The sequence below is a fragment of the Haliotis rubra genome, unplaced genomic scaffold (assembly GCF_003918875.1).
Source record: "Haliotis rubra isolate DU_JTF1 unplaced genomic scaffold, ASM391887v1 Scf1543, whole genome shotgun sequence".
Taxonomy (NCBI): domain Eukaryota; kingdom Metazoa; phylum Mollusca; class Gastropoda; order Lepetellida; family Haliotidae; genus Haliotis; species Haliotis rubra.
This window is the reverse complement of record NW_025765496.1, coordinates 24,015-96,103: the sequence shown is the minus strand read 5'-3', so window position 1 is coordinate 96,103 and position 72,089 is coordinate 24,015. Positions and strand designations below refer to the sequence as shown.

Below are 72,089 nucleotides of genomic sequence, written 5' to 3'. Positions count from 1 at the left end.
TGGTAAACCAACTAAAACTCCGAGCAAAAGAGCTAGGGTTGTCGGGTTATTCCCGCCTGGGGAGAGCCGGGTTAGTCGCATTATTAAACGACCCCGTAGCAAAGCCCCACACTGTGAAACACTCAACAGGAGGCCCGCCAGTTGGGTTTAATAGGGTTGTGTTGAGTTGAGTTGGGCTTTATGTCACATCGGCATTATTCCAGCCATATAGTGACGAGAACAAGTCTGCATTAATATACATTGTAAGTACAAAGTGGTTTCGTTTCAAAGACACACATTCATTACATTGTCATTTTGGAAGAGAGAATGTCATAGCACTAAATTGAAAAGCAGTTAAATTCGTTAGTGACATTACACAGTTACAATTTATGATATAGATCAACTTCCCTCAGGTAGTTCAGTATCAGATGAGCGCTCACTCTGGAGAACAGATCTTTCAGATTGGTTGCGTGATAATGCGAGTCCCTTGCAGATGTAAAGTCCACACAGTCAAGCAGAATATGCTTATGGGGGGTCCATCCCCATCCGTTTTTAGCAGATAGTCATGTGTAAATTGACTGTTGCCAATACAACATCGTCGTAAAATTACTTCATCACGTCTTGACTGGCAACCCAAGTAGGTATAACCGATTCTTGGCTTCAATTCATGGAGTTTGTTTCTTCCTACTTGAGTGTCCCACCTTTTTGCATCAGGTCCCGAGTATAGCTTCTGATAGTGGGTTTGAAATCACTGTATGGGATTAGCAGTGGAGATAGGGGCTTTTCAAGAGCTGCTTTTGCTGCAGCATCGGCCTTGGTGTTACCTACTATGCCGACGTGACCCGGCAACCAGCAGAGGACGATGTCATATTGGCCAGTAGAAAAGTCGTTGTACAGTTCTAGTATGTCCAGGATGATTGGGTGACTTGAAGTCACGTTTAGAAGTGCTTGAAGGCAGGATAATGAATCTGTAAAAACAATGAAGTTTTTGGAATGATTTTGCTGTTGAATGTAGGTCAAAGCTGAGAAGATAGCTTTGGCTTCAGCAGTGAAAATGGAACTGTTGTCGGGGATCCTAGAGGAGACAGCCTTGGCTCCAATGACTGTAGCTCTGGCAACTTGGCCATCGTCCTTGGATCCGTCTGTGAAAATGGATCTGTGAGTGTTATACTTCGAACGTAACTGGTTGTATTCCTGTTGGAACACCAAGGGATTTGTTTCAGACTCTTTGAGTTTGGTGAGGGTAAGATCAACCTGTGGTTTCACCATTTGCCATGGTGGTGAGGACAGAAGTCGGTATGGTGCAATGATGTTGAGATCAATTTTAGCTGCAGATATGTGTGGTTTGATCCTGATTCCAAGTGGTGGAACCAGGCTTGGCAGTTTAGGAAATAAGTTTTCATAGAGCGGGTTGAAAACACAATTGTATGCTGGATTGGACTCATATGAACGTAGTTTAGTGATATACTGCAGTGAGAGTTTAATGCGGCGTTGTTCAAGGGAAGGTTCATTGGCCTCCGCCTATAGACTGTCTACCGGAGAGGTCCTAAAAGCTCCCAGGCAGAGCCTCAGCCCTTGGTGGTGGATAGAGTCTAATTTTCTAAATTGCTTTTGCAGGCTCCACCGTGAGACAATGGAGCCATAATCTAGTTTACTGCGAAACTAATGATCTGTACAAATGAAGGAGGGTGGTCTGATCCCTCCCACTCTGTATTTGAGACTACTTTCAGCAAGTCTAGAGCCTTCAAGCACTTTGTTTTCAAATATTTTATGTGTGGTAAGAATGTCAGGTGGCGGGTAGAATATGAGTCCAAGGAATTTGGCCTCTTCTACTACCTTGATGGGAGTACCATCTAAAGTTAGGTCTGGATCCTTGTGTGGTTTGTATTTACGACAAAAGTGAATACAATTTGTTTTGGATTTTGAAAACTTAAAACCATTTTCATTGGCCCATTTTGATTTTGTTAAGGCAGAGTTGTAGCTGCCTTTCTATTGCGTGCATGTTCTTACCACGACATGAAATATTGAAGTCATCCACGAAAAGGGACCCATCAACGCAACTGTTCAGAACGTTAGTGAGGCTGTTAATTTTGATGCTAAAAAGTGTGACAGACAGGATGCTGCCTTGGGGGACGCCCTGATCTTGGTGGAAATAGTCAGACAGTGTGGAACCCACCTGAACTTGAAATTGTCTGTTATTTAAAAACTGAGATATGAATTGAGGTAGTCTACCCCTCAATCCAAACTCGTGTAAATCTTTTAGGATACTATGTTACCACGTTGTATCATATGCTTTCTCTAAGTCGAAAAAGATAGATGAATGATTCCAGACGCACCAGATGGTCAATGGTACTGCGTTTTTTTCGGAAACCACATTGGAGGTCACTGAGGAGGTTATTGGTCTCCAAGTACCAGATTAATCGATTGTTGACCATGCGCTCCATGGTTTTGCAAACGCAGCTAGTTAGTGATATAGGACGGTAGTTTGAGGGATCAGTATGATCGCGGCCGGGTTTTGGTATAGGGATGATAATGGCATTGTGCCACGAAGGGGGGAAGTGTCCGGATGTCCAGATGTCATCAAATGTATTTAGGAGTGTTTCCAAGCCTGTGTCAGGGAGGTGTTTCAGAAGCTGATAATGGATTTCATCAGCTCCTGCCGCAGTGTCGTGAGCCTGTCCTAGGGCAGTACGTAATTCATGGAGGGAAAGCGTTTCGTTGTAATCATCCCCATTATCAGAGTTAAAATTGACTGGTTTCTTTTCTTGTTGGGTTTGATATTTCTGGAACTGAGGGTTATAATTTGATGAGGAGGAGTGGTTTGCCAAAGTTTCGCCAAGTTTGTTTGCAATTTCAGATTTATTTGTTAGGAGGGAGTCACCATCTTTCAGGTGGTGAACTCCTGATTTTGACCCTTGCCCTTAATCTTTTGAATCATGTTCCACACCTTGGACATGGGTGTCTTGAGGAGTTGATTTTTGACACATATTTCATCCATGACCGGCCTTTAGTTTGTTTGAAGGTACGTTTTGCCCTGGCATTTGTCATTTTAACAGCATTCAGGTTATGCACTGTAGGATGTTGTCGGAAATATTTTTCCGCCTTCCTCCTATTTTTCCTAGCTTGTTTTCAGTTTGTATCAAACCATGGTTTGCGTATGTGCGGGTTTGCAGAGGACTTTGGAATAGTTTTGTCTCCGATGGCATTTAGGACGTCTGAAAATAGTTCCATGGGGTCAGGAACATTCCTGAAGTTGTCCGGCTTAAGTTTTTCTGAACATAGGGTTTGGAATAAAGGCCAATTGGCCTTAGTAAAATTCCATCTTGTTGATGGTGGTTCATCCGTGGGGTTGATAGGAGTAAGAATTGTTGGGAAGTGGTCGCTTCCACAAAGGTCGTCGTGGACCGACCATTCGATCTCATTTAAAAGATTAGAATCTGTAAGTGATAGATCGAGAGCAGAGTATGATCCAGTGGCAGGATGGAGGTAGGTGTTTGATCCATCGTTGAAGATGCATACATCATTATTTGAGAGAAACTCTTCAAGGACCTTTCCCTTACTATTTGTATCAGTACTCCCCCAGAGAGGGTTATGGCCGTTGAAGTCGCCCATGATTATGCAGGGCTTTGGGAGTTGATCATATAAGTTCTGAAGATCTGATAGGCGAACAGTTGAGGTGGGAGGGGAGATAGAGGGAACATAGTGTAAACCCTATGTTCAGAGTCATGCGGACAGCAACAGTTTGTAGGTTGGTTTTAAGTGGAACGGGGCTATGAAGGACGCCCTGCCTCACCAGAATAGAAGTGCCTCCTGTAGCTTTTACACCGGGAGGAGAAAAGGAGTGGTAGGAACTGTACCGACGGATGTCAAATTTATCGGTCCTTTTAAGGTAGGTTTCTTGGAGACAAAACGCGGATGGTTTGAAGTCTTGAAGAGACAGCAGAAGAGTAGGTGATGGTTGAAGGGGCTGCAGTTAAACTTGCAACCCTCTTCTTTGCTTCGTGAAAGGAGATATTTTCTTTGTGCTTGATCTTTAGTATCTGGATTCGCGTTGCCACACTGGACAGAACTTGGAAGAGGCCATATGGTTACCACCGCAGTTTGTGCACTTCACTTCCTTAGTACAGTCGTTGCCCTCATGCTTGTCACCACAGCGGTAACAAACAGCAGAGGAACGACAGGACTTGGATCCATGTCCAAACTTTTGGCAGTTGTAGCACCGGAGTGGATTGGGGAAATAAACCTCGACACCACTGCTACAATAACCAGCTCTGATCGAGTCAGGAATGTTTGCTCGCGCGAACATGAAGAGATAGGTGTTCGTTGGTTGAACAACACCATCCTTTTTGAAGGTGAATCATTTTACGGCTGTGACGGATTGCTGAGAGAGTTCCTTGACAATTTGTTCTTCAGTCATGTCAGACAGGCATCGAGCTCTGTCCCGTACAATGCCTCTACACGAGTTAAGTGTTTTGTGTGCTGAGACAGCGACCTTGATATTGACAAATTCTTGTATTTTGAGGAGATTTAGTGATTGTTGTTTCCGGGTACATTCTATCAGGAGAGAGCCAGATCGAAGCTTTGTAACATTGGCAACCTCTCCGCAGATACCAGCGATACCTTTGGAGATTGCAAAAGGATTCAATTGCAAAGGTTGCTTGTCACAAGCCTCAATGATCAGGAAGCGTGGCCAGTAGTCAGGTCGAGGGCGTACTCGTCAGGCGAGGAGTTGTAGGTATCCATGGGTCTTCGTTTTGAACCGGGTATTGGGAAGCCATGTCGTTAGTAATGTGGTTCGGCATCCCTCTCCCACCCACCGTGGAGTGTCAACAAGGATGATCTTATACTGCAGCGGGTCTCCAAGCTGCAAAGACCAGGGATAAGGGGGTGTTATACTCCAGCGAATTTGACATGAAATGCTGTAGCTGCCTACCAGATTAAAGGTCAGGATGGTTCTGTCCATGACAATCAATTGGAGACGACACTGAAAATCGGAGGTCAGCATCACCAGATTGACCCATGAGCCAATTAGCCTTCTGTGCATGGGTCTGCGAGGCTAATTTGTTTTGGTAGAATATTAGTTAACATTTTGAACATGGTCAAAAGTGTTATGTAATACCAAATTTTGTATAGACATTCCATGCACAGGGCAAGGCGTGACCAGCCGATTGGTAGAATCGGCCTATTCTACCACCCGTCTAGGCAAAGTCAGGGTCGAAGTGGTGTGTTGGATTATTGAACAGTATTGCCGGTTCCGTCATCCTCAACCACCAGACTCCCTTCCTCTGCCAACACAGGGATGCAACCCACGGCAAACGGGTTGCCCAATTTGGTCGCCTCTTACAACCAGCAATGGGGTGCTGTGGACCTATTTGACCCCGGGTTGGGTTTAATAGGTTATTCCCGTATGAGGAAGCCACAGCTTGTAGAACTATTACGGCAGAATAGAGCTATTGACCTAGAGTTCATGCGCACTGAGCGCGCGCTGTAGGTAACTATTTGAGAGGCTGGCGCATGCATGTTGATAGGAACATAGACATCGCCGATATCAAGCCTCTAATCGCTGATAAAGTCAATGAGAAACTAAACGATTTGGGAAGTATAAAGTTTCAAATCACAGTGAAAGTGTCACTCGATAAACAGCAGGGGGGAACCCCCAATGGGGTCACTGAGTACGTTCAGCCTTACTTCCGAGGTAGGCAAGAAGTCGTGACTCATACCGAGACTATAGACGAGTCAATCGATATCAGTTTTCAGCAGATACGAGAATACCTAGAACGCTATACACACATGGGTTCCGGGTGGGTCGTGGATAAAATCGATAATGTCTATCTATCTAGACATAGCTAACTACGTGCCGTTCAGAGGCGGGTCGTACCTAGACTTGCCCCCCCTACTACAAAGCAAAACAGGCCATGGTCAACATCAAGAATAGAGGAGACGATTGCATGAGGTTAGCTATCAGGTCAGCCTTGTTTCCAGCTGACACTCATTCGGACAGGCTTTCTAGCTATCCCCAAGACGATGGGCTCAACTGGGATGGTATAGATGAACCCACCTCCATATCCCAGATGACTAAAATAGAAAAAACAGAATGATATAGCCATAAACGTCTTAGGGCACGAAGGTAACACAACAAAAGTGCACAGGGTCAGTCCAATGTTGGGTCGCCGCGTTATAAATATATTCATGATCCAGCGAGATGATAAGTATCACTACACTCAGCAGGCTGTTGCACGACCAGTCGAAACACGTTGGGAAAAAACACTTTTGTGTACGATGCCTGCACTGTTTCAGCCGACCCGACCTGCTGGAATCCCACCGGGAGGATTGCCAAGGTGTGGGGCAGACGGCCATACGAGACGACATGCCTAAGGAAGGCGACAATATCCTGACATTCGCCAACCACAATAACCAGATGTCCGTGCCTTATGTCATCTACGTCGACTTCGAAGCCTTGGTCAAACCCGTTGAGGTTTGGGGTACCCCCAACACACAAAAAACACAGGAGCACGAGGCCTGTGGGTTTGGATACGTGGTCGTCCGATGTGATGGGGAAACGAAAGCTCCCATAGTGTACAGAACCACTCCCTCCTAGTGAAAAATTTCTAAAGTGTTTGCAGGAGGAAGAGAAAAGTATTAGGAATGCACTATACACAGTCGCTCCCATGCGTATGACTCAAGCCGACCGGCTAGCTCATGGCTGCAGCACTCACTGCCATGTGTGTGATAGCCTACTGAACGGTGATTCGGGTGAGAGATCACTGCCACGTCACAGGTAAGTATAGAGGCGCCGCTCACAGCGTGTGTAACCTCAAGCTTAGAATCACCCCCAAGACAATAAACATCCCCGTGGTCTTCCACAACTTGAGAGGGTACGACTCTCACTTGATCATGCAGGCCATCGCGAAAGTCGACGGCAACCTGACGTGCATCCCCAACAACATGGAGAGATACATCTCCTTCAGCTTGAATGGCCTGAGGTTCATCGACTCGGTTCAGTTCCTCCTGTCGTCACTCGACAGTCTGGTCAAGGCCAACGATACATTCCCCATCACCGATCGATATACCGACGCCGAAACTCGCCCCCTGCTGATGAGGAAGGGCGTGCACCCCTACGAGTACATGGATGGTTGGGCCAATTTCGCCGAGACCCGACTGCCTCCTATCAACCGATTTTACAACAACCTTACTGACTCGACAATCACCCAAGACGATTACTCGGACGCGATTAACGTATGGAATAAACTGGGCTGTAAGAATCTGGGTGACTACCACGACCTGTACTTGAGGACAGATGTACTCCTGCTAGCCGACGTGTTCGAGACGTTTAGGCGGACGTGTTTTAAGCAGTATCAACTCGACCCCGCATGGTACTACACCAGCCCAGGTCTATCTTGGGATGCCTTGCTGAATAATACCGGAGTTAAGTTGGAATTGCTCACCGATTACGACATGCAACTATTCATTGAGAAAGGCTTGCGAGGTGGGATTTCCATGGCTACCAAATGATACGCGAAAGCAAATAATCAATACGTGAAGGGCTACGACCCGAGCAAGCCAACCAATCATATTCTCTACCTCGACACCAACAACCTGTACGGCTGGGCCATGAGCCAGTATCTACCCACAGGGGGATTCGAATGGGCATCGCACGAGATCGATGTCATGAGCATCGCGCCGGATTCGAACAAAGGCTATATCCTCGAGGTGGACTTGGAATACCCCAAGGCATTACACACACATCGCACAACAGCTACCCCCTGGCCCCCGAACGTATGAGGGTTAACCCAGACTGGATGTCTGAGTACCTTGCTAGGTGGGCGGGTGGCAGACGTTGAAAAACTAGTGCCTAACTTAATGAATAAGACCAAGTACATCGTTCACTATCGCAACCTACAGCTGTACCTGTCGTTGGGTATGAGGCTGACCAAAATACACAGGGTGCTCGTGTTCGACCAGAGCCCCTGGATGGAGCCCTACATCAGAATGAACCCGGTTCTGCGAAAGTTGGCCACCAGTGACTTTGAGAAAAAACTCTACAAGCTCATGAACAACTCGGTGTTTGGTAACTCTGTGTTTGGTGGAGAACCTGAGGGAACGCGTGACCGTGAAGCTGGTTCGGTCGAAAGAGGATGACAAGCTCAGGAGACTGATAGCCAGCCCAGCATTCAACCGGAGCAAGATATTCACCGACAATCTGGTTGCCCTACACATGAAGAAAAGCCACATCAAATTCAACCGGCCTGTTTACGTGGGGATGAGCATCCTCGATTTATCCAAACACCTGATGTACGACTTTTACTACGACGAACTGAAGAAACAGTACGGCGACAGGTGTGAAGTGCTGTACACTGACACGGGTTCCCTGCTGATGGAGATTTGAACCGAGGACGTGTACGAGGACATGAAGAAACGCCTCGATTTGTACGACACCAGCGACTACCCCAAGGACCATGCCATACACAGCACGGTAAATAAAAAGGTCCTCGGTAAGATGAAGGACGAGTGTGCTGGCACACCCATAGCAGAGTACATAGGCTTGAGACCCAAGATGTACTCCATCCTGAAGGCCGACAATGGTGAGATCCGAAAGGCGAAGGGTGTTAAGAAGTACGTTGTGAAACAACACATCAAACACGCCAGATTCAAGGAATCCCTGTTCAAGACCCATACCTTCAGACATAAAATGAACACGCTTAGGTGATGGGCATAGGATATACGGACTGACTTTAAACAAGACGTCCCTGTCGCCGATGGACACTAAGCATTGGATAGCTATTGATGGGATCAACACGTAAGCGTACGGGCATGAGAAAATTGAACCAAGAACATAGGTGTATATATAAATACGATACCCTGTCGGGATGCCACGGAACCAAAGAAAGTTTGAGGCTATTTACTACAGCCCGCGTGGGTACTGGAAAGAAGCTAGCGCCGTACATAAGCTGGCCAAAATGGTGCGAGTACCCCCGGACGAGGCCAAAGCGTGGCTTGAAAAACAAGCCCTGTGGCAGATCTATTTACCGGTACCACGCTACGTGCCTAGAAGGAAGTTCGGTATTAACATACCCAATAGCGTTCACCAGGCCGACCTCCTGTTCCTACCCCACGACAAGAGGTACAAGTATGCCCTAACCGTCTTGGACGTGGCCAGTCGCTACAAGGAAGCCGAACCCTTGACCGCGAAAGACTCGTCCCAGGTAGCCCGTGGATTCGAACGCATGTACAAACACAGTCCGCTGACGTGGCCCACAGAGCTGCAAGTTGACCCCGGGTGGGAGTTCATGGGTGCCGTGTCACAACTGCTAGACAAACACGATACCAAGGTCAGGCGTGGCACGGCCGGAGCCCATCGCAGCCAACCCATAGTTGAGAGATTCAATAGGACTTTGGCCGAGCGCTTATTTGGACATCAGTATGCGAGAGAGATGGTCAACCCGGAAAAACGATCGACAGAATGGGTAGCGCGGTTACCTCAGGTGGTGTCGGCCTTCAACCATGAAACCACCCGTCTCACCGGCAAGAAACCAGCCGACACTATCAAACTAAAATCAATAGTGGCAGAGTCGGCTGCACCATCGCGTGGGAAGGAGAAACAGGTACCAGATAAGGCCCTCGTGAGGTACCTCTACCAGCCGGGGGAACACGAAGGGGATAGTCGTAAGCGGGCCACCAATCCGATATGGTCAGTCAAAACTTACAACATAGATAAAGTGGACATCAAAGCCGACGAGCCGAACTTGTACTACTTGAGAGATGGGCCAGGGAGAGGTTTCGTCAGAGAGGAATTATTGATCATACAGTACGGTACAATGTTACCTCCTGTCAACACGGCATAGCGACACTATTGTGTCACGTGGGGTCGGGAAGTTAACTGGGGGTTCAAAAGTAGTATATGCAATGGGGGCGAGATCTTAGGGCCTAACAAAAGCTCTATTTGTGAAATAGAGCTTTACAGAGGCTTTTGTTGGACTTGGTCTCGAACTATCATTATATCTACGACTTAAGTCTATAAAAGACCCAAGTGCATCTCCCAAATTCATTCAAGACCCTTGCAAATGCTGGATGAGAAAATGGAACGTCTCAAAGGTGCCGATTGAAATATTGCCATTGGATGATTACAAGCTGGCGAATCAAAGAGTGTCGTGGCGAGGAACTTCAGCATTCACCCCAGCACAATACCTCGTTTGTGGGATAATTTTGTGCATTACAATTCGACAAATGACCATCCAAGACCAGGAAGACCGCAAGTCACCACTACAGCCCAAGATTGCTACATCCGGGTAACCCACCTATGTGACTGCCATTGTCCCGCCAGGGACACAGCACAAGAACAGTTTGGAGCCCAGGGAATGCCTGACCAGTCAATCAGGAACCATCTCCGATAGGCAGGTATGCCTGCCAAACATCCAAAAGTTGCCCCGTGTCTGACAGGATTACATCAACGTACGCGAGTCAGGTGGTGTAACACTGGTGCAGCCATGGAACCTTGGAAACTGTAGGCACATATGGTTCAGTGATGAATCATGTATCCCCTCAAATGACGTGACGGAAGACAACGTGTCTACAGACCACACATTGAACGTTTTGCACCCAACTGCATCAGGCAAGTGGACAGTTTTGATGGCGTTAGTGTCATGGTGTGGGAAGCCATCTCATACATCTGCAGATCGGAATCGGTGCTTGCCCAAGGCAATCTAACGGCTGCTCGATATATCGACCATATTCTCTGTCCTCACGTGCATCGCCTTGTTGACCGCCAAAGTAAGCTGTACCAACAGGACAATGCCAGACCTCACACAGCACGTGCTACAGTGGACTACCTGGCCAATAACAACATCAGTGTCCTCCCCTGGCCCTCCAGATGCCCGGATCTGAAACCAGTTGATAACCCGTGGGATCAGATCGATAAACATGTACGTCAACGCCGTAATCCGCCATTGACCCTTTAACAGTTGTTCAGCATGCTGCAGGAGGAATGGAGAAAGATTCCACAACGAAGCATCCAACAACTGATTTGATCTGTGTCAAGGTGGTGTCGTGCAGTTCTAGCAGTAATAGGTGGCCATACGAGGTACTAACGTCAACGCCACCTCGTGGACAGCAGTGATGACTATGATGACTGTCATTCTTGTGAAATGTGCACGATATTCCAACATATTGCTCTACATAATTTCAATGCTGTACCAGTTTTTTCGTTGATTTACATATACAGTCAGACCTCGTTAATACGAACACTTTTGTTTTTTAAAAAAAACGTTCGGATAGTGAAACGTTTGTACTGCTGAAACCACAGTATATGCACTTCCCCTTGATACCACTACAACTTAAATAGAATTATTTTTGAATGAAAATGCAAGCTTACATTTATAACGTCCAGATAAACCACGAAAGAAGCAAAAACTATTGCGATTTGTTTCCATTTGTGACATGTCATAACATGCCCGTGCCTTTTTCTTTTATATTTTCATTTTTACGTCATCAGAAAATTATTATAAAAAGATTTCTTAAATAATATGTATGGTCGCCTATTTCCCGTTATCTGTGGCTTTCCGCTCGGTAACATGACATAACAACGGAAAATACCTGCGTTTGAAGCATCGTTATGAATAACATGGGAGGCGAATCGTTTGATCTCGGGTATCGTTCGAAAGCTCTGAACATCAACAACATCACTGAACCCTTGCCGAGAGCATTTTCACAGTTGTAAGAAGCGATTTTATTGGATACAAATTGGTTTCTAATGACGCTTTTTCACTACAGTCTGCTATAAGGGTCGTGATTGGTCAAAATCAGACACGTGACCTAAGGCAGCCAATCATATTACGGCAATGGATACCGTCCTCGTAAACGAAAACTTTTAGATTTAGCCGAAAGTTTTGGGTAAAATAATGCTATTTGGAACATATTAAGCAAGAAATCGCTACCTATACGTAAGTCCGAGTCGCTAAGTCGCTAAACAAACAACGTGTCACTTTGGGTGGACCAGTCAGCAGCGCGGTCAACTTCAATCGTTCGGATTAATGCAGCTGTTTACAACGTAATTAGTCCAATCCATTCCGACTGACCAGCGTTCGGAGGCGGAAACTGAATCGTCGGATTAACGAGGTGTCAATTATATACAATATATAGGGAGATGATTTGGTGCCCAGTGAGTATCGTTCGGAAGTCGGTGGATTCGGATTAACGAGGACCGGATTACCGCGGCCTGACTGTAATTGAGGTTTTGCGTTTCTTTTTTTGAAGAGTGTACTTTCTTCAACATCTAATTGATTTGCCCTGGGGACATACCCAAGAAATCCAGTAAGTTTCATTGAAATCTATCTAGTATTTTATTAGTAACTAAGTAATTATTATGCATACATATATTATTGAGATTTATGATATATAATGGTAGTTGTAAAACACCCAACATAAGGTACATTTTGAGGTGAGGTGAAATTGGGTTTAACGTCGTGCTTGAGAATATTTAGCTCATATTACGACGTGCATGCGTGTGTATGTGTATGTGTGGCTGCTTGTACTAGCCCAGACTTAAGCTGGTTTTATAAAGCTAGCCCACTGAGATACTATGCCGCAGTGAAGCATGAATACCCCACTCAGACACATTATACTGACTCCGAGCCGACCAGTCCTTGTTGTACCCATTAATGCCGAGCGCCAGGCAGGGACCAACAAGTACCATATTTTAACGTCTTTTGGTATGACGCGGTTGGGGATCGAACCCGCGACCTTTTAGTCTCCGGGCGGACGCTCTCACCACTACACCACGAAGGCGGTCAGGTACATTTTGATATACTACATGCCTATGTTGTTACAGGTTTATAAAATATTTTTTCACACATTGGTGTTGCAGCTCGATTATGGGTGCCGATGTTCAGTTACTCCAGAATGACGCTTATAATCATCAGAAAAAATGGAACCATGTTTTTTCTGAATCCATATGCAATAGTGATTACAATTATCAGTGGTTCAAAAATTAACATGCACTTTCCACGGAAAGCATTTTTGCTACATAAGCCCCTGCAACCATACGCTATGCCATGCCACGGTTTGGTACATGCTGCAGTACACAGCTCTCGAGAAGAATTCTTCTTGTAATTGGGACCCAAACGAAAGTGCCTTTACACGATCTCGTTTATCCAATCGAATTAGCATGAGTTGTTGACAATAGCGGCACAGAAATGTCAGAAACGGTAGCTACATGAAGATGTCATCTAGAATTAAATTACATGGAATATTTGTGATGACATTCAAAAAGTAATGTGCATAAGGTGACTAAGATGATATTTTCAGGATTATGAAAACAGAGATTATTTGGAAGGTTTATGATGTTTGAAAAACAATGTTCCTTATTTCCACAAATATTCAGCAAAAGAATTACAACCTGATTACAAATATGGTAGTGATGTAAATATTTCGTATTTGGTGAAAACTGTCTGTTGTATCTGCTTCCATTATCTAGACCAAATGTAACAGCATTTGTGATCTATGAAACGTTTAATCAGTACGATGGCCAAATGTTTGTTTGAGGGAAATACAATGGACTCAACTCTAAGTTGATGAACATAATCGGCAACTTTACATTAAAGTTTACATACATGTTGTAGTTTGTTTGTCATCCCTGCACTGGTCTTGGGATGAGAAGTCACTTCTTACAGGGATACCAATGTCACCGAGAAGGTGACATCTGATAGGGAGAATATTGCAATCGATTACCTGGTAGAGGTCTTCACTATTGAAAGCGATCTGTGTATTGATGATCTTGTAAAGATGTCAGTTTACATACTCATTTTCATTTTCTGTCGCTGCTTGTATTGGGACATGTATTCCGTCGATCATGCCTACAACTCCGGGAAAGTTTGCAATCCGATAAAAGGTGGTCTGATGACGCCTAATGATATTGTTTGTACACAATTTGAATATGACATTCCTTCTCTAGTTGGTGTTTTATCTGACATATTTAACGTGATCGAAATCCATTACTTGAGGTACTTCATGTATTGTGGGATATTACTTCATATTATATATATCACATTAGAGTGTTTATATTGATCACTGGCAATGTCATGAGACTATACATCATCCTTATTAGTCATAAGTTATCATACAAAATATTTTAGAAAGTGAAATAATGGGTTCAACATACTTGAACATTGTCAAGGCTTGTGAGGATCCCTCACTATGTGCTGCAAAAATATGACATTGTTGATTTTCACTGGTACTGTTCAATTTAATACTTAGACCCGGATCTGGTTGTATCATTGCTTCATTAACTAATATCAACATTAAACTCTCATGATGCATTATTTCTTTAATGCATCATTCGTTAATAATCATTAAAATCAGTTGTATCAAACACTTTTTAGCATATCATTATCTAATGACGTCCTAATTTGAATGTTTTCATTAAATTTGGGGATTCCCTAAATACTTCCCACAATTCCCGATGCAAACGTGTGCCAATCACCAATGGTAGTTCTGAAACATAGCCGATAAACCTAGAATCTTGGGATGTTTTGGAAAATACACAAACACCAATGCCGAAGTGAGCTTTCCACCAAAATGGATAGTGTTCTCAAAATCACGTTTCGCGAAGGCCAGTCATGGGACGCCTATTACATCATGTATATTTCATATTCAACGACAACAAACACATCACTGAATTCCTCAGACATTATATAATCACATTACAAATGATTGTTGTCACCAATGCCAAGTGTCTGGCATTTTTCATTGTATACTTATAAAGAGAAATAGCCACATAATCCTAAATAAAGAAAGCTTTTATCCCCAAAAATATATTTGTGTGCTTTGAAGTATTATTGTCATAAAATGATGTCAAACAGGTGCTGTATTGTTGACATTAAGATACACAGTCAAACCATCTAACTTTATCTACTCAGGACATTATTTAAATGATAAATCAGTCATTTTATGTTCTGTCAAAACAGTGTTATATTCTGAAAGATAAAAATGAGAACTTTATACAATTAATGAAATTTAGGTAAGATATACTAATCAACATACCAATGTCGTCTTTTTCCGACGTCGCAAAATACATAAAACAAGCAATGACATCAACTAAAATGTTGTAATACGTTCAGTAATTTCATTACACTTTAAACATATGGCTAGTACTCTATAATAATGGTGTAAAATTAGTCCAAATACATCTACACAAACAGGACAATATGAGAATCTAAGAACTAATTTACATACTGGGCCATCTGATTTGTTATTACATGCTTTCTTATGTAATCATTTCTTTTAAATTGTGATACTACCAAAATGTAGCAGGGCGTGGAGTCATCCCACAGATGACATCCTTACCTTGTCAGCTTGCTGACGGGTTTAACCTCTTTGGTCATGTGGACAAAGAAGGTCTGTGGTTCGAATCCCAGCACGGGACTCGGAAATTTTATGGCTTCTACCAAAACTTATCCAGTTACAGTCTTCATCTATTTATTAGAATAGTTTGGTTCACCATGAACACAACAAATTCTCTCCACGTGATCTGAGTTACAAGGACCTAGTGTTAAGCATGGCAGAGTCATAAAGGAAATTTCATTTTCGACAATTTTTGCAAGTCATTTTTTAAGACTGCGTGTATAACGTTATACCTAAACACTCAAACTCATTTCATTTATACTTATGTCGTTCAGATATCAGACAGTATTTTATTTGCTCACACTTCTGTAAAGATGCCAAATTATGATAAATTGTTGCTGTGCCAAAAAAGCAGAGAATTGTTTTTAACACATAACAAAATTTCCGATAACCTTTAGCAGTGTCTATTTTCCAAACTGCCGAAGTATGTTCAGTTGAGTTCACACCATAGGATAGGAAATTTAATATTCTACATTTCTGTGTCACTTTATATCTGTTGGTAGATCCAGTGCCCCGTGAACGAAATTCTCACGCAACATTCACCTTTCAGATCTTAAAAAAACCTCAGCATCCAGGGGTTTAATGACTCATTAATGATACCCCAGAACCTTCATTAAGTTAATGACATGCTAATGACTACACGACGTCATTAAAATGTTAGTACAACAGAATATAATGATAAATTACTCAAGGAACATTTAATGACACGTTAATGCCTCATTGAAGTTTGATACAACCGGGTCCTGGTAATACAGTCAGGTAATTGTCTGGTGCATTCCCAACAAAACTTCGAACGGAAGTGTGTAAACTATATAAGTTCATTAAAATCGGGTCTTAACTGTTGCAACTGCTATACAAAGGTGAGAGTACCACTAAAACATCTAACCTCCAAAAAGTTGAGTATTCCACAGGACAACTGCAGGGTATGTAGCGGATTCTAATAAAATAACCATCTATCTTCAATGGTAGTAAAACACTCTACATTCAACCTTTATGATTCATGGCATTATCTAAATAAAGCGAATGTGAACCATGGATACACTATTCAGGAAAGGAAAGTTTGAAATTTGACATTGATGTGTTGCTGCTGGTCCAGGTGATTCACATATTGGTGAACTTTGCATTTTGTCTGGGAGGGAAATACATTGTGGAACAGGAATGTATATTCCTTGTGTCCAACTAACAGTGGTTTTTCATGTTATAAAACAAACCTCTTGCACCCTGCTATGAAGTAAGATGCTGCCTGCTGTTTTGAGGTTAACAAACCTCTGTGACACAGCACAAGTTAACCTCAGGCCAATCGAACAGCTTTTCTCTATCAATTTTCATTTGATCACATTTGTTTAATGCTCAAGTCACAAAGTTTGGTCATCAGATCCATACATTAAAGTAGCCTAAACAAGCAATAGAAGTGCTTTGACCAAGTATTCCTTGCATGGAGGTGTTTTTTGTGTTGTAGTTAAAACAATAACGCAAAGAGATTATTTTGAGTTTATTATCTGAAGCTGGAATAGTTCACAATTGTGAAAACATGAGAGATGCAGTACAGTACTGTTACACATTGTTTTTGATCACTGAATGCCTAACAGATCATTCCTCATCAACTGGCTTTAACTGTCTCTGTGCAGAAAGATCTAAATAGATACTGCACATAATGAAATACTGCAAGGAAGACTTTCTTAAACAAGCAATCATAATGGTTCCTTGTCAAACTGATACTGTGCCCAAAATGTCCAGTTTTGAGGTGAATCTGCAGGAATGTCACCAATGTCTGGCATTGAAAGTAAGTAATTTAAAAGGCAAAAGGAAAAAAAAAAGACCAAGGTCCCATGCAGAACATTGTGACAGTTTTGAAGCATGAAACCATTGTGTATGCAAATATGCAATTGCCACTCTGACTCAGATGTGAGCTGACTCATATGGTTTTCTTGGAACCAAATGCTCAAAGACACTTTATTAAAGACACGTTATCATTAAGGAAGTAACAATACTGATTATGCAATATTGGCAACATGCTGAATGATTACATGATATGAGCATGTCGCAAATAGGAACATGTCAGAATCTTGTTGCCCAAATGCTATCTTTCTTCATCTGTCAGAGAATACCTGTCCAGATGGTGCAAAGTCATTTGCAGAGATGGCATTTGTAACACAACATCCACATGTCACGTACAAATTTCCTGCACGTCATTTGAATCAGAAACATCTGTCATGTAGGGAATATCAACACTGATCAATTAGATGTTACGCTGATTTCATGTTTCCCATCTCATCTTTTATTGTATCGGGATCCATGTCATGGCTAGTACTGACATTTTTCTCCTGAACACATCATTGGGAGATGTGAACATCAATGTCAAAATCCACCCACCACATTCAGTGAATAAGTTGAACGAGTGAAATTGATATTGATAGACTCATCAGGAGCATGCTTCAAAGAATTTATGCATTTGTGGCCAACAGATATAGTTTTACCCCCAAATACTGATGCTGACTGCAAATGCAAATTTTGACTTTGACCCCGAGCTCTTTTACTCCGGAGTGTGCTGTCATCTAATCACACCAGTCATAAGAACCATTAGATCTGATCACCTATTGCCCATAAGAAATGATAATATCATTTCCATCTGCCACTATCATATGGATCAGCAGATAAGCCTTGATGATTTCCAATATCCTCTGCTTTTTCAGCACAGTGTATGATGTTTAAAACTTTATCCCTGTTATCATACATTGTTTTCAGAGAGTATAACTTGGGATATATATTTTGTATAAAGTTATATATGACATTTATTTGGGCTGGTCTTTTGTTTTCCAGTATGTTCATACAAAAATGAATGTAAAGAAATTATCCAAAAATTATTCAGTACCTTAACTGATGCACCTGCATCTCTCAAGTTTTGATTATTAAAGTAAATTATTACAAATAGCAAAATGTTTTAGAAACAATAAAAATAAACAGATATGTGTTATAACTAATAACTAACATATTTTGGATATTATAATCAATAATACTAATTCGAAAATCTAAGATGATCCAGTTGACACAGTTGGATTGTAGTGTTGTTAATTTACTTCTGGTTTCATCACACATTATAAGCAATACAAACTTACAAATGGGCAACAGAAACAAATGTTCATTTCACTCCAGAGTTTCCTCTAACTTACATGTATGCACATGAATAAAGCTATCAGCTTTATGCTTAAGCCCAAAAGTCAACTTGGATCCACACTTTTTAGATAAATGTAACTTTTGTGTCAATCTGCAGAAAACTCAAATGTGAAGTAAACACTTTTCCAGATCACCTATTCATTGTGTGTGTGGTCATCACATCCACAATATATACACATGGAAAAAAGTACAGTGACACCTATGATCTTCAACCTCTATATAGCCCTTTATATTCATATCATAATTATGTTTGTGTAATTATTTTGACAGTTCAGATTTTCAATATGTCCAGGCTATGATCAAAGGTGAGCATAGTGTAATATGCGTGCCAAAGGTGAGCAAATTCAGAATGATGACATGTCACCGAGTCCTATTTCAACAGATGTTGGTTCTCATGCATCGACTATCAGCCAGAAAACGTCAGAAATGATGTTAAGTCCATCAGTGTTCAGGTCTTCCACAAGTGCTTATGAAATCCTTGGGAGGACACCCTTCTCAGAATCACAAGACTTCATCCGTTTTCTATAGTCACTATAGTGTATATGTTAAAATCAGAGTGGATTCCATATTGTTGTTTGTCCAACAGAGTCCGAAATTGCCTAAAGTAGTCTGGGGTGGGAGCTAGACAACCTATCAGATGTGTGTTTTTTTATCCCCAGAGCACAAAGCAGCATGATTAGCTCGGTGGAATTTGTACTCATGGGGAAGTGACCACTGGTTTGACAAAAGTCAATTTCTTTAGTTCATGACTGATGGCTGAGCTTGTGTTTGGTGCCATAGGAACACTGCACATGCACAACAGAATATCATGGTGCAAGTACCGTTTGACAGAGGTTCATTGATGAAATGGGGTTGCCTCTGACATGACTGTAAACTTGACCTTGTGATGATCAGACAAAATCTGAATGGACAGTGGTATATCACTGACATCCTAAACAGGGTTTTTGTGTTATTCTACCACTTTTCGATGATCATCCACAGAACAAATGGCCATGGATAACTACACTAGGCCTTATAATGCACTTGCCATTGGTAAACGCTTACATCAAGAGGCAGTAGCATCTCTACCTTGGCCCATCAGGAGTCCAGAACTCAATCCCATTGAGCATCTTGGGACAATATGGGTTGCAGAATACACCAGAAGAGATCCTCCAGTTCCAAACCTCTATGTATCGGAACAAAAACCTCTATCAAGAATGGAATGTAATACCTCAATATACCAGCACCTTGAGCAAGCACTAGTTGCCTGGATATGTGCGCTATATAAATATCATGTGATAATAATAATAATAATAATGTCAAATTCAACGTCTGATACAGTCAATCAGGAGAAAGATCAGGGATGTTATTGCAGTTGGCAGAATTTACACCAGATATTGACATTGTGTTCAATTATTGATACTTATGTGATTTCTTGAGGATTGTATGTCAAACTCTTGAAAATGACCACAGTTGTTCAATCTCATATGTAGTTTTCAGCACTACAAAGTGAGTTAGTCTTTTGCATTGTTTGCTTCTATGAATGAAATCCAGATTCTTTTTCTTTCTGCATTTAGATTTAGATTTGTCATTTAATTATTCCTTGAGGGTCAATTTATCAAGATAGTAAGTTAAACTGATGTTTGGTTAACATGGTTAATGGTAACATACTGAAAACACTTTGAAAAATGTGGGGTGTTGTGGTATTTTTATCCATATGTATATATTTACTATATGTCACATACATATGAAATCAATCTACATTTTATGTTTGGTTAATATATTCCATGTAAAATATTATACTGACACATTACTGCTAAATTTGAAAAAGCTCTTAAAGCATATTTCAATCCTAATAGTTCTTTTGAAAACTTTATGCAAATTCCAAATGCTTCATTTACATTTACAGTTATTAGTAGCTTATATTTTTCTACTATGCATAAGATATAGTTTATGCCTTTGTATATATCCCTTTATGTACTTTGTGGTTTGAGTGCAGAATTATTCGGGTATTGTGTTGTAAATTTATATGGCCTGGATAATTCTTATGGGGCAGGCCATTTTTATTGTATTAAATAAATTGAAATTAATAAATGAAACCTAACATGTTTGTGCCTTCCCCATACATACTCCACTTCAAATTCTAAACTACACCTAAGATTAAAATTAATCTGAATATTTCATAGCAATTTTAAGAGAAATACATTCATTAACAATCATCCATTCATTAGCTTCTGCTGAGTTATCACACATACAGTGACATTATTGAGATTTACACCACATAAGAACATGAGATCAATTTCAACAGCCCATCACATGCTTTATGCATCATTGCCTTTCTGAGATACTCTCAACAGCCCTCAACAGAAATTATTGAAGAAATCAATGTTGTAAATTATAATCACATTTAAATCTCAACAGAAGATACTGATGAGAACATAATGTGTACTTAACGCAACCATAAAAATATACATGAAAATATTAAGATAAAACAACACACTAATTTCAAATATTGAAGATATAATTGTCACACAAGAAGTAAAAGATATACAAATATATTCAATAAGAATGAAACACTTATTGATTTCAACTTCTTTCTCATAGGTATTCAAAGTGATGTTTAAGTAAAAAAAAGCTAGTACTTGCTTGAAAAAACAAGAAATGCAACTGTTTGAGCTTAAAGGATATATTGAGTAAAAATCAGAAATCAAATATCTCCTTTAAGATCCACATGGTTACATAGCTTTTCAGTGTTAGAGACATAAACTCTCACAGTGGTGGTGGCACATGGTCCTGTGCATAGAGTTAAGGTCACAAATCAGGTGAAGTTAAGCAACGCTAGGCGTGGAAAGTCTTTGCATGGGTGACCATGTAAAGCAGCTTGACTCCTGAGAGTTTCTAAGACTTGAGTCCTGCCCCACAACGAAGCACATGTGATACATGTGGTCTCACCATAGGCAAGTGATTTGTTCAAAATTGCCTCTGTTCACCAGCAGAACATGGGTACCTGGTGGAATAAAGTCATGTGACTATAACCTTCTAGTGCCTCAAAGGCAGATTGGGTTATCTGGGGTAATGATAATCAGCTTGTTTGGGCGCTTCGAGCATGCATTGTGCATGGAATATGTGTATGATAAATGGACTGTTATGTTATGTTAATCATTTAACATTGCATTGAATGAACATGGAAAAGAAGTTGAAATCCTGTCTTCATTGATAATACAGGTAATTTAAATGGCACTCTAAGATTTTAAATATCATACATGTAATTTGTGGACAACCAAATTCAAATTGCATTTCAAATTTGTTGCTCTATGCAATTATACTTGCGATTAACATCTTGTCAAACATCTTGTATGAAGCAAATATATGTGACAAAAAAATAAGAAAACATGCTAATGCTTCATACACAGACTTGAATGTGTTGAATGCGAAATTATAACTTTACCAAGCCTGAATCAGTGAAACATGTTCCAGTGAAGTATCGTGCACATTATCAAATTATGATGACACGTAACCAATGTAACCATCACAGCCTCAATGTAGTCAGTTGTTATCACAAGCACTGGTACTGGGTTTTTGAGCTGCACTTTATGTCCCATAGAGTAAATAGATGTAAAATATATCCATACATGAAAATGATTTTCATAGTAAATACCTGTTTCTGTGACACATCTACACCTCAATAGGAAATCATCTGCTTTGTCACTTCAGTATCAACACAAAAGGCATGGTTTTACGCTGCACTCAGCAATATTCCAGCAATATGGTGGCGGTCTGTAATAATCGAGTCTGGACCAGACAGTCCAGGGATCAACAGCATGAGCATTGATCTACGCAGATGGGAACCGATGACATGTGTCAACCAAGTCAGCGAGTCTGACCACCCGACCATATATATAGCAAGGTCACATGAATATGCTTGCAATATACACTAACATTTAATTGCAAAGATCATAACAGAAAGAATTATGTGAATATCAAGGAAACATGATACACAAAAAGAAACATTGTCTAACTTCATCAAGGAATTCCTTCCTTCCCCTTAACTTCCATCAAAACCAACATATATGTAACAATGTCACATGAATATGCTTCCTATATACACTGATATTTAATTGCAAAGATCATAACAGAAAGAATTATGTGCATATCAAGGAAACATGGTACACAAAATGAAACACATTGTCTAACTTCATCAAGGAATTCCTTCCTTCCCCTTAACTTGCATCAAAACCAACATATATGTAACAATGTCACATGAATATGCTTGCTATATACACTGACATTTAATTGCAAAGATCATAACAGAAAGAACCATGTGCATATCAAGGAAACATGGTACACAAAATGAAAAACATTGTCTAACTTCATCAAGGAATTCCTTCCTCCCCCTTAACTTGCCACAAAACCAACATATATATAACAATGTCACATGAATATGCTTGCTATATACACTGACAATTCTTAAGCACATAAAGACATGAAATGACACACAAACATCTATTCTACAACCAAAAGTATAGCACAATTATCTAAAACATTGAAATTTTGTACACATGCACTAGGGGTGGGAGTGTCATCAATTTTGTACATAGCAATATTAAACACTTAAGCTTAAAAATTATGGGGGTGGGAGGGGGGCATTGATTTTGGGTCGGTGTTGTACATGTTTCTCCTAAACAATCATCACCCCCATATCCGACCCCACCCCGAGCCATAAATTATGAACGGTACCTAAACTACCATCTTTTCTGGAATATAGTGCTCCGTAGATTAGGAAACATATTTTCAGAGTAAAGACACACATTGTATCCTCTTAGCTTATGCGTGTGAATGAGTAGGTGATAACATTCTTCTTGAGTGAAATTTGTGATAATCAATAACTCGACAAAATGTTTTACTGTATTTGCTGTTCTTGTATGCAGATACTGGGATTAGTGTGTGTATTTTCTTCTAAACTAAGACAGACATAGCAATCAGTTGTACACATTTCTCCCAAACCACTGGATCTGGTTAAAATATGCCACATATAACTTCAGAGAAATTGTCTGCCATGATCAGAAGGAATTTTGTCTAAAGGATAATGTTTTCCAATACGAGAAACTATCACACTATTTTATTATTCATATCACATTATTTTTTATTATTATTTATTGTTCGTATCATATTATATTAGTTGCAGTTTTTACTTCATATATTTAAAATGATACCAATAATCTTAGCACTTTGGTACAGCTGATCGCTATTGTCAGAAACTTGTTGGCATTATATGATATATGTTCCCATTCTGTGCTAACTAAAGTTTTTTCGAGCCTCAACAGCAGTAATCTATTGCTCTAAATAGGCTTGAGTACTAGAATTTGTACTTTACTGAGGAAGTGTAATACCAAATATAACATATGCTGCATTAGGCCAAGTGAACTAAAACATATTTCTCTAACCGAAGACAAAGTCAACACATCATCATTTGGTGCAAACTCTCATTTTTGTGATTAAGCATACAGTTATCTACTTCTAACTAAATACACGTACATTATATACATCTGTCATCCTGAATATGAGGGTAAAGTAATTCAAAAGCTGATATTGTACTGAAGTAATCCATGGCACTGCAGGTAGAATACAAAATTGGGGCAATTTCACTGCAGCAATATTGACACCTTGCCTATAGTTCATTAAGTGTGTTAGTATTCAAGGTGAGGTGAGCTTCAGGATGTCTTCACAGTACAACAGTTAAATACTGTAATACAGACCAGTTGAAATCTTCAGTGTAGGAAAAGATGATGGGTGTGTCTAAGACTTGATGCATTTTGTCTTCATGAATGTTTCCATGATCCAGTGTATCCAGTTTGGTATTCCATCAGTCCGAGACTTGGATATCCAGGCAAGGGAAGAGGGAGACACATTGTAGAGTAGACGGACTGGAAACAGTAGTGGATGAGCCCAGTTGGGTGGAACTGCATCAACATAGCAGGAGGCAAGCACACCATCAACAACAAGAGTACCAGACATAGTGAAAGGAGCATACAGGCCTTTTTTCAGTGCAGACATCTATACCTGTCACTTCATCTTCCACTAATCTATTATTGTTGCTGTCAACATGGAAGATGATATTTCCTATTGTGATCTGTCTTGATGGAACAGTTACAATCTTGTTGTCATATTTAGTGTAGATATGATGGTCTGGAGAAAGTTTGATGGAAGCTTGTTGGGTGATGATGTTGATAAACTCACTGGTGACATCCGAAGAGCATGACCAATCAGGTAAACAGGGCTGTATGTGATTCCACCATTGGAAGATACTGACATGAGTCGTTGTCCAATCTGAACATCTTTCATCAGAATGGAGCCATTGGTAGAAGAAAACACTTCAGCATTTTGAGGAAAACAACCAGGTAGGCCAGAACTGTAGATTCCAAGCAGCGAATCGTTGCTCCTGTTACGGCATACAGGTTGGTTTGTATATGATACTTTATTGAAACCATCTTCATCTTCATCTTCGACAACAATGCTTGTATTTACCATGAGTTTATCAATGTGTTCAATAATCAATGCAGCTTCCCTCTGTCTTTTCAGTCTGGACATTTCCATGTTGTTGACTAGGATGAAACGGCCACCAACCTTTTTCAGTAATTGTTTAATGATTCCTTTCTCTGACTCCATGTGCTCCTTGAACATGTTCATCTTTTCATCGTGTGATCGAAGTTCAGGATGAAATGTATCTCCATGTGTAAACACTACTGTTGCATGATTTGACAAGTCTGTTTGGGAGGATACATCATCCATAATAGCCAAAATTTCCTGCTGTTCTTGAGTGAAACGAATGTTCCAGCGTAATACTACCAAGACTGCACTGAGTGGATGGAATTTGATGAAATCCTCAATCTCTTTGTGAAAGCTTTTTTGTGTACTTGGATTTATATCAGGTGTGTCAAGGACAGTGATTTTTCTGGTTCCATAAAGCGAGTATTTTTCTTGACACACCCTTGTAACAATGTCATTACATGCGTGTGCATCAAATGTATTGTCTCCAAGTATTGTGTTACCAGTTTCACTCTTCCCTTGACCGGCTGTTCCAATTATTATGATGTTCAGGTCTTTTCCATCTGAAATCTAGATAGATAGTGGTGCACATTAATACAACACCTTCAACTCTCACACTTTCCAGTAAGATTAAAATATATTAGTGTGTTTCGCCCAAATGAGATATTCTACATTGGAGTGATGTAGAGGACAATTCGACTACTTAATCACATTCCGGTGCAGCAGGCCATGTCTTCCCGGTCTAAACTTTCCTCGGGGAGAATCTGACCTAGGCCAAACTTTCCCCGGGGAAGTTTTGTCCCAGGATATTCTTACCCAGGGGAAAGTTTGGGCTAGGCTAAAGTTTCCCATCCCCTAGGCCAAACTTTCCCCCCTGTTTAAACTAGGATATTTTGTTCTGTTTTCAATATAGTGGAATGATAGATGATATAGCATTTGATATAGATATTGTGTTGGGTTGTTGTTGTTGTGTTGATGTTTACGTCTGTTTCCAACTGTTAAGTTGATGTCGCCGACGTAAATGCCATATTTAAAGCCATGAGTGAGGGAATGAAATTTTGAATGGATATGGACATCGAAGTAAAAACTGAGTGTTTAGTGAAAGTTTCGAATATAGTAATTATTTTGAGATAAGCCAATTTGGAGTAAGTGGGGATAAGTAAATTATTAAAATATAAAAATAAATAAACAATAACATAAAATAATAGTAATGATATAATATCTTTGCTTTTATGCTTGCTTGTCTCTTTAATCTTACCTTATGTAAGGATATTGAAACAAAATGTGAACCATGTATATGAAGATGAAGATGACCTGTTAATGGAACCTGACATGAACATGAATATATTATCAATGTGTTCACGTGAATAGCTATGTCTTGTTTTCGTTTCTGACTTCTTCAAGATGAACATAAACACGAAAACAAGGATTGGGAAGAAAAAGCCTAGCTTGGCCAGTAACTCTCCCCCTTTTGATATAAGAACAAGGGTTTGAAACAAGTGTCCTTTAAAGTTGATTCAAGGGTGGGGAAAGTTTGGCCTAGGACAAACTTTCCCCGGGGATGATTAAGCCTAGGGAGGAAAGTTTGGCCCAGGCTTAAGTTTCCCCGGGGAAAGTTTGTCCTAGGCCAAAGTTTCCCCGGGGAAGGTTTGGCCAGGGTGAAAGTTTGGCCTGTTACACCGGTTTTTTACTCTTAGACAAAACATTCACTTACAGGAAATATTAGGAAAATAAACCAGTTCTCTTTGTGCGATGTATGAATATTATTTGAGTCGCCTAATTATTGTTGCATGTGATTTAAGCTCCGTCACATGCTGATATTTATGGTACATTGCAGTTCATAATTCCATGGGGTGCTAAACTAGTATTTTATCAATTGTTTGGATGTTGTAAATACATGCTTATGGGGGATTATAAATAACAAGGATATTTATGTTCACCTGATGTTTTTCGTCATCAAAGGTTTTTCTCAATTGCTGTAAATATGCTGTAAACTTCATGTCAAACTGTCATGTGTCACTGTAGCTGTGGTTGCCAATTTGACATCCTCAAATCAAACAATGCAGGTTTGAACCCCGCTGGTGACACATTTTTGGCAAAATTTGAAATTCTTTCATCAAAATATTAAAAGTAGTTCCACTTATTCCACATTGAATTGCTTGAAATAATGGTAAAAGATAACGATAACCTACAAATAATTCTCCATTCCTGAAATGGATGTAATCACACTATAACTAAATCTTTAGATTTTCAGGTGAAGTCTTCTTCACTGTGAAGTATACATGACAAATTCTAATAATAGACTAACAACACAATGTACTTGTAAAAGCACAAACCATCTCACAGCTCTTCACATTGGGGCAATACCTAAACACATTTCTAAACATTGATTTGTTATCCGTGCTCAATGAAGATTTCAGTGTCAATAGGGCACGTGTTCATTTGTTATGTGGAAACATTGAAGAGACAACAAAAACAGTGGAAACCTATCAGATGCTTTTATTTGTGAGTGAGTTAGAGAGTAATTATTTTAAGCCACATTGGCTGTCTTTCAACCATGTCAGTACCTTCAAAAGGATATACATAAGAAACACATTAAATACCTTCTACAAAAGACAGTAAAATAACTAGTCACATCACAAAATGACATTTAAACCTAGTGTATTACCACAAAAAGTTATCACTATGCAAAACAATTCATTATAAAACTGGGTTATATATCCCAAGGAACCAAAGTTCCATCACACGGACCAAGGGGGTTTAGAGTACCCTTGCTACCTGCATGGTCTTCCCGGTAGTATTCACATTATCCTTCTGGGTGATTGTTTGCAGCCAATATATATAATCAACAAATATTTAACAATTAAAATTGTGACATGTATAAATATCCTGCGAATGATGTGGAATGTATTATTAAATAATTAAATGACAACTAATATTGTTAAAACAATCCATCATAGATGATGATTTGAAGTATTTATCCCTTGTGATGGAAAGTCAATGCAGTTAATGCAGGACATGCTTGACTGTAAGTCCTTCATCATAAGGGTACAGAATGGAGGGTCCTCCATGACTTGTCCTCATGAAATGACTGATTACCGATAGTTGGTTTTATTCCATGTACCATATTCATTCATTCTTGGGTGTTCCACTTCTTTTGCATTAGATCTCTGATGTAACTTCTGATCAGAAGATGATATTATATTTGCCAAGAGCAAGATCATTATTTAATGCAACACTTTGCATTAAAAGAGCATTTTCACGTGACATATGTTTAATAGCCTGAAGCCATGAAAGAGAGTCTGAAAATATGAACTGTTCATATTCAGATTAATTGTTGATATATCTGAGAGCTATTAAAACAGCATTTGCTTCTGCTGTGAAAATGGAACAACTATCTGATAGTCTGGATGACATGGTTTTCAAACCAGTGACAGTGGCACTAGCAACTGTGCCACCATCATTGGATCCATCTGTAAAATGTAATTTTTAGAGTAAAATTGATATTTTATACTTATCCTGACTCATGCTCTTTTGCTTGTCTTCTTCTTCTTGCGAACATAGTGGAACACTTGTATCTCCTTATTTGAAGCTCCCTTCAAAATAAAATCACTAATTGGTACTCACCACGAGTTGCTCCCCTTTGTCTCCCCTGGCGGGAAAAGGTGTCGCCACCCTCTGGCCATGTGCTCCACTCTCTCCTGATTTAGCGAGCCCAACACTTGAATTTACAGGGAAATCCAAAGTGTTATGTGGGGAGGATGGGAGGGCTAACCTCATGAGTCAGGATAAGTATAAAATATCAATTTTACTCTAAAAATTACATATTTTTTTCTTATCCTGACTCATGCTCTTTGCTTGTAGCATCCTACGGAACGAGGTGGGTAACAGAATACTTTGGATTTATAATTAGTGATTTTGTATAGATATACTGTAATATCCCCTCACGGAACTTCATGAAGGCTTAGATTTAGGATGTTTCCTGTATAAAGAAAACCATAGGTTATATAAAGCCATTAAAGGGGAATTACATTATGAATATATTGAACAATACATATAAATTATATATATATATATATAGGTGACTCTGATAGAGGCACTGAAAATGACTATATCCAAGTATATGCTTAAGGTTGAATACTTAAGTTGAACATATATACATAGCCCTAAAACTCCGTAGAGTTATAAGCTAGATGAGTATGTATAAAAGTACATATTAATCTTGTGAGGATAATATTTTACGCTTCTCAGGAGGGACTGTCAGTTGCTGAGCGAGGACCAGTGGTCGAAATGGTGAATGCCAGAGACATCTTCTGTAGTGATGTCTCTTAGGTAGTGATTAGCAAATACCATGTTAGATTTCCAATAGCATCCTTCCATAATCGTGTTCAAGGAACAGTTACGTGTAGAGGCGAGGGGTAGAGGCCAGTGCCCTGATCTCATGTGGATTTGATGCTGTTGGTGGGTCCAAGCCTGCTGCCTTGTAGGCACGGAGAATGACAGTCCTTATCCAAATAGATATTGTGGTCCGTGACACTTCTGTTTGATTCAGAGGGGCTGATAAGGGAATGAATAAACGCTTTGAGAAATCTTCTCCTTGTTTTGGATCGTCAATGAAAATAAACTTTTGAGCTCTTACCGACACAGTGATAGGTCTTGTGTATCTTGTGATCCCGAGAATAGAGGATAGCCGGGATGTGGAATAATCTGTCTGGTTGACCTGGCAGTTGATTTTTTGCAATGAAATCCCATCTTAATCCGAGGTGCTGTGTTATGATTGTCATCAAACTGTATCCTCGCGTAATCCAGAGCGTGAATTTCAGACATTCTTGCTGCTGTGGCTGGCTAGCGATAGCAGAAACAATGTTTTCTGTGAGAGAAATTCAAAGTTTGTCGATTCCAAAGGTTCATAGACCTCACTTTCGTGAGGTGTTGTAACACTACATTCAGATCCCAAGTTGGGCGCGGGAACTTCCGCTTTTGGTCCTCCAATCGAAAGCTCAGTAGTAAGGCCAGTAACTCTGGAGATCTTGTCAATTTGACACCCGTTCTCATGGTGATTACAGAGCTAAGCTGCAAGATATGTTGATATCGCTGAACCTTTTAAATGTTTGTTTTGGCGTAGGTAACACAAATAGTCTGCCACTTGAGGTTGTGAAGCCTCTCTTGCTGTAAACCCTTTCTTTGTTGCATAATTTTCAAACTGTGCCACTTGTCGTCCGCATTGCTACGAAGTTGAGTAACGTAAAACAAGCGTGACTGCTTTTGCCACCTCTGGCAGAATATCCTCTCTTGTTTAAACACATTTGTATACAGTCCATACGTGTAGTTGGAACATTGCTGGGTTTCCGTGCACTTGTTTGGTGTGAGGATGAATTAACAGGTTTGGCGCTTGGGGTAGCTCCAGTGTTGGTTGACCGATTTCTTGAATTAGTATGGGAAACCACGTTCTGGCCGGCCAGTAGGGCTGCACCAAAGTGAGTTGTAGGCTCTGTGTTTGTCTGATTTTCTGTAATACTTGGGGTATTATTGCTGGCGGCGGAAACGCTATCGCGCATTGAGGCCTTCCCATGATAGACTTAGAGCCGCCCGTTGCCCAAGCTTGGGGTCTGGGACTGGTGACACGAATGTCGGTAGCTGATTGTTGAATCAGCGTGGCGAATAGGTCTATTAGCTTACATTCTAATTGCTTGATTATCTGTGCAAAATTTCCTGTTGATCATCCACTCTGTCGGTGATGGTAGATGAGGCCGAGAGAGCCGCCTGCTAGTATATTTCTGGCTCGGGGAATGTGCACTGCTCTGACATGTAGATTTAGATCTTGTATTAAATCGAACAGTTGAAAGCTTAGGTTCAAAAGGTTCATCGATCTCGTTGAGCCTTGCTTGTTTATGTAGAACGCCACTGTCGAATTGTCTGTATGGATCATTAGGCTGCGATTTTGTAGAAATGTGCTCCAATGTAGAATGGCGTTGATTACAGCTTTCATTTCTAGACTGTTTATATGGAGTTTGCATTCTTGCTGATTCCATAACCCTGATATCGTGTGGTTGGTGAGATGAGCTCCCAACCTTGGAGGACGCTCGCCTACATACAGATGGGTTTTGTATTCCTGCTCTGCTAAACAAATCCTTCGCAGACATTCGATTTCTTGGTCCACCATAGTAGATGTGGTCTGAGATGTTTCGGTAGACTGAATGGTTGTACATCGTTGAGATGTGCGTTGATGAGGACCTGTAGGGGGCGTAACTGTAATCTGCCTGTGACAGTCATGTCTTGGGCTGATGTGAGAAGACCTAGTAGGCTCTGCCATTGTCGCGAGTGGTAACGGAGAGAGTAGAGCTGGTGGAATGGTCTGTTGTATCTTGAGCCAACGGTCTTCTGGTACCATAATACGGTTGCGATTTGTGATGAATCGAATACCTAGGAACTGTAGGTCTTGCGATGGTACTAGGTCCGACTTTATGTAAGTTTACTAACCAACCTAGTTGTGTTAGTAGCTTTATGATGTAATTTAACTGTAGTTTGAGACGAGTGGATCTTGATCTACTTGTATCCCGTCATTCGAGGTAAAGCGCATGCGTAGCCCTTGACGATGTAGAAATTTGATAATCGGTTTCGCTTATCCCTCGTGAATAGCCAGGGGCTGATGATATTCGAATGGGAGTACTTTCCACTGGTAATGTAGCCCTTCTAGAGTAAATCGTAGGTATTTCCTGGAATCGGGATGAATGGGGATGTGCAAGTAGGCATCCTGTAGATCTATGCTGCCCATGTAGTCCATAGGACTGAATCATCTGGCTTAACTGAGGTAAAATGTATCATGCGAAAACCGGTGGTTTTATGAGATAGTTCTTGTTGAAAAGCTCATGTTGTAGATGAGTCTGTATTTCTCCGTGGAGTTTTTCTTGGGAACCAGGAAAACTGGGGAGTAGAAACCTGGTTCGACGCTTGCTTGATCTATTACTTCTATGGCCTGTTTGGATAGGAGTGATGAAACAGCCTCTTTTATCTTTGGTAGTTGTTGGGCGCTTTGTAAATCAACTTGGGGGTTTGATTGTCAGCGGAGGCTTGGCCTGTAGAGGATACGAAATGCGTGTTGAATAATGTTGGAGACGAAGGGTCTTGCAGTATTCCCCAGTTTTCCCAGTGTAGTTGGAGGCGTCCCACCCACTTGAGCTGGTTGTACTGGAGCGCTGGGGTGGAAGACTCCAGTCGCTCCGAACCTGTGTTTCAGCTGCCTATAATTGCGGGAACCTCTGGGTGTCCTGCCTCTTCCTGATCCTCCTCTATAGTTGCCATATGGGCTTAATTTAAAGAATCTTTACCTCTAGAGCTGGCTATCTTCCTGTCTCTTGCTCTTTGTAGGCCCGTGAACTTAGATCTGCCTGAGTATCTTTGTGAAGTCTGACGAATGACGCTGGCTAGTGTGTCCATCGATCTAATCATAAGGACTTCCTGGAATCCTTAGAGACTTCCTTGGCTTACTTTGTCGATTTCTCCGTCAAAGATGGATGTTGTCGACCACGGGCTGTATAAAGTGGGGCTGTAAAGTTCTCCCCAATTACAGGAGGCGAGGAGGCCTTGACGACGAAGCTAAGGTCAGTGCTGCTGAAACAGATGTAAGATGATCCGTTAAAACTGCTGATCTTTCTTTTGCATAAGTAAGGCAGAATAAATCATTCTATCATCTTCCGTCGTGGAATCCCGAGAATCTAGTAATAAGAGTCTCATTGATCAGTCCTAGATCTATTTAACCCAAAGAACATATCGCCTCCGTCATGGTTTCTATATGAGCCAACTGCGATCATCCATCTTGTAAATCTTGTTCTTTACATCGCTGATGATCTTATAGTTCTCATCGATGTCCTGGGCCTTGTAGAAGGAGTCCATGTTATGTGGAGAACTTCTTGGCTTGAAAGTTGGGCAGATGTGGTATCTGAACTTTCGTAGCTTTCTGGAAAGCTGCATCTAGATTCTGTGGCACTGCCGCAATCGGTCGATCGGGGTAGAGTGATTGCATCTGGATCATCTTCCTTCATCAAATACGCCTGAGCTGTATTGCCACTTTAGATGGTGATGTGAGATCTAGGTTATTGACCATCCAATACCGTATTCTGCATCAGAAAATATGATTCCTCCATCATCCTCAAAACCATCATCATTAATAAATTGTAGATGCTCTTCGGGACCAAGCGGTAGCTGTCTGTATATCTGATGAGGTTTGTATGGTATCTAGTTGACTTGTGCAGCCGCTTCATGTGGGAGATCTGATGGGTGATCGACCTGGTGATGAACGGAGGGAGATCGCCTATGGGATGATCTTCGGAGACTTGTGAGGTGAATGTTGATAGCTTCGCCAAGCTCTTCGGCAGTCCCTCGATGTTCTTCTAGACGATGAAGATCTGGAATCATATGTCCTTCGCGAATGCCTTCGCCAAGCTTCATTTTACGTCCGGTCCGGGGATCGATGATATGACCTTCGCTGGCTTCCGTGATGTCTGATGGTCTGAGTCCATATCTAGAGATGAAATCGAAGATGGTGATGATCTCTCCCGCCTTCGCGAAGGCCTTCGCGAAGGCTGTACATCTAGGTCCTTCGTCAAGGTGGTGCGGGACTTCCTTCGCGAAGGTGACATCGTCTTGGCTGCTACGTTGACGGGGGGTGCCTCTGGGGTGCTGTCTACGCTGGAGCCTTCGCTGGCTCGGACGCCTGCTTGCGCGAGTTTGTAGTGGTCCTCCATGATGTTCATAATCTGCCGCATCATGTCTTCTGGGATGATCTCAGACGAAGTCGCCGGGCCTTTTTCTGCGATGGGGTTCACATCAATGACGCCTGACGCCGGTGTAGAGGCATCAGGCTGCATGGAGATCTCTGCAGAAGTCACAGTCGCTGACACCGTCGCTTCTTCTGCCAGAAGTCGGGATGATTATCGGCTGATCATCGTAGAGGCCCAACTCTGCTGCTGGAACGATCTCGGCTGAGAAAGTTCTTGCTGTCTTCGTGAGATTTCCCTTTGGAAGTCTGGCGCTGCCCTGGGTGTCCTCAATCTGCGTTGAGACGACGATGAGGCCCTCTTAGACTTAGTCTGCAATGACGGGATGTCTGGGGAGGCCGGTCGCTTTCTTCGAGGTAACGGACTGCGCCCCACGCCTCTCTGCCGCAGGGGTCTCTAGCAGAACACCAGACGGAGAGGGTCGATCGCTAGCAGCTGACTGGAAGGAATATCTGACTCTCTGCCATGTTTTGCCCTTTGTTTGCGCGGATCTATCTGCAGCACGCCTTAAGACGCGAAAGATGATATTTATTAAATGCAGAATGAGATAAATTAATGCAGTAACTGCAACGTGAATTAAACGCACACGGCGAGAACAACTAGGGCATATTACATGTGGATCGGAGGCAGAAAAACGTAATCTACAAATCGCATAGATTTTCATGAACGTAGTTAGCTGAACAATCACTTAATACACGGAATAAACAGTAGAAATAATGATAATTAATCAATACAAATAGTAAAGGATACTAGCTATACCTCTATAGTAACCTATGAGAGGTAAAAACTAAGAGATTATCAAAGGATATGTGTGTAAGGAGACACAAGGCGCCTCACATCCTGCTCACTGGGCTTAAGAAGGAGAGAGTGGAGCACATGGCCAGAGGGTGGCGGTACACCTTTTCCCGCCAGGGGAGACAAAGGGGAGCAACTCGTGGTGAGTACCAATTAGTGATTTTATTTTGAAGGAGCTTCAAATAAGGAGATACAAGTGTTCCACTATGTTCAAGCAAGAAGAAGAAGACAAGCAAAAGAGCATGAGTCAGGATAAGGAAAAAATTTGAATATAATTCAGTAATTTATTATAATATACTGCAAAGATGATTTCATATGGCACACTTTAAGTGATGGCCTGTCCACTGTTAATAGGGGTTCTCAAGGATAAAAAATAGACCCTTAGTCCTTGATGGTGAATAGAATCTGGTATTTTCATGTTAGTTTTACATGCTCCACCATAGGCAATGGAGCCGAAACCATGTTTTACTGAATGAGAGTTCTTTTTGGTTGAAGGAGTGGGTTTTGATCACCTCTGCATTTTGAAGTTGAAACATCTTGTCAAATGGCTGTCAATATTAGACCCACAGGGGCTTGTAACACTAAAAACTGCCATCAAGGTATGTAGTGTCACTAATGGGGTCTTAGCACTATATAAAAGGAAAGGGATGTAACAAAGTCAACACACCAAGTTCGTTTCAGGGCGAATTCAACACTGCTCACTGTATTTATCCCATTTAAAGTATGCACGCATTTCAAGCTAATAGATTTACCTACAAAATAAGACATACAGCACAAAAAACCGAAGCAGTACTTTGGGAGCTAGGGTCTTCGAAAGCTCGAAAAATCATGATTTCTCGATTCCGAGCCAAAATCCCTGCTCAGAATTTGTAGCGGTAACTCACCCATTTCCTTGTTTATTTCACAGTATACACAAACGACATTCACCAAAACATGTTGAACTGATGGCACCTATCAGCACGCTTGTCGCCATTCTTTCGGAGACACTTACACCTCACTGTCAAAATGAGTTTACGTACATTTAATCCTCGCAAACAGAATTGTGTTGTGCCCATTCGCCATTGACAACCTTGGCCTTAACCTGCCCCACACCAAAAAGAGCAAGGGTGCTCATTGGCTATACGTATTATATGTCCCATCAGATCGCTGACTCTTTTCAGTGCGGGGCAGGTTAAGACAGTATTGTGTCGTGCCCGTTCGCCATTGACGACCTTGGCCTTATCCTTCTCGACACCAAAAAGAGCAAGGGTGCTTATTGGCTATAAATATAGTAAGTCCAATAAGATTGCTGACTCTTTTCAGTGCAGGGCAGGTTAAGACCAAGGTCATCAATGGCGAATGGCTTACAAAACTAAGCGATACTAAGTGAATAAAGAAAGCTTGGGGAATGTTGTTCAAAGTCTGAACCACCGCTTGTCCCAATTCAGGCAACGTCAGTGGCTGATTCTGGGCTTGACATAAATGTTGCTCCATTTCACCCAAGTTTGCTTGATAGGGGACAGGTCTGGAGAAACAGCTGGTCACGGGAGTAGCGAAATGTTCTGGCGGACTGCTGTCTCAGGAAATTGCATCAACATGAGCGACATGTGGATGGGCAGTATCTTGCATGAAGATATGTCTTTGTCCTTGAAAGAATGGCAGTACATGAGGCACAATGATCTCATCCCTGTATCGCGGACCTGTCAGATTGCCACTGACAATGACAAGTTGTGTCCGACCATGAGATGTTATGACTCCCCATACCATGACGTTACTGCCACCAAACTGTTGAGGTTAAACAACGCCGTCTGAGGTGTCCAGATGAAATCTCGACTTGTCAGTGAACAAAACACCATCCCAATCTTGTCTCCTGTACCAGTAACGTTTGAGCAGAATTGGATGTGTTGCAGGCCATCGGTGCTGGATGCTGTGCTCCGTCAGTCAGTTCCATACAGTCCTGGAACTGACTGGATGTCAGCCAGGAATGGTCGAAGCAGTCAAACTGGCAGTCCATGAGTTAACCGAATGTGGTTGTCTTGCTGACGTGACATCACACGTGGACAGCTGGTCCAAGGTAATTCTCTCATGTTCCCATTATGTTGAAAGCGTCTCCATAGAGATGAGAAATGTCAGGCCACTTTACTTTGGGCCATTCCAGTCTCCAGCATACCCACACCACGGACATGCTGATTTTCATGTTTGATGTACGTGCAGTTTAGGTTGAAATTAGCTTGTTTTCCACAACATTCAGAGGTTAGAGAATAATCTTCAATTTTCAACATAAGGTGTGTGAACTTCAGGTGTCAATTCCCGCAAAAAGTGAGTAAGTTCATTGTGCACAAAGTGTACATATCATGTGCGATACGGACATCAAATTTCATGCAAAGTGCTTTGCTACATATTTTTACTATGGCATGATATATTCAAATCATCAATGAAAAGAGATCCATTAATGAAATCTTAGATTATTTTAGATAGGAACCTTAGATAGGCTACTAAATAGTGTGACAGCCAAGACACAAGATTGGTTTCATGCATTACTGGGGAAAAGGCATACCAAAGTGTAGCATTTTTCAAGCATTTATTTTCAGCATTTTCAGGCTATTATTTACTATATGACTTAACTGAAAGTTGTTTAACATCATAATTATATCTCCTTTTCCTTTTTACTCGATGAAACACATGTTCCAGGATTTATTGCAGCATCCCATAAATCTAACTTTCCACACAGATTCCAAGTACCATCTCAAACTTTTATTAACATTTGGTTTTGGGTTTTGCAAACTCAGCTACTCAACAAAATGGATCAGTGATTTGTGATTAGAATTGGTTAGAGACAAATCCAAAAAAGAATAGGTGCCAGTTGCGGTATGTCGATATGTTTTATCAATAAAAAGTCATCATTAAAAAGTCATTAAGTATTTTACCTCTACTATTAGCATTTGTACCAACCAAGAGTTGGTAGCGAACTAAATCCCCCATGATTGCAAAGGATTTAGGGAGTTCATTGATTGGTGCTTGAAAATCAGGCAGAATATAATATATACAAGGCGTCATTAATAAAGGGTCACTAATATCAGTTGTATAGACCAACCCCCAAAATGCAAACAACAAACATGATTCAGCACTCGGTCATTCAATATCTTGTGTGTCCTCCTCGTGTGTCCAAGACACAGGTGCACCTTGTTCTCATGCTCCTGATCAAGTTCTACTAAGCTCTTCGGAGTCCTGGGATAAACACGTATACACACGTCGACTGTGTTCATCCCAGGCATTAGTGCAGGGGCTTGTGTAATTCCATGCGAATTACATGTTAATTGTTGGAACCAATACTAATTGTAATCCCTATTGTCTATGGATTTAGATAAAAAAAAGGTTCCATTTTTTCTGTGTGCTGTAAGTGTCATTGTGGGGTTATTGTCCCCCGCTGCAACGCGGAACGGGGGACTATGTATTCAGCGGCGTCCGTACGTCCGTCCCGATTCTTGTTAACGCGATATCTCATGAAATGTTGCACCCTATGTCTTCAAATTTGGTGACAGCCTACATTGGGTGATTACGCAGACACCAGTTGATTTGGGTGACCTTAACCTTATCTTCAAGGTCACCATGATAGTTTGACCGCTTTTTAAAGGCGATATCTCATAAAACATTGCACCCAATGTTTTCAAGTATGTTGACAGCCTACATTGGGTGATTATGCAGACACCAGTCATTTCAGGCATCTTGTATGTGAACCAAAAATAAAAAGTAGTAAATATAGATATTCCATTCTTTAGCGGCGGGGGACATTGCCGCATCAGTGGCAAACACTTGTTGAATATGAGTTCCCAAAATTGCTTGTGACACCATTTCGAGACAACAAGAATACAAAATCATCAATATCCCCCGCAATGGCAAAATACTCTTCATGATTACATCTACGAGTTATGATTATGTCAAATATTTAGGTGTTTATATAGAAAAGTGGAAGGAGAGTATTGCAAGGTTTTTAAAGTTCTGCTTCAGAAAGGAGCACTATCACCAATTTCAGTCTATGTCAAACTTGTTGCCATGGAAATGCCAAAAATATTTTATTCAGAATTCCAAAACTACCAAAAAAGGAACCAGTACACCACCAGACCAATCTATGTGTCAAGTTTGGTGAAGAAATAGTTGAGTTCAGCTCCAGAAAGGAGCACTATCACCAATTTCAGGCTAAGTCAAACTTGTTGCCACGGAAAAACCAAAAATATTTTATTCAGAATTCCAAAACTACCAAAAAAGGAACCAGTACACCACCAGACCAATCTATGTGTCAAGTTTGGTGAAGAAATAGTTAACGGTTTTAGAGTTCAGCTCCAGAAAGGAGCACTATCACCAATTTCAGGCTAAGTCAAACTTGTTGCCACGGAAAAACCAAAAATATTTTATTCAGAATTCCAAAACTACCAAAAAAGGAACCAGTACACCACCAGACCAATCTATGTGTCAAGTTTGGTGAAGAAATAGTTAACGGTTTTAGAGTTCAGCTCCGGAAAAGAGCACTACCACCAATTTCAGGCTAAGTCAAACTTGTTGCCACGGAAAAGCCAAAAATATTTTATTCAGAATTCCAAAACTACCAAAAGGCACCAGTACACCACCAGATCTATCTATGTGCCAAGTTTGGTGAAGAAATAGTGAACGGTTTTAGAGTTCTGCTCCGGAAAAGAGCACTACCACCAATTTCAGTCTAAGTCAAACTTGTTGCCATGGAAACGCCAAAAATATTTTATTCAGAATTCCAAAACTACCAAAAGGCACCAGTACACCACCAGATCTATCTATGTGCAAAGTTTGGTGAAGAAATAGTGAACGGTTTTAGAGTTCTGCTCTGGAAAAGACAAAAGTGCATGGACGAATGCATGGACGGACGGAGTCCATTTTAATACCCCCAGCAAAACATGTTGCGGGGGATAAAAAACTATTTTCATAAACTTATCACAACATAGTCATGTAGCATATCAAAAGGTAGCTTATGATATATGATATAGAAATAACCATATAATATGCTTATAATTTTAATTTGGTGACATAAAACGATTGAAACAGGAAGTAATATGTCGGAAATGGAAAGACATCAATGTCAGTGACTTCAGGAAAGATATTGAATCAGGTATGGCATCTATTGGCACCATGAGCAGCATGACTAATGCTGTCCACGAGTACAACAGAGTACTAACAGAGACCCTCGACAAGCACGCACCTGCTAAGACAAAAACTGTGAGCCTTTGCCCGAGCACACCTTGGTTTAATGAAAGCTTTCGTCAAGCAAAGAAGCTTGTGACTGATCGTCAGATACACAGTTCTCAGCGCAACCTGGTCAATCAGCTTGTAGATGAAGCAAAGCAGTCATACTACAACAGCTTCATCAACCAAGCGAAATCCCAGAAGGAAGTGTTCAGTGCAAGTAACGATCTGCTGTTCAGGAAAAAGAACAACACCCTCCCAGCCCACTCTTCTGCAGAAAAAATGGCTGAGACATTCCTGTCTTTCTTCAACGATAAAATCCTTGAGATCAGATCCCGACTGGAGGATAATCAAGCTATGGATGCTGACAAGATCTACAGTGACTCACATCATCAAACATCTCTCCATGTTTTGAAACTAACCTCTTTTCATCCTGCCACATGTGACGAAATAAGGAAAGTGTTCTTGAAATGTCCAACTAAGTCCTGCTCATTGGATCCATTACCGACATGGCTTCTGAAACTTGCAGCAGATGAGATTTATACTACTATAACACAAATTGTAAATCTCTCACTGACAAGTTGTGAAGTTCCTCCATGTCTGAAGGAAGCACTTATAACCTAGCTTAGATCCTGATACTTTAAAGAACTACAGGCCTGTGTCGAACCTCACGTTTCTATCTAAGCTCATAGAGCGTGTAGTAACCAGTCGTCTCCAAGCTCATCTCAAGACTGGAAACTTACACGAGACTATGCAGTCAGCCTACAAGTTTGGTCACAGTACGAATTTCTGCTCTGATACGTGTCCAGAACGATTTGCTAATGTCTGTCGACTCTGAAGGTGGAGCTGCGTTAGTGCTACTAGACCTCTCAGCAGCGTTCGACACCATCGACCATTCCATTCTGCTGTCCCTCCTGGAGACTGGTGTCGGTGTTACTGGAGATGCTTTGAAGTGGTTTGAGTCGTACCTATGCAACCGATTCCAATCTGTAATCATCGACGGAAGAATCACAGAAGCAGAAACTTGTATACGGTGTGCCACAAGGCTCGGTATTAGGTCCCATACTATTCACCTTGTATACCCTACCTGTAGGAGACATTGTCAGAAAATACAATCTGGGATTTCATCTATATGCCGATGATTCCCAGATCTACAAGGGTTTCCGACCTTTCAACCCATCCTCTGTTGCTAATGCACAGGCGACCATCGTAGATTGTGTCAAGGAGATCCAGCAATGGATGTCCACGCACTTTCTCCAACTCAACGCCGACAAGGCAGAACTTATTATGTTTGAATCCAAATATTTGCTTTCAAACTTTCAGTTCCCACCATTGAAACTTGGTGACTGTGATGATAACCCCAGTTCTCAAGCAAGGAATCTAGGTGTGGTTTTTGAGTCATCCTTGTCATCTGAGCGACACATCGATGCTGTACGCAGGTCATGCTACTACCATCTAAGAAACATCAGCTTGATCAAGAAGCATATTGGTACGGATGCAGTCAAGACTCTAGTTAATTCGTTTGTTACATCTTGCATAGACTACTGCAATAGTCTATTGTATGGGGCATCGGAATACTCACTCTCCAGACTCCAGAGAGTGCACATCAGTGCAGCCAGAGTAATCACCAACACCAGACGTCGAGATCACATCTCCCCGGTCTTACAAGACCTCCATTGGCTGCCAGTGAGACAACGTATCCAGTTCAAGATCCTGGTGTTTGTCTTCAAATCGCTGCATGGTCTAGCTCCTGAGTATATCAGTGAACTCCTATCAACCTAGGAGAGATCTTAGGTCAAGACCATCAAGAGCACTGGATGTTCCTATGACTAGGAAAAGACACTATGGAGATAGATTGTTCTCCAAAGCCGGACCCTGGCTCTGGAACTGTCTTCCTCGGCACATTCAGAACATTGTCAATCTCGACCAGTTTAAACGACAACTATAAACCCACTTGTTCAACATGGCCTTCCCCTAAGCGCCTTGGAGCAACATGTTGGAACAGGCTCTATACAAATATTAACTTTATTATTATTTATTTATTATTTATAAAATATGAGATCATCATATAAATTAATCAAATATTGTCTTTCCTTCAATATTTCCGACACCAACATTGTAAGTATTGGTCTATATTAATGGAAACCATTTATTCAATTAATGTATTCTCCCATTTCATAATATATACTACCATGACACACTTATGTAGTAATAGTAGTACCAGGGTAAGGTTAATGTAACTATTATACACAAGTTTCAAATTAGACCTACCAGTACAGAATTGACACACTGACACTCATGTCTGGGTAATTAAATGACAAATGACATAAAGCCAAATCTGCAGGCAATATAAACTGAATGTATTTATACAGGTGAGACAAATTATATAATAGAGAACAGATAACTACATATTACAAGTGGGGTATGCAAGTGCAATATATAATGTGTACTAGTATATTTGTTTTAACTTTCACAAGGATTTAGCATTGTTAAGTAACTTGCATTGTCAATCAATCCGTCATTAACCTGCAAGAACAAATTGAAATTATTTGACATACAAACACAAGCATGAGTTCTACGCATAGTTTTTCTTAATTTGGTAACTAGAGGAGCCCTCGTTAGAGAACATGCCTCTGTCTTGCACAGCAATCTCCATTCACTATTACATTTTAAAGTACTACTGTGAACTTGTACTTTAATGTACTTTCACCAAACCGTAAGCAGACAGCCCTTGTGTCATACCTAACATAACCACCAAGATTCATCCAAATCCATCTATAACTTTTTGAGATATTATTCATATTCCCCATTTACTTAACATTGCGATTATTTTCAAAGTACCTCAGTGTACATGTACTTTAACATGCACTCTTCAAAAAGAGAAACCCAAATAACATTTGAAAATAATGATCGAAAGTTTGTATGCATATATGTCAAATTAAGTATGTTTTGGGAGTTGAATATTGTTGTTGGTATTGTTTAGAAGAACATGCTTGAGCGCATGCAACCATAAACTAGTTTGAATGGTTTTATCAATCATGGTTGTCATGATGAGCTTGACTGTTATGGAACACAACCAAAAGCCACAATTATTGCTTTTCACGTGCAAAGCATGAGTACAACCTATGTCTATAAAAGACCCAAATGCATCTCCAAAATTCGTTCAAGACCCTTGCAAATGCTGGATGAGAAAATGGAACGTCTCAAAGGTGGCGATTAAAATATTGCCATTGGACGATTACAAGCTGGCGAATCAAAGAGTGTCGTGGCGAGGAACTTCAGCGTTCACCCCAGCACAATACCTCGTTTGTGGGATAATTTTGTGCATTCCAATTCGACAAATGACCATCCAAGACCAGGAAGACCGCAAGTCACCACTACAGCCCAAGATTGCTAATCCGGGTAACCCACCTATGTGACTGCCATTGTTCTGCCAGGGACACAGCACAAGAACAGTTTGGAGCCCGGGAAATGCCCAACCAGACAATCAGGAACCATCTCCGATAGGCAGGTATGCCTGCCAGACATCCAAACGTTGCCCCGTGTCTGACAAGATTACATCAATGTCCGCGAGTCAGGTTGTGTAACACTGGTGCAGCCATGGAACCTTGGAAACTGGAGGCACATATGGTTCAGTGATGAATCGCGGTATCCCCAGAAGACAACGTGTCTACAGACCACACATTGAACGTTTTGCACCCAACTACATCAGGCAAGAGGACAGTTTTGGTGGTGATAGAGTCATGGTGTGGGGAGCCATCTCATACACCTGCAGATCGGAATCGGTGCTTGCCCAAGGCAATCTAACGGCTGCTCGATATATCGACCAGATTCTCTGTCCTCACGTGCATCGCCTTGTCGACCGCCAAAGTGAGCTGTACCAACAGGACAATGCCAGACCTCACACAGTGCGTGCTACAGTGGACTACCTGGCCAATAACAACATCAGTGTCCTCCCCTGGCCCTCCAGATCCCCGGATCTGAAACCAGTTGATAACCCCTGGGATCAGATCGATAAACATTTACGTCAACGTCGTAATCCGCCATTGACCCTGTAACGGTTGTTCAGCATGCTGCAGGAGGAATGGAGAAAGATTCCACAACGAAGCATCCAACAACTGATCCGATCTGTGTCAAGGTGGTGTCGTGCAGTTCTAGCAGTAATAGGTGGTCATACAAGGTACTAACGTCAACGCCACCTGGTGGACACCAGTGATGACTATGATGACTGTCATTCTCGTGAAATGTGCACGATATTCCAACATATTGCTCTACATAATTTCAATGCTGTACCGTTTTTTTCGTTGATTTACATATAATTGAGGTTTTGCGTTTCTTTTTTTGAAGAGTGTACTTTCTTCAACATCTAATTGATTTGCCCTGGGGACATACCCAAGAAATCCAGTAAGTTTCATTGAAATTCATCTAGTATTTTTTTTTAATAACTAAGTAATTATTATGCATACATATATTATTGAGATTTATGATATATAATGGTAGTTGTGAAACACCCAACATAAGGTACATTTTGAGGTGAGGTGAAATTGGGTTTAACGTCGTGCGTGAGGATATTTCGCTCATATGACGACGTACATGCGTGTGTATGTGTATGTGCGGCTGCTTGTACTAGCCCAGACTTCAGCTGGTTTTATAGTGCTAGCCCACTGAGATACCATTGCCGCAGTGAAGCATGAATACCCCACTCAGACACATTATACTGACTCTGAGCCGACCAGTCCTTGTTGTACCCATTAATGCCAAGCGCCAGGCAGGGACCAACAAGTACCATATTTTAACGTCTTTTGGTATGACGCGGTTGGGGATCGAACCCGCGACCTTCTGCTCTCCGGGCGGACGCTCTCACCACTACCACTAGGTACATTTTGATATACTACATGCCTATGTTGTTACAGGTTTATAAAATATTTTTTCTCACATTGGTGTTGCAGCTCGATTATGGGTACCGATGTTCAGTTACTCCAGAATGACGCTTATAATCATCAGAAAAAATGGAACCATGTTTTTTTCTGAATCCATATGCAATAGTGATTACAATTATCAGTGGTTCAAAAATTAACATGCACTTTCCACGGAAAGCATTTTTGCTACATAAGCCCCTGCAACCATACGCTATGCCATGCCACGGTTTGGTACATACTGCAGTACACAGCTCTCGAGAATAATTCTTCTTGTAATTGGGACCCAAACGAAAGTGCCTTTACACGATCTCGTTTATCCAATCGAATTAGCATGAGTTGTTGACAATAGTGGCACAGAAATGTCAGAAACGGTAGCTACATGAAGATGTCATCAAGAATTAAATTACATGGAATATTTGTGATGACATTCACAAAGTATTGTGCATAAGGTGAGTAAGATGATATTTTCAGGACGAAAACAGAACATACCATATTTTCAAAGTGAATTTTTGTGTACCGAACCGAAAACAAAATACTGCAGTATACCGTTTCAGCCCTATGATCAATTGGGTTGAGGTCTGGCGAGCATGCTGGTCACTCCATCCGCTCTACACCCTGCTGCCTGAAGAATTCCGTGACAATCCTGGCCCTATGAGGCCATGCGTTGTCATCTTGCAATAAAGAGGGTCGACCATAAAAGCCATACATTGCTTGCTTGTATGGTACTGCTATAGGAGCCAGAATCTCGTCCCGATAACACTGTCCGGTAAGATTACCGTTGACCATGTGCAGTGGAGTACGGCCAGTAGGCGTTACCCCTGCCCAAACCATGACAGAACCCGTGCCAAATCCGCTATGGCCACAGTTGCATCTGTGATTTGCTCTCCATTGCGACGATAAATCCTATGCCCAACATCATTGAAGGACAAATTGAATCTGCTTTCATCTGTGAAGAGCACACGAGACCATTGACGTTGATTCCAGCGGCCCTGTTGTCTACTTCATCTCAAATGCACCTGCCTGTGATGTGGTGTTAGTGGTGGACGAACTGCAGGTCGCCTACGGCGGAGTCCAACTGCCCTTAAACGTCGACGAAAGGTGCTCATGTATAACCTTAAATTGTTAACATTGAAGTGTTCTTTCTGAAGATCTGCTGCGTTAAGGAATGTGTGCCTATCATCTCGGACTGTTGTGAGTCAAGACCCACTGGCAACCTGCTGCTGAGTTTTACCAGATTCAAAAAGGCCTATAGCCTAACCCCTTTCAGCAAGTGTCAAAAAACATCTCATTATAAGCTGCCATTTCAAACAGTGAAAAACAGTGAAAGAGCATCAATGCATGTGTATTGTCCTCTACTTTCCATGGATAGAGCGACTTCCACATGCAAAACATTGACATTAATTGGCAGGCGCGTTTCCATATTGACAATTTGGATAAGTAATAGAATGTATCGGATGTTAAAGAACATAATAATGACATTTTAACGGCCTGATGTGTTTTTCCATACTGTTAAGAAAGTTTATCCAGCCTCATGTAAGAATGTCGAGTTTTGATTGATTCACGTGACTTTGATAAAAGTCGGGGAATACAACCTTATGAGGGACTGATAAAACCCCGTATTTCCCGAGACACGATGTGATAACTTATATTGTAAAACATTCAGTCAAATATCGGCATGCTTTGAACTGATACAAGTTATTATCGGTCTGCTTTAGACCGGTTTCTTGTAGACAGAATGCAGATGGTTTAAAATCTTGGCCTAATTGCTGTAATTCATTAAAATTGGTCTCCAGTCCTTTGCTATTCCATGGTACAAAATGTGGAGAAACTATTTCTTTCGGGGACCACCTTCTTTGGAGGTGACAAGTTCCAAACTTGTTAAACCTTTTGGTTGTCCTATTCTTTTGAGGATTTGACACATTGAGACTTTTTGGATGATTCTATTCTGGGTTTTGATTTGTTTTTAACTTGTTTCACATTTCAGATCAATGGTTTTGACGTTGATGGCTGTGTCTGAGATAAAGATGACTGTGAATTCACAGATGAGATATCAGTGGTATGGTAAGGACAAGGAGTGATCCTGTAGTTTGAGTGGACCATTCAAGTGAGGAGTACCTGTGTTAAGTCTCTCTGCCGATTTATTTAAAAGGTGTTAACGACTGTAGTGGACAAGAATGTGGCTTCAGGGTTTTCACTACCCATGGTTACTGGTAGAGCTTTATGATCCCTTTTCCCCATCCACCACTGAGTGCCAACAAGTGAAGTGTCTAAAGTCTTTGGGTATCCGACAGAGAGACACTAGGGATATAGAGATGATATACAGTAGCAGAAGATTCCACCTGAGTGGAAATGAGCAGCCACCTTTTGGCACTAAAATATAGACAGATTTTGAATTTGAAAAGTAATGTGTAAATTTATGTGTATTGGTATAAGTACAGTCAATTTTAAAAAATCATTGAGAAATAAAAGTATAGTGCTCATGGCTTAACATTTGCAACCTATTGATAGGATCAGGGCCATCTACCCTTCTGTCATGGTCACTGTAACCTGTTCCCTTAGCTTCCTTCTTCCAATGACACAGGGTTATCACGACTAGTATGGGTTGGGGTGCTTGGGACACATTTTACATGCTCACATATGAAAGTTATTTGCAAAATACCACTAATGGTTATAGTTTGATTCAGTATTCATGCAATGCAAGCATTTTCGAATTTCTGATGCCTGAATGTTAAGACGACTGAAATTGATTTTTGCTCCAGGAGAAAACTGATAACTAGGAGTCTAGATCATGAAGTTTGTGTACTCCTCTGACAAGTGTAGAATGGCATGGCTCCCACGGCAGATAGCTACAAATACACAAAGCCCCTTAGTACGAGAGTCCCATCTTAGAGTTTTCATGTATTTCACATTGGCATAAAGTCTTATTGTTCAGCTGAGAACTATTGTCATGATGTCGGCGGTGGCTGAGAAGTGTTATAGTGACTAATTCAGGACAGCCATCGTCCAAATATTTAAAAAGTCCAAAACTATGTACTCAAGACATGTGAGACTTCATTGTAATATATATATGACACTAAGCTGTATTTTTAATCACTACTGTACATCCTTATCACTACCGCATTGTAAATTGACTTGTCAGCCCATTCATTATTGTATAAGACATTTATAACCTTCATTGGTAATCCCCCTTGGCCGTGTCTGACATCACATTAAATGACCAAGGAAGTGCTATTGTTTTCTGTCTGTCCATTGATGAGTCGTCGCCTGACCATTGTTGTCAAAAACTGTATATATATACTTAGTATGCTCACATCTAGACAGTGAAGGAGTACGAGTTCGGAATTTGGACTGTCTGTTGGGACGAACACGAGCAGGATAATGCCGCTCGTAGGAAAAGCCCTGGGGTTGAGCAGGTACACCGCTCGCCTCGCTCATGTCTTGTGTATTTGTTTGTCATGTACTAAAGACGTTTGAACTCAACTATGCCTTCATCATCATCAACGCACACTTCATCTTAATTATGAGCTAATTCCCCAGTTGACGCGTACACCACGCGTTGACAGAAGGTTGGAGGGCTCACTGCGTGTGCTGGTGATTAAGTGGCTGAATCTGAGAGTGTTCAAATCTCTGAGGGGACCCAACCCAAAGAATCTAGAATCTGTACTTTACTGAGAAAGTGAAATCCCAAAATATAATATATGTAGGCCATCGGCTGTGGCCTCTTATCGTTTCATTCCGTTCCTGCTATCATGGAAGTACTTATTGATTATTTACAGATGAAAGTCATGCCTAAACATGGTCTGAAAAAAAAGTTCCCAAGCGAAAACTCAGAAAGTCGTATCAAAACTGAGAATAAAAGGCATATAATAAATCAGTCGTATTTCAACCAATCAGAATGCTTGAAATCCATTTTAACCGATACTGTTCAAGATAGCTGCGCCCACTAACAACATGTTGACAGTGAACGATCATGGCTAAAATATCGTCATCGTACAGTTTCATGTGCTTAACATAGAAAATATAGCAAATGAGGCAGAAAATAATTTCACAAGCACGAGGTGGGAGAAATGTAAATATTGTTGCACTGAATGGCAGAAAACGAGCAAAAAATTCCAACGGTCTGTAGCCAACGTGTGTGAACATTCGGGCATGAGTTCCACTCGTAACCTCTGCTTGAAATGTAGTCTATTTATTATGATTATTTATAGGGGTTACGGTTTACGTTTAGGTTTGTAATTTAGCATTATGTAAGGTTTAGGGTTGGGGTTAAGGGTGAGTGAGTGAGTTAGTTAAAATTGAACATCCCCCTGGCAATATTTCAGCCATATAGTGACAAGAAATGTTGTACATACACAATAAATACACGTAACTAAATAACCAGTTATCGACGGACTATAAAATAACTAGAGTATCACAAAAAGAGTGGAAACTAGCTAGTATTATTTTTAAAAGTAGAAAACTATTTCAGACAATACAATGTAAACATGGGCTAGTAATAGCCAACAACTGAAGGTAGATCACCATACTAGGGGCCATGGGGACTTACAGTGCCTTTGCTACCTGCATGGACCCTAGCTAGATTTTGGGGTTAAGGGTAGGCTTTCTATGATAACCATTTATTCTTAGGATGATAAAAAACAGGGGGTTACGGGTGGAAATCTTTCCAGAATTTTTTCTTGGGCTGAAAAATGGAAAGTTAAATTCAATCCTACAAAAACTGAAACCATCCTGTTTACAACGAAACAAACTGAAACCATACTACCAAATTTAACCATGACTAGTCAAAACATTGCTGTAGTCGAAAATCACAAACATATTTTTTTTTCTTTTAAAAGGATGGCCGATGGCATTTCCCGAACAGAGTTAGTCCAATGATGAACTGCCTAAGTAGTCTTGAATACCGATTATCACGTAAAAGTCTAAAGACTTCATATAGTTCCTCTATTCTTCCAATCTTTGATTACTACGATCAAATTTGGAATGATTGTTCCAAATCACAGGAGTACATTCTTGAAAAACTATTTGTGCAGCTGTAAAGGGTACAAATCATCAAAAAATATATAATGAAACTGGGTTCACGTCATTAGCCATAAGATGGTACAATCATGAAATGAAGTTGTTTTATGAAATGAATTTAAATTTGACGCCCAAATATTTATCCGCGCTCATACCTTGTACGAGCCATCACTTATGACTTTATGAAATAAGAAACTCTGACAATATTCAAGTTTCTAATTTCTGCACGTTATTATATATACGATTGATCATTCTAACCGTCTGCTATTGTAGAATGGAATGATCTCGATGAATCTATAAAGGATTCCAAATCGTATTCAATATTTAACAAGAGTTATCAGAAGATGAAAAATCCCATTCCCCCCCGGCCCCCACATATTTGAAAGAAGAAATCATCTGACAGTTACTTAAGGTGCAACTTGATTTTTTTTAGACTAAGTCCAAATTGTTTCCATGGATGTCATAACCAAGAAGACAAAGTCATCAATATCCCCTGCAATGGCAAAATACTCTTCATGATTATGTCTACGAGTTGTGATTATGTCATATATTTACGTGTGTATATAGAAAAGTGGAAGGAGAGTATTGAAAGGTTTTTAAAGTTCTGCTCTAGAAAGGAGCACTATCACCAATTTCAGTCTATGTCAAACTTGTTGCCATAGAAATGCCAAAAATATTTTATTCAGATTTCAGTCTAAGTCGAACTTGTTGCTAACTTCCTTTCACATCTCTGTCAAGACACAGAATGCAATAGATGGGCGTGCAACATCATGGACTACCATCTGCACTTGTAATTGAACCATATGCACACACAAGCCAAAGTTCACTTGCTTCAGAAGTTGGGAAAAGCTGCTTTCCTTCTTGCCAAAGCTGCAATGGTTTGAGTTACAGAAATTATTCAAGTCTTTCCCATGCTAACAGCTGGTGTACAAGGAGTGAGAATCCAGCAGTTTCAGAAGATATAAGTAAACCTTTTGCTCATTATTAGCTATTAAGTCTAGACTAACCCTCAAGTAACAAGCATTGACATCAGAACTCTGACATAATTGTAATGTGACTAATTAAAGTATAGTCTAAGAATTAGTATAATGTAGGTGGGTAACCAAAAATGATGTCATCAAAAGAGATAAAGATGACCCTACTACAGAAGCAATGTGAGAACTGGAAATAGTGTATGAAGCAGATGTGATGTTAGAGCTGGTGTATGAGTGAGTGAGTGATCAAGGTTAGTTTAACCCTGCTTTTAGCAATATTCCAGCAATATCACACTATGTGGTGATTTGAGCAGTGGACTTTGTCATGTCAAGCAAACACTTTAACCACTAGGCTACCCCACGACCATTATTAGAACTGGAAAGTATTGTTAAACATCTGATGACATCACAAGCATGAACATCAACAAATATATCAGTAAATGTAGTGTAGTTATCACCTGGGGCTCCTTTCACGAAGCAACCTTTACTAAGGTTAACCTTAACTCCCATTCTTTAATATTGCACTAAGGTTACCTTAGTGACTTATGATCTGGTGGCCCTGGTTTGCAATCCTAGTGTAGATATTGAATGTAAGATAACTCTTATTAGGTTCTGAAGGAATGATTAGAAAACAGAATAATAAGGGATCAGCGATGTACTGGAATTTTCGAGAGACAGCACCCATTAATAAGAATAGTACCTCTCGTTCACCATCTTGATTATAGTTGAAATGTGAGCTTCTTTATGTTGTTTTGGGTACAATTATTCTGCATGGTTGCCCTAATCATGTGCATTTTAGACAATGCATTTTAAGACTGAAAGCAGTTGAAGTTACCTCAAACCCAAGCTTGAATTCATTAAAGATGTACAGGATGGATTTAGTATAGTCTCTCCTTTCTTCCAAGCCACCCCCACCAACATCCTTCAACATCACAGTCTAAAACTATTATACTACTACTCCTACTAGTACTACTACTTTTAAAGTTGTTTTTAGGTTTAAATCCCCTTAACTAAATGCAATTTCATCCAAATACATTTATGGACAGATTGTGTAATTTTGTTTTGGTTCATTGAGTTATGAAAACAAGAATCATCAGAAGATGACATATTCCCCCGGCCCCCACATGTTTGAAAGAACAAATCATCTGACAGTTACTTAAAGTCCAGCTTGATGTCTTTTTAGACCAAGTCCAAATCGTTTCCATGGAAACCGGAAAAAATAAAAATGCCAAAAATCTGTGAATAGCAAAAGGCACCACATTAGGTCCTGTTTGATATATCTGCAACGTTTTGATGAAAGATATTGAACGGTTTTCGAGTTGTGCTCCGGAAACGAAACCCACCCCTCCCTTTTGGGACTAAGTCAGAATCGTTTTCATGGAAACCAGGAAAAATAAAAATGCAAAAAATCTGCAAATAGCAAAAGGCACCACTTAAGGTTCTGTTTGATATATCTACCAAGGTTTGTTGAAAAATATTGAACGGTTCTTGAGTTATGCTCCGGGAAACGAAGCCCACCCCTCTTTAAGACTAAGACAATAATCTGTAAATAGCAAAAGGCACCACCTTAGGTTTTGTTGAAAAATATCGAACGGTATTTGAGTTATGCTCCGGAAACAAAATGATTACGGACGGATAGACGGACGAGGCGACGACTATATCCCCCCGCATTACATGCCGGTGGGATAAAAAGAGACAAATATGCAAAATGTATGAATCATCATGGCCTCACCAAGCAAGGATGTGTTCAGCTCACAGTAAGTTTGTAAATTGTCCAGCATTTCAAGGCAAGATGAGTAACATTTCTCCCATCAAATGGTTTTAAAATGAGTGAGTGAGTTAAAATTTTAAGTCACATTGGCACTATTTCAGCCATATCGTGACTCAAACAAATTTAGAATTCACCATAAATACATGTAAATTATAAAAACATGTCATCGAAGGACAGTAAAACCGACTAGAATATCACAGTATCAAGAAATAAAACTAGCATCTGTCCCTAAAATTGGATTATAAATTAGGGCAATACAGTAGAAAAATGGACTATAGATTGCCAACAACTGAGGGTAGATCACCATACCAGGAACCATGGGGACTTACAGTGCCTTTGCTACCTGCATGGACCCTAGTTGGATTTACACATCTCTTCAGCCGCTGACGATTGTAGGAAAGTTAAGCCATAATTTAAAACACACTTATGCTATTGTAGGAAAACTGGGTTAAATTATAGCGTAAGCATGGGGGCAGGCCGGCTTCATAACAGGATATTGAAACTATACGTACCACATGTAGAATAACTGTCTACCAGATAGTCTTGTAGCACATTGTTTCACTTGCTCTACTACGAGACAACTTCTTGACCGGGGTTACCGTTAATCGTAGCGCTAGATACAGTGGGTAGGCCACGTGGTTGGTGCTAAATATGTTGGGTAGGCTCTGATTGGCGGAGACGTCCATCATCAGTAGGTGAACTTTGACCCATGTCAGAGGTCGTTCTAGAGCGCTATATAAGTGACCTGGCTCTCTGGATTCAGTGTCTAGCTTTCGGTCATCCGAGCATCAGGTAATATCTCTGTCCCGAGGTCCTGTTTCAGGATCATTCCCTCCCGTTCGCAGAGTGGAATGTTAGGTTTTATGTAGGGGGATGCTAAGTTTGTGTTAGGTCGGGTTGGGGGAAAAGTAGAAGTAGGAAACGGAATAGGTATTAAGCTTTAGACTTTGGGTAAAGTCCAGTTAGACGGGGTTGGTATGGGGTGGCTTTTCAGAAGAAGTTTCTCTATGGATTGTTGAGATGGGGAAGTTAGGTTCTTGTTAAACTAGTGTTAGGTCGGGTTGGGGGAGAATTAGGAGTAGGAAACGGAATAGGAATTAGGTTATAGACTTTGGGTAATGTCCAGTTAGACAGGGTTGGTTTCGGGAGGTTCTATTTTGAAGAGGTTATTGAGGTTTGGGTTTATTTTCTCACAAAGCTGTTTTTTTAATTATGTGAGAGATAAGTGTAGTTTACAGACTGTTAAGTTTTTGTTGTCTTTTGTAATAAATTATGATCAGTGTAATCTTGTGTCTGTTATTTCCCAAAAGGCTTTATGCCCAATTTACGAACTGGTCACTGAGTTTTGAGTAGAGAACAGATTAACCCGAATGCACCCCTATAAAAATAAAAGTACACAACGCAAAGTCCAAACAAGGTTGATTAAACATCATGTTCCTACACACTATGTAACTTAACTCAGCTGTCACTAGTCGTGATTGTCTACTGAGAACCACGCCTATTACAGATTTGGTGCCGTGACCCGGATCGGGATGTAATAAAGTTAGGGAAATAAAATAATGTGCACATTTATATAGCAGGATAGTAATTAGTAAACAATGTAACTTAATTGATTTAGTGTAGTTTTTTGCATAAGATTAATTTGGGAGGTTATTTGAGTAGTTCGTGGTTATTTTAAGCATGGATCAGTTCGACTTGTTTTCACTATCCAACGCTGGTCCAATCCAGTGAGCAGCCTGGTAATTTGAATCAGACACGCATGTTATTCCTCCTGTGTCTGTAGCTACACGTCCAATGCAGTTTATTACGTCCACACCTAATGTTCTTCCAGGGAAGAGAGAGGATGAAGGTTGGGGGGTTGGAGTAGATATTGGAGTAGCTGACTCACAGAGTGGGACAGCGACTGGTTCAGTCCAACAGCCATTTCCGGGTTTGAATTTTGGTCGGATGGAGGATAGTGCAGTGTTTGATACTGGAAGGATAGATAGTAGGTCCGTTCGTTTCAATTTAACAAGTCAGCATTTGGGAAACCTTAACCAAGACATGATGGGTATCCCGTCAGCTAGTCTGGGTTTGGACCCAGGCCACTTATACCACAGCCTTTGGGTTTAGGATCGGCTGGAAATGAGACATATCATAGCGATCCAGCTGGATCTTTGCTTGCTAGTGGGTCATCTCGACTCTCAATCTGCGAAGGGAAGTTAGACCTGATTGTTTTGATGGGAAATCTTGTGACTGGCAGGATTATGTGGTACACTTTGAACAGGTTGCCAATTGGAATAGGTGGTCTGATAGCGAGAGAGAGCTCAACAATTGACAATGTGTCTCAGAGGTGATGCTCAAAGGTTACTCAGTAGCTTAACTATGGGTCAGCTCAATAGTTATTCTGCCGTTAAGAGCGTTCTGACAGAAAGGTTTAATCCTAGAGAACGGTGTTTAGCTTACAGGAGTGAGTTTAGAAATGCGTAAACAAGGCAGGGATGAATCGGTCACTGATTATGGGTGTCAGCTAAGGAGGTTAGCACATCTGGCATATCCAGATATTCCATACGTGTCCATGGAGGTTCATTTGATCGACCAATTTTTGACTGGGTTGACAAACTTTAACATGAAGAAACATATTGCTTTCTCTCACCCTAGGACTCTAGACCAAGCTGTAGCATATGGTATTGAGTTTGAGACAGTGGATGGTAGTCGGGGTCGGAAGCCAGATCATGTTGAAAGAATAGCTGTTGTCAATTCTACTTTAGAGTTGGGTAGGGAAGAACCGTCTCAGAGTGAAGGTACCCTTACTTTGGCAGCTGTAACTCAGCTCATAGATGACAGATTGAATAGACTTAGACCAGTGAAGAGGACTAGACGTAGCTACATATGTCAGGAGAAACCAATGTCCTTTGTTAAGAAAGTTAGATCTAGGACCATCGACAGTTCCCAAGGGACTAGGTCAGGGAAACTAGTTAAGGCTGAAACTGAAGCCGAAGTTTCAGTCACAAATTCTGTGGTTTCTAGGCCATCAATTGTAGGTGAACAGATAGAGACAAGTTTGCCAGTTGTGGATTTACATTCACGTTCAGTGTCTCAACCCTCCTCTGTAGATAATGACAGGTTTAGGGAAAAGGTCTTTATTCACACAGTACCCAATGGGAAATGTCTCTACCTTGATGTATGTGTAGGAAGAGGCACTGTACGTATGCTGGTTGATACTGGTTCACCTGTATCCATCATTGCTCACACTGATGCTTCCAGGGTTGGGTTGATAGATAGGCCCTTGCAGGAGGTCAGTAAGGAGTTCTTTACCGCTAACAACGTACCCATAGAAGTGCATGGATGCTTCCCTTTCGAAATGAGAATTGAACACTCCATGTTTGAGCATGTATTAGTGGTTGCTGAATTGAATTCTCTGTGTAGTATACTTGGCATGGACTTCCTGGAAAGGTATTATGATGTAGTGGATGTAATGGGAAAGACCCTTACGACTTCTGAAGGGAAATTTCCTTTGTACAAGCTTAAAACATCTAACTGTGCTAGGATTAGAGTGACTGACAAAGTTGTTATTCCTGAGAATTCTGAGAAGCTGATTAAGTGTAAACTGGATAATCTTCTCCATTCTAGTTCAGGCTTGGTTGAACCCAACACTTACTGGCGGAAAAATGGTCTTTTTGTTGCAAGGAGTTTGGTTCAGGCTACCTCTGACGAGATAGTGGTGTCAGTAGTGAACATGAGCGGTAAAGGGGTTACATTACAAGATTCCTCAATAGTAGGCACTCTTAGCTCACCAGATCAGATCATTGAACTTGAGCAGGATAAGGCAAATGGTACTAATTCTCGGGAGTTGCCTTCACACCTTAGAGCTATGGTTGACGGGTGCTCTGATGAGTTGTCTTTGGAACAGAAACAGATTGTAGAGGAACTGGTTACAGAGTTTCAAGATGTTTTTGTGGGAAAAGATGGGCTCTTAGGGCAAACAGATGTAACAACTCACAAGATAGACACGGATGGGGCTAAACCTATCAAGTTGCAAGCTCGTAGGGTTCCTTTGGCTAGGAAAAGGATAGTCGAGCAGGAGGTAGAAAAGATGTTAACTCAGGGTATTATTGAACCAAGTGATAGTCCCTGGTCTGCTCCTATATGTCTAGTCACCAAGAAAGACGGGTCGTGTAGATTTTGTATAGATTTCTGCAAGTTGAATTCGGTTAGTGTTCGGGATGCATACCCTCTACCCAGGATAGATTAGACACTTGAGACTCTAAGTGGAGCACGGTGGTTTTTGTACTCTGCATTTAGCTAGCGGATATTGGCAGGTTAAGATGGACCCTAGAGATAAACACAAAACAGCTTTTTCCACTCATTTAGGCCTGCATCACTTTAACGTTATGCCTTTTGGTCTCACCAACGCCCCCGCTACGTTTGAGAGATTGATGGATCAAGTGTTAGGGAAACTGAAATGGAAAAAATGTCTCTGTTATCTAGATGACGTCATCGTCTTTGGTCCTAGTTTTGAGTCCGCCCTGGATAATCTCCGTCTGGTATTGTTACAATTCCGAGTGGCTAATTTGAAGTTAAAACCTTCAAAATGTTCGCTTTTTCAGACAAGGGTCACATTTCTAGGTCATATAGTTTCCTCAGCTGGTATTCAGTGTAATCCAGAAAAAGTTGAATCAGTACAAACATGGCCAAGACCAGTAAACCGGACTGAAGTGCGTAGCTTCTTGGGCTTAGTGGGTTACTATCGGCATTTTGTGCCCATTTTCTCTGAGATAGCTGCTCCACTAGTCAGGCTGACAAGGAAGAAAGTAGAATTTGTGTGGTCAGATGCTTGTGAAAGCGCATTTCAAGAGCTGAAGCAGTGTTTACTTGATGCTCCTATTTTGGCTTTTCCTAAGGATGATGGACGGTTTAATCTGGATACGGATGCTAGTGCTTTTGGTGTAGGAGCAGTCTTGTCACAATTACAGAATGGACAGGAAAAGGTCATTTCATATGCAAGTAAAACTTTAGATCCTGCTCAGAGGAATTATTGTACTACAAAACGCGAATTACTAGCTGTAGTCATTTTTCTTCGGAAGTTTTGTCATTTCTTGTTTGGCAGGAAGTTCTTGCTCAGTACTGATCATGCCCCCTTGATCTGGCTAAAGAATTTCAAGGATCCTGAGGGTATGCTAGCTAGGTGGCTAAGTGTGATAGAAACTTACTCCTTGGGGATCGAGTATCGTCCAGGTCCGAAGCATCAAAATGCGGATGCGGCTGAAGAACATGCCCGTATGCACCAGCCAGCAGGTACAATCGCCACCGTTTCCAGGCCGAACAGGAGGTACATCTGTCCAGGAGACACTGTTCTGCCACGTCGTTCAGCTCCGGAGACATCCCGCACCCTTTCCGAAGACCGTGTCGCTGCCAGGGAAGAGGCCCTCCGACGTCGAAGAGCCATGCCCCGATGTCCAAGTCGTGAGGAGGAGGACCAGGAGACCCTCAGATATCTGCCTCCTGGATATTGGGACTTGCTATATCCTGGGATGTAACTTCCCAGACCGCAGGGGCTTCATAACAGGATATTCAAACTATACGTACCACATGTAGAATAACTGTCTACCAGATAGTCTTGTAGCACATTGTTTCACTTGCTCTACTACGAGACAACTTCTTGACCGGGGTTACCGTTCATCGTAGCGCTAGATTCATTGGGTAGGCCACGTGGTTGGTGCTAAATATGTTGGGTAGGCTCTGATTGGCGGAGACGTCCATCATCAGTAGGTGAACTTTGACCCATGTCAGAGGTCGTTCTAGAGCACTATATAAGTGACCTGGCTCTCTGGATTCAGTGTCTAGCTTTCGGTCATCCGAGCATCAGGTAATATCTCTGTCCCAAGGTCCTGTTTCAGGATCATTCCCTCCCCGTTTGCAGAGTGGAATGTTAGGTTTTATGTAGGGGGATGCTAAGTTCGTGTTAGGTCGGGTTGGGGGAAAAGTAGAAGTAGGAAACGGAATAGGTATTAAGCTTTAGACTTTGGGTAAAGTCCAGTTAGACGGGGTTGGTTTGGGGTGGCTTTTCAGAAGAAGTTTCTCTATGGATTGTTGAGATGGTGAAGTTAGGTTCTTGTTAAACTAGTGTTAGGTCGGGTTTGGGGAGAATTAGGAGTAGGAAACGGAATAGGAATTAGGTTATAGACTTTGGGTAATGTCCAGTTAGACGGGGTTGGTTTCGGGAGGTTCTATTTTGAAGAGGTTATTGAGGTTTGGGGTTTTTTTCTCACAAAGCTGTTTTTTTAATTATGTGAGAGATAAGTGTAGTTTACAGACTGTTAAGTTTTTGTTGTCTTTTGTAATAAATTATGATCAGTGTTATCTTGTGTCTGTTATTTCCCAGTAGGCTTTATGCCCAATTTACGAACTGGTCACTGAGTTTTGAGTAGAGAACAGATTAACCTGAATGCACCCCTATAAAAATAAAAGTACACAACGCAAAGTTCAAACAAGGTTGATTAAACATCATATTCCTACACACTATGTAACTTAACTCAGCTGTCACTGGTCGTGATTGTCTATTGAGAACCACGCCTATTACACTATGATTAAAAGTTCGGTAGAGCAAAATTGACGTTGAAAGTTTTGGGACTTACGTACCCTCTCAGGAGGACAGTGATTTTACTGTTCTTTAACCCCCTTTGAGGATACGGCCACTAACAATCTAAGTTGATAATATAACCTACCAATTATAAAAGCTTATTTATTTACAAGACATATCAAAATTCATTTAACAAATCTATCTCTTTTAAAAAATCAAGGATTAAATGATAATTCACATTGTTAAAAAGGTCCTTTACTGTTTTGATATTGAAATATTCATCACCTATGATGGAGAGGTTTTAAAATGACTCAGACGGTCCTAACATACAGACAAATGTGTCTGTAGGGGTGCATATATCTGTAAAAGCGCAAATGTCAAACAACCACATGGATGATTCAGACATGCTTGACCAACCGAAACCATCTGGGTCAAGCAACAAACATAAGTCTAAGACTAAAATCATACTTAACACCACAAACATGCACTTGTGGCCTCTGTTTCTGAATTTGTGTTTTCCACATCCAATGACGATTCCATGACACATTCTAATGACGAAGGATCTTATGTAAAGCCCTCCCAAAATAGGCCAGAATGGGTTAGTGCTTATAAGTTTGCCAGTGATGATTAAATGGAAGATGATTGTGTCCCCTTTTCACGGATCATACTTCCAGCTCATCTATTCAAGGAGGTACACAGGAATTTCACTGTTTTCTGCTCTGATTCTAAACAAAAGGAGAATATTCCGGATGATCTATGTCCCGGTAGAAGAGTATCACTTGATACCTTCTCTTGACCCCTATATGTAAAGGACCTTACTGAGGCAAAAGGAAAATCTTTTGAGAAGAAATATGTTTACTCCCTTATTTCATTCAGAAGTGGATTGTCAGTTCCATGGGAACCCTGTGTCACTTGTGGCATCAAAATCCGGAGGTGAGGTGCACCAGCCAATTTGAACATTTTTTAACTGCAAGAGTTAGTAGAGAAAACTTGTGAACTCGGTCATGCCAATGTCTCCATGAATTGCAACAGGAAGTTAAACATTCTGGCTAAGCTTTCTAAAGATTGTTTTAAGCTTTCTAAAGATGTCAAGACTCATCTCATTCTGAAGCACGACATGGCTATGTAGGAGACTAAGGACAAGCCCTTTGCGGGGCTTGGGGGGGATGATTTTAACTCATTTTAACACTACTCAACACCTGGAAGCCCTCGCAGATTGCCCACTCTCTGTGCCGAGACTAATTAGTGCTAGTCGCACCTGATTTCCCTGGCAGGTTTCAGGGATCACAGGAAACTGTCTAGTCGTACAAACAAGTCCAGATTGTTTAATTGTGTTGTAAAGATATATGTTCAAAGAAATCAGGTGTGAATACATGTCGTGTATTGCAAGCTTTATGTAATTTTATTGCAAGTTTCTCTTGTAGACCTTTTGTCGGCTTGTACATTTATATTTTATCACAATATGCATACACATGTATTTTTTGTATGTAACAAATTCTCTCTCTTATATCATTGCGTGAGGTTTAAATTTACAAAACATCTATGACAATGACATACTGTAAAGAAGAATTTACTTTCATACTTTATAATCTTCGACGAAAATAGCGGTTTTGCCGATACATTTCTAGTGTTTACGAATTATTTTAATGAAAGTACTATAACGCTAGTCTGTGACTAGCACAAAGCACATTCATAGCATTGCACTTTATTTCATACAGATTTAATGCAGAAAACATACGTGACCATACAAACATACATATACAAAATGTATACTACATATTCCTTGCATAGACATAAAACAAAGAGTCACGTGATAGGGCGTCATCAAATTTCCCGAATAGAACGTTCGGTATCTCAACTGTTCAGTGTAGTGGCTGGTCATATGTTATCTGTGACCAATCGTATCATGAGATACCTGTCACAGAGGAAAGGACAGGTGACGGGGTGTGGGCGAAATTTCTGAAGAGCACGTTTGGTCACTCAGCAGCTTGGATAGAGATTGGTAATTGGCTATATCCTTGACCAGTCGATATGCTGGGTTTCGGCTTTATCAACTCAAGCTATCATGTAACAGTTTGTGTATTGTAAACATACACTCCGGTAACGATGTATGAACTATACACATAAGACAAACAGGAGTAGATAGTCACTTAGGCGAGTTTATTTGTCCTCATTTTAGTGTAAAACAAAGCGATTGAAATCCAACCACTGAGTAGAGGTAGTATTTATTTTCATATACATTTTATGCACACAACTAGTACATAAAACAATGGTTTGCTGTACATGTAAATATAATCTTCACCTTGATATGAATGACTATCCAAAATAGAGTACACGCATTACAGAATTCACAAGGTGACACTATACTGAATTATTATAGTGTATAAACTTGCAGTTGACACCCCCACCCCCAATATTTATGAAGGTGGGTGTGCCTACATCTTTACTGAATGCAAACGAGGTTCATAAGATTACAGATGTGCATGCATGTATAAACATCACAGAGAGGGGCGTGACTCCATAAAGCAAGATGTCAAATGATATAACACCGCATCTGTTTATTTTACACTTGTCACGGGACAAACCTTTCAACAAGGACGTAACTACATATGCATTCTACCGGAGGCTGTTATTTCAAGGTCGAAAGAGGCGTTCAATTATCGCATTACTGTAATCTGCTTGAATGATTATACGCATGTGTATCGATACTGTAACTGATATACTATCCAGCTTTTATTAACGATGGATCAATAGAGTCTGAGTTGATTGATACACGTGATAATTGCACCGGATTTGATAATTACACAAATCAAATGTTTTACAGAATGCTCATGTAAATTGCATAGAAAACTGACAATTCAAATCAACATGAAACTTTCAACAGCTTGAACAAAAAATGCTTGAAATACCTTTGTATGGCTTATATGTAATAACTTATGATATTACTTCTGTCCATGTGTGACAATGTTTTTGAATTACCAACTTACTGTCTTTTGTAACAAACATAGTAAAACATTTCATTGTTGTAATAACACTGACATGTATATATGTATTCGATGCAAATGCGCGACTTATCACTTTATATTTGCTTAGGTAACATTACGAACTTTAGATTATGGAAAACAACTGATTACATAAAAATGAAAATATAAAAGAAAAAGGCACGGGCATGTTATGACATGTCACAAATGGAAAAAAAATCGCTACAGTTTTTGCTTCTTTCGTGGTTTATCTGGACATTATAAATGTAAGCTTGCATTTTCATTAAAAAATATATTTATTTAAGTTGTAGTTGTACTATTTCAATTTTATTATAAAAATAAACTTCATATTTATCAACATGATATAGGTAATGTCTGTGAATGTTTACATCTCTACAATCCAAGATGGCGGTCAAATGTGAATAACGAACAAAGGATATAGCGAACTAAATTTCTTGGTCCCTTGGAGTTCGTTATATCCGTGTTCTACTGTAGTTACAATTCAGTAAACTTCAAATTAGTAAGTTCAATTATGTTTAATCTATTCGAGCTTGGATGTATAATTACTTGTGTTTATACATTATGTTTCAGTATATGAAACATGACAACGTAATGATGCCTAAAAAGTAAATTCAAACTATTCTATTGTTTTTTTAATTCTTTGTATGTCCTTGAAATTTCATATATTGTTTCCTATTTATTAGGTAGATGAAGGAAATATAATTTTTAGTAACCTCTAAACCATTACATCTAATTCAATCAAGGTGCATACGAAGTATTTTAGTATCCATTCCCAAGGAAGAGTACCAGGCACTTACCTCTGTAAAAACATCATAATCCCCTTTCTCGATGACATGTGTTCATTTGCTAAATACTGTACAAGCCTATGATAATGATTAGCAATTGTTATCAAAACACTTTAAATACTTCTTCTGATTGATACTAAAGGTGGGATCTCTCGTAAGAAAAGCTAACATTTGCTAAGTACTGCTAAATTGTTTGAAATAATAGGTACAGTGCGATTTTTAAAAGTACAACACACATGTGCGTCTCTCGCTGAATAAGAGGTGCTTTCTGTTGACGACTGTATGTGGCTCTCGCTGTGAGAAACTGCTAATTACCTGCCCCATAAACATGTCACTCGCTGTGAGGAGCTGATTAATTTGCCCCATATATGCGTCTCTCGGCCTTAATGAGTTAATGACATAATGCTTAAAGAGGTTAAATACATAAAACCAAAGCAAAATTGATTTTTGATGCTGAGAAATGTTCAGCTTCGAAACACCAAGAGTCCAGTCACTCTCATGTACAGCTCTTTCAGAGAATGTAATCTTCTGAGAGCACATTAAGTATCACATCCTTCTTCAACAGAGGCTCTGGAGGTTTCTGAGGTAATTCGTCCAGAAATCAGCCTGGCTGATCCAGACGGTAAGACTGATTGCAGAGGCCCATCATAAATGTTCACATTCACATTCAAACTTTTAAAGTTGGAAGGACTACACTTTCTAAGGGACTTGATCCACAAACCTATGCAAACTGGAAGTGAAAGGATGCTTAGTTCAGCATCCCAATGCAACCCACATGAAAAAGAAACTCTTATTCTCTATATCAGCTCCAAAGCATGGCATTTGAACTAGTCCAGGCTAGAAGTGCATTTACTGAACTTCTTCATTCTGTGGTAAGTTTGACTCTTTGATCAGGTATCAGTGTTGTTGTATACCTGGATATTATCTTGTGTTGTGATTTAACACATCACTTTCTTTTCCCCAATCTCTGGGCTTTGTAAGAACTGGAATAAATCCATTACCTTCCTTGGGTTCAGATAAACACAATTAATCTTACTTTGATCCTATGAGAGAAGAAGGTGGAGAACATTGTGATAAGTTGTCACATGAGAGAGAAATATGTAAGGATTCAACGACTCGCAAATCTGATAGGGGAAATTGTCAGCTTCAATGAGGGCAATCATACTAGCTTAACTGCAGTGTTGTTACCTGCAGGTGTTTTCGAGCAGAGAGCTCTTGTGAGTTATGAGTCAATGATAATATTGTCTTTAGATTGCCTGGAAGAACTGACAGTGGGGGTGACTAATTTCAACAGGAAATCTATCATAGTGTCTCATGGGGATATAGGGTTTCTGCCTCCAAAACCTTCTGATTTTACCAGCGGTCCATATGCCCAGAAAAGATAACATCTATGCAGACATGGAGTTTGCCATTTCAACTACTTTAGCGATTGGATGCTCAATCCAATCATCTTTGCACGGGGCAACCTGATACTGAGCCCATCACTTTCACTTTCAGGCATCAAAACCAGAAAAAAATCAGAGGAGAATGCACAGTTGATATCCTGGCACATGAGGCGCTTACATTTTTCCTGGAATAGGTGGGCTAGCTGGCACAATCAACAGGGTCTTGATCCCTTTTCAGCAACCTTAGAAAATTATAGGTGTCAGCTCCTTTATTATGAGGAACACAAAATTTGGCTGTATATATTTACTCCTTCATCAGGTGAATGAAAAACTAGAAAGCAGATATCTTTATCAGTAAAGACAACAACATTGATGACATAAAAATGGTGGGCACTTAACAAGGGAAGCCTGTAGTAGTTAACTGGTGCTGTTTGGAAATGGCTATGAACAAACAGAAGAGAGTGAGTGAGATATATAGTGAGAGAGTTGTTGTTTATTTTAGCCTCATCTTGTACATACAAATAATGTATACATAAATTTATAGAGCTGTCCATGCACAAGCCGCCACAAGGCTATAAAAGACTTAAAGAGCATTAAAATATGTGAGATGGATAAATGATTAAAATATATTACATGAAATTATACAGTTGAAATATAAAAAGACATACATGCACACACTGGAATTAATCCAGGTGTAAATAGTCTTGTTAGGTGATTAACCACTGATAGGTCATGGACAAAGGCATTGGAGGTGGGTGGGTAGTAGCACTGATTGTTATTGTGAAGACATGGAAGCCAGGACAGATAATTATATTAATAAGACCGAAGTACTAGGCATGTTCCCTTGTCACGGTTGATTGCTGGTTGGGATCTCCTGATATCTATGGCCTCTTTTAGCTTCCTTTGGCACTAGTTGGTGGTGGTGGCTTCCCACATGGTGCCGATGTATTCAGAAATGTATTCCAGTTTTTTGACAGATGTCTGGTGTTCTATGAGTCTGGTGTTGAAGGGTCTGAGGGTTTTGTCAAAGAATGGGTCACCATATTTGCAGAGGATCTGGTATACACATCCTTTGGTGTTGGGACTTGAGCTGCTGGTGCCATTGGTGTGTCTTCATAGTCTTGCCGCTGGAGACCTGATATCTAAGTTATCATTTGCTTTCAAAAGGCGGTAAACCTGATGGCTGACAACCACAGACACAAATGGATCTGCCTTGCGTACTTTTAACCCTGCCATTGAGGGTTATAATGTGGGTGAGTACCCACTTGTTGGGAACTTCATATTCTAGGATGTGGATCTGGTGATGCCACATTTAATTTTTTTAAAGATATACTCATTTATTTGACAAAAACTTGTCTGAGAAGTTGCGAATGCTTCTGATGTTAATCTCCACTAATAGATCTTCGGAGCTGTTCTCTCTGGGTACCAGACACATGGAAAACAGTGGCACTGAAGTGGAATTTACAGTGACTAAACCCACTAAGCTGACAAAGACAATCAGTGCCTAAGGGGGTCAGCTGATCCAGTCCAGGGGAAAATTGTTGATGCAGCATCTATTTCCTCGAGGTGTCTATCCTAGAAAAACATTAGTAGATTATTACTACCTGAACTATCATATATTAATCTTGACTTTTGACACTTACAGTAACTTTGTGGAGAAAGAACAACTTTCTATGGGCAGTCTATGTTGTGTCACATCATGAACATTATCTATAAATCACTGGGATCCTTGACAAAAGTCAAAGAGGTGGAAAAAATTATGCTTAATAAAATGTTTAAATTATCGAGAAGTATAATTGATATATGCTGGTGTTTTATAAAAGCTCAATATCACTCAGAGATAGTGTCGCTTAAAATTCTGTACATAATTCCAGTGAGCATGCATGTTAATTAAATCTGAATTGAATCTGACAATGGAAGGAAAAAATAACAAACACTTTCTTCAAACTGGACTAGTTACAAAATATTTGACACTTACCATAATTAGTTTAAGCAATGAAATTACATGGACTGGCACACAACACTGTAAGCTGACAGCTTCAACTTCTTGCTTTGGTTTCATTGGTCGCTACTTTAAATAGCATTTGACCATCGTTTCAGCAACATTGGATCGGTAGGAACTGTCTAACAACCTTGACTGCAGCATCCCAGGGCATAATCACTGCATTCTTGTGGTTGTTGACCTTGCAAAAAGACTTGGTAAAGCTTAAATATACCTGAAGACCACTAGAAATATGGTAAACAGGGGTAACTGAGAAATGTTGGTCATTATGTTACAAGGTCTGTGATTATCGCATATTTCTATTTCTAATATCAAAATCTATCAGGGAATTGTTGTTAGTTGTGAGTGTGTTAAAATTTGGTTTAATACCCCATTTCTGACATCCCCAGAATTGATAACACTGAAAACTGTGTAAATGTCTGTGTGCTTTTTGTGTAATTCTAATACTAGTAGTATGTAGCATTTGCATGTAAGTTTGAATGTTTGCATGTATGTGAGTGTTTGGATATATAATGTATATGTAAGCGCGCATAGGTATGTTATTGTGTTTGTAGGTATATATATTTGTGTGAGGACGTCATAGAGTGATAGCGTAAGAACATAAGCCTGTGATTGTGTATGTGAGTGTGTGATTACCCGATTGCTAATGTGTGTGAATGCTTGATTGCTTGTATGCGCGAGTGTATGATTGCATATGCGTGTGCATGCATGCGTCAATGTGGTTGTAATTTTTGTGTGATTGTATTCTCTTATTTTATTGTATTGCTGAGATTTTTTGTGATTTTAGTGTCTCATAGGCCATATGGCTGGGGGATTTTTATATTCAATGTATGTAGTTATTGTATTGTATCCCATTGTAAAAGCATGTGACACTTTAATAAGATTCTTTCTCTCTCCAGACTTTTATAAGTAATATTTTTTCATTTGTTAAGACAAATTGAAGTTGAAAAACTGAAAGCTGTACCTTCTCTTAAATGTTAAAAGCACGACGCAGAGACTGTATCCATGTTGGAATTCCATTTGTCTTAGACTTGCAGACTAAGGCCAGGAGTGATGGACAAAGTCTATACAATGTTCTAACTGGCCAGAGCAGAACATGAGCCCAGCCATGGGAGATGCAGTTCACATAGCAGGAAGCCAGCACCCCATTGACAACAATGGTTCCAGTCATTGTGAATGGTGCATAAAGACCTTCTTCAAAGGATTTACTTATTCTGGTCACCATTTCTTCCTCTTCATGTTCTGTCAGGAGTATGTCTCCAGTTGCAACGTCTTCTGCCGCAGTTTCTACCCAATGCTGGTTCTTCTTTGTGTATAAGTAGTGACCAGGTGAAAGTGTTATTGTGTGATTCTCAGTATTTATGTTGATGAAATTGGCAACTGAGGCCTCCTGCAAGTGTCCAAACATATAAACTGTACTGAAATCATGTCCATTTTTGCCCAATGACACAAGGACTTTTTTGTCCAATCTGAAGATTTGAAAGAGGGATTGTCTCACCAGTGTCAGTTATGACTGTTGCATCTGCAGGAAAACACCCAGCACCATCTTCTTCTGCAGAGGATGCAATCTGTAGACCAACCGTTTCAACAATGACCTCTTCCTTCTCTTCTTCCTTCTCTTCTTCCTTCTCTTCTCTCTTTTCTTTTTCCTCCTCCTTAAGTTTCTTTGCTTCTTCAAAGTATTTATTACTATATTTGACTCTGTTTTTCATTTCATCAATGATTTGGACAAGTTTGATAAATTGTTCCCTAAACTTTCCGAGATCACTTTCCAAGTTGTCTATCAACACATACCGCTGTTGGCATTTATGTAGCAATTCGTCAACAAATCCAGTTTGTGACTGTATGTAGTCTTCAAACGTCTCATTTCGGTAACGATTCTGCACTTTGACAAAGGTATCACCATGGGTAAAAACAATTACACCATAGTCCATTAGGGCTTTCTGTCCAAACATCTTTTCCATCAGTTTAATTGCCATTCTTTCCTCTGGAGTCATTTTTGTGTCCCAACTCAGTGTAATCAAAAATGCATCATATCCACTTGGGTTGGAGGCTATTGCTTTACTTATTTCTTTTAACGCTTTTCTTGGATGTCTTGTGTCCATAGTCCCTGGTGTGTCAACCACACAGATTGTTCTTCCTCCAACTTGACTCACTTTCTTCAGACATTTATCGGTACCTGAGGACATTGATACTGAGACTTGATACCAGTTCTTATCAAAAACAGCATTTGCGAAAGAACTTTTCCCATGTCCAGTTTTTCCTAGGAGGCATAGAGCAAGATCACATCCCTGTGGCAAGTCCTTCAGTGGAGTATTCTGCTTGGAGAGAAATACCAGCTGAAAAAAATACCATTGTTCTGAAGCTCATTGTTTCTGTCTGTCCTAAAAATTGGAATATACAGCACAGTCTGTTGCTGATGACTGATCAAGGTCATTGTGGAAGAGAATGTATGCGCCCTGTGTGGAACTGGGAACATATATCTGTGTAAATAGGTCAATCAGCTATTTTACTAATTGTAATAATTAATTGTTAGAAACCTGTTTAGACCAATTTGATCAATATTACTTTTTCATTAAAGGTCACATGCAACATAAAACACAACTTTGCACATTCTGATACCTTTCGGTATGGACTCACAGAAACAAATCATCAAAAATGCAAATTCAACTTATAAAGTTGAAAAATAACGCGATGAAAAAACCCGCGAAATCGTAGTTCAAACGATTCACTAACTTTCCCCAAGCGCTTGGGGGAATTGAAGTGGTTTCAACAGCTGGGCTCATAGCACATGCGCAGTGAAATAGGTTCGCGGAGCTTGGAAGCGGGTTGTCCGGTGAATATTCGGCGAAGGCTTTGGTGTGAGCTATTTTTCTAATGTTTTGTTGATATTTCACAGGCGCGAGCTTTTTATATGTTATTACACTAGATTACCGATTTAACTGTTTATATAATTTCATTTGTCTATTTCACCACACGTTCTTCTTACCGAGTCACTTTCTCAGTTCGATACTTAAAAGCAATGTCATTAATTAGCGTCGACAGAATTTCTAACTGTGATATAGATATGTCGTTGTGGCCCCTATGTGTCTGCCTGCCCGTCTGATAATGACAATATTCAGTACACAATTTCAATCACTGACCACATGCAATTTGAACTTAACACCTATCAGGCTATACACCATAAACAAAACGCATTGATTTATGGCCCGAGTTCGGTCTCTGTCACATTATGTAATTACACAGACAGGCAGGTGTGATACTTGTACACATGACATGTTATGATGTCTGTTGATTTCAAAATGTTTATAACAAAAAATGAGCATGTATTTACAAAACCCAACATCTCTATATATATACACACAATGAGCCATGAGGACATCTGCAAATGAACCAGCTGTTACACTTGAGTGCACACCCACCCGCTCTGACTGGGTTCGGTATCCCGGCTGCTTCGTTTCTTGGGAAGTAAGCCCAAGTACAAAATATTGCACTTTTGATTTGCGATTGTACGCTTATTATTTTGTTTTTATGTTTTTTCATAACCAGCAATGTATATTATATGTCATGAATAGTGATAATTGTGTTTTAATTATGTTTGATTTTTTGGTTGCATGTGACCTTTAAGAAACATCTAAGAATAATTAACATTGGAAATGTCTCAAAAGAATACTGCCCTTACATCAGCTCCATAAAGCATGCATTTGAACTATGAAGCAAGGATGTTTGTTAAGTCCTGTTCTTATTTCCTTCTTTAGTGAATTAGAAAATGAAATAATTCACAAAGGCAAACATGGTGTACAACTATATCCTGATATTTGTGAGATTTTAATGTTACTGTTTGTTGACGACATGATCTTAATTTTGGACTCAGTGGTAGGTTTACAGAAACAATTGGACATTTTGGAGACCTACTCAAAAGAATGGAAATTAGATTCTAACCTTGATAAGTCAAATATTGTTGCATTAAGAAGGGGAGGACAACTCACTAATGGTGAAAAATGATCTATCATGGCATTTCAATGCAAATAGTTTCTGAATACAAATATCTTGGAGTACTTTTTAATTATACATTGAATATGGGTAAAACTGATGTTGCCCTATCAGCAAAAGCAAAAATATTTCTTGAGTATTATTTACTTTCATCGCTATCTATTGGCACCAATATCACCAATGATGTTTTTTATACTTTTTGATGCACAGATTCAACCAATGCTTTTGTATGGGGCAGAAATATGGGGGTTTCAGAATTTTGAACCAACTGAAAAAATACATGTATTGGCATGTAAGAAGTTCCTTAATGTTAACATTACAACACTTACTATATGGTATATGGAAGTGGGGGTAGCCTAGTGGTTAAAGTGCTGGCTCGATCACCGAAGACCCGGGTTCGATTCCCCACATGGGCACAATGTGTTAAGCCCATTTCTGGTGTCCCCCGCTGTGATATTGCTGGAATATTGCTAAAAGCGGCGTAAAACTAAACTCAGTCAGCATCTACCCAAAAAAATCCTACAACATCCTGTTTAATTTAGATAATCTTGGTTATGAGTGAGTGAGCGAGTTCAGTTTTACACCGCACTCAACAATATTTCAGTTATATGGCGGCGGTCTGTAAATAATCAAGTCTGGACCAGACAATCCATGAGCATCGATCTGCTCAACTGGGAACTGATGACATGTGTCAACAAGGTCAACGAGCCTGACCATCCGATCCCGTTAGTCACCTCTTACGACAAGCATGGGTTACTGAAGATCAATTCTAACCCGGACCTTCACAGGTATCTTGGTTATGGAACATGGGCATCAAATATAAAATATCTGTTATTTTCGTGTGAATTTTGGTATGTATTGCGTTTACAAGGTGTTGGTAATGAGTGGCTGTTTATGAACGAATTTCGTCAAAGAGACGTTGCTATGTTTTGTCAGAATTGGATGAATACCCTTAGTTTAAGTCCCAGATTTGATGTATATAGATCCTTTATAACAATGATCGAACCTGAAACAGTACAAACAAGAAACTTAGAAATACAGTTATTACATTTAGATTTAGGTTTGACAGATATAATGATCAATACTGGCCGTAAATGGTCACTGGTCAAACATCTAAGATTTTGCCCTGTCTGTATGGCGGATATCGAAGAAGAATATCATCTGTTGTTTATATGTGATACTTATTCTGATATAACCAGGATATTTAGAATTGAAAACTTAAAATACATTTAGTAAATATTTAAAGTGTCATTGTGCTTGGAAAGTGCATTGACCAGAGTAACCAAATTCATATCGATTCATTTCCCTTGCATACAACAGATCTAATAAGGGAGATGAGTGGAACATGTGGATCGGGTGACTCATATACCATTTAGGAAATTACTGGTCATTAAGATACTTAGAATCAGAAAAGGGACACACGTAATGATTCGATTAAGCATCTTCTGGCGCCTGCCAGTCGGAAGTTTTATTCGGTTGAATGCTTCATGAATGATTTAAGCTCACTAATAAAGTACATTTAAAATGGAAGAAATTGATGGTACCGATTAAGTCTTGGAAGAGAGGAAATGATTGTAGTTAGTGGTGCAGCTGGGATATGAGTGTATATGGTGTAGGACAGTATTTCAGGGGGGAGGAGCCAAAATTGTTATGAAGAATATTTTGTTAGTTGACTGGGAAAGAGTGCGCGATTCTGGGCCCCACCGTTGACTTGAGAGGTTCTCTCTGTATATTGAGAGAATGGCTCAGATGAACTTGTAACATTAGGAGTTGTACAAGAATCCAACAAGTTCTTCCATGAAGTTTGTGAATCTGTGTTGTGTGTAGACCAGGAAAGCTAGGCAATA

General features: G+C 40.4%; 1 protein-coding gene across 1 annotated transcript; it reads right to left on the bottom strand.

Moving 5' to 3' along the window:
* Window positions 1-25,213: 25,213 nt before the first annotated feature.
* LOC124270756 lies at window positions 25,214-68,804 on the bottom strand. Its single transcript, XM_046705794.1, is given in 3 exon segments — window positions 25,214-25,641; window positions 67,214-67,708; window positions 67,710-68,804. Coding segments are annotated over 2 exon segments (1,218 nt in total). The 5' UTR covers window positions 68,439-68,804; the 3' UTR covers window positions 25,214-25,641; window positions 67,214-67,219.
* Window positions 68,805-72,089: the final 3,285 nt, after the last annotated feature.